This window comes from Meleagris gallopavo, chromosome 1 (genome assembly GCF_905368555.1).
Source record: "Meleagris gallopavo chromosome 1, MGAL_WU_HG_1.1, whole genome shotgun sequence".
NCBI lineage: Eukaryota > Metazoa > Chordata > Aves > Galliformes > Phasianidae > Meleagris > Meleagris gallopavo.
In genome coordinates this window covers 66,446,074-66,507,120 of record NC_139404.1, presented here as the reverse complement: position 1 = coordinate 66,507,120, position 61,047 = coordinate 66,446,074, and the positions used below count along the sequence as shown (strand labels likewise).

The following is a 61,047-nucleotide window of genomic DNA, read 5'->3' as shown; positions in this document are numbered from 1 at the left end:
TTTACTACCTTTTCCAGCTACCAAAATTGATAACAACCTGTTATATAATATGTTATATTATCCTGGGTAAATACTCATTATTCATATTAGTATCTGCTTCTGGCCATAGCTATTGATCATCTGGCAAGAAGGTGACGTTGTATTGCAAATGCACGCAGCTGATGCTGATGCATTCAGAAAGTATTCACCTGGCTAATGGGGTGCATCTCCAAGTGCATCTGTCTTTCCATCATTTCCCTCACTTCCTGCAAGACTACAGGTTTCCCTCAGGAGTCATTAGACCTTCTACTTCTCCATCTACAGAGCTGACAAGAGATCCCTTTGGACTTCTCCAGCCCACCAGAGAAGGGGAGGGGACATTCACTCTGAAGATTTAAAAAGGTGCCCCCAAACCCTTAGGTCTTGTGACACATTATTCCAAGAAACGAAGACTGAAGATTTGCTACTTCAATAGGTATGAAGGTGAGTGAAACTCTTTTGGTATGTGGGTAACATTTAGTTTGCAATTTAAGATTTTTCATTGAGTATAATATTTCAGGGACTGCAGTTAGTAACTTTAACTTTTAAATAACAGAGAAGGCATATACACACAGTTGTGTTTAGTGTGTTTGAAACCGCTGCATTAAAAACATGCTCTAAAAGACAGGATGGAATAAAACACTGTGAATCACAGAGCTAGGTGCTCTCCGATACCCATCCGTGTTATCGATGCTCTGCAAAACAAGCAGACATGCAGTTTGTTCACAGAGGATTCATGCTTGGTGCTTTCATTTGCATGTGCTGCATCAGCAAACAAACTAAAAGGATCCAGCAAGCAATCCTCTCGACATGTGTGTAATCGTGATTGAAGCAAATAGGCTGCTGAGTTTAAAAACTTTCGTTTCCTGAGGAAGTAGTGATGTGCTTTCCCTGCTTTTGTTTGTAATGGCCAGCCCCCTACATTTGCTTATTGTCTGATTTCTATCTTCTGGCTTGGTAAAATCAAGATGTACTTTATATCATATTTCCCTCCTAGTCTGTACATTATTCTTATTTCTGCAGGATCTAGTGTCCTTGCAAACAGAAGCACAAAAGGTGCTTGACTCAATGGCAATTCTCACCTATATGGCATCTTTAAGAAGAATAGAGTAAAAAGAATAAGTGTGTTTGATTTAACATTCATCCTCCCATTAGATCACTGAGTTCTGAAGGTGAGATAGCTAGAGATCATGATGAGGTTGGGTAGCAAGGCAGGGAGAAAGAAGGAAGAAGAAATACCCTCACATTTAGATTTGAAGTTGAGAAGATTTACAGATCTGAAAAGCTTTTCCTGTACCTTGTGGTTCTTTGCTGTGCACAGGGACTGCGTAAACTGACAGCACCTGCAATGGCACTGTTCCTTACAGTGTCCTTCCTGTCTTCTTCCTGGAGTGCTCCTCAGGTAAACAGCTGACTTGGGCTGAATGCACAGCTTCTATCTACAGGTCGGTGCTATTTAATACTTGTACTTGTTAGTAATGTCATACAGTGCTGACATGTTTCTTTACTCTTTTTTTTGTCATAAAGGCTCATTTCCAAAGGAGAAACTGGACTCCTCAGGCTATGCTCTATTTGAAGGGTGCACGTAAGTCCTAAGCTCTTCACATTTTGAGGAGATAACTTACTATACCGTTGGATTATTCCTGATCTGTTTGGCTGTACACAAGCAGTAAATTCCTGACGATGCTGTGGAGGTAGAAATTCTGAAGCCTGCCAAGATGCATTTATCATTGTTTCTTCTTGTCTTTGAAACAGTGGCATTGCCAGTACTATTATTAATTTTTAAAGGAATCCAACTGAAGAAGACAACTATTGGAAGAATAAAAGCAAAACAGAAAGTATTGAAGATATATATTAGTTGGAAGCTCGATTGTAAAAAAACTTATTGGAAAGGCAATTTCCTTAACTGAAATAATCTCAAAGGAGATTTTAATACACACTTGATACGTATCATTCCTTATCATTATTCAGGCTTTAATTAAAACATCTTCCCAAGAAATAGGATAACACGTTCCTACTACAAGCATCTTGCATTATAGTCAGTATTCAGAGCACAAGTGACCTTTTCCAAGGAGAAACTGGATATCCGGCTTATCAATATTGTGGTATTAAGGTGGAGCAAATTAACTTTTGAGTTTCTGTTATTAGAACAGAGTTAAAGCAGCATTCAAAATAATGTTTTGAGTCTGAGAGATCTTGTCTCTGATGCAGACCCACAGCATTTCACAAAAACATTTCTATTTTTAAAAATTCAATTCCAAACTGAATCAAAAGTTCAAAACGTACCAGGCAGAACATGTGTTAAGAGAGCAAGGTTCCTTCCAATTACAAGCACAATACATATAGATATATAAACTACAAAGAACAGTCAGGTAACACTGTGTGAAATAAATTCTGCTGACAATTTCTGCTCATGAAAGCAAAGAATTCAGCCCCTTAATTTATTATTTTTTTTTCCAAACTGACTAATGGACTGTATTGCGTGCACACCAGTCTTTTCATTCTTTTTGAGTTCATGTAGAAAAATTCTTTTAAAAGCAATACCTCATAGGCCAGCAAAGGGACTGAAGGCTCTTGGATAGCAGTTGAGGAATGACTGAAGAAAACTCTTCCAGACTGTATCTCCTAAAGCAGGATAATACAAGCATGGAAACTTTTGGAACAATGCTTTCATGGACTAAAAGATATTTTGGAGTGGTCTGGTTCAGGATGGGCTATTGCTGGTTTCAAAAGACCTCAGGAGGAATACATGCATCCAATTTTGTGCTTGTAGCATTACTGCTGCAATTCTGTGTTTTGAAAAGACTACTTTAGTGGTTATAAGGTACCAACTACATCAGATTTGGGAAGTTGTATTCACTCTCTCCCCACTGTTCTTGTAGAGGGACGTCGATTCATCTCAGATGAGAGCCAGCGAAAGGATCTGTATGGCAGAATGCAGCTTGGTAAGTACATGTGCATAGGTGTGTATAACACCAATCTTTGCTCAGATTAGGAGAAAAATCTGTGAGAACAGAAAAATAATTTTGCTTTTCTGGAATCTTACTCAAGGAGGCACTTATATAACTTCATTTCATTACAGCCTTCACTCCAAAAACCATGTGAAACACAAGACTGTGTGCCTGGTTGTCCTCTCTTGTGTACCTGTGTGATTTCACTTCCATAAGTGGTGATGTTCCACACAGATTGGGTGTAAAGAGGGATAAGAATCAGTCCCTTTGATTTTCTTTTTTTCAGTGGAAAGAAAAATAAATCAAATTATTAATTACGTTAAACAGAAAAAACAACAAAAATAGAGAACATTATTCCATACAGACAAAGGAAATAACTCTGTAGCACAATAAGGAATACATGAAAAAAGAAAACATTTTTTTCACTTTCTGAGGAATGTTAAAATAACCTCCTTTAGCAAGAAATTGATAAGCTCTTATGTGTTAGACATTTATCAGCCTGACTTTGAGCACATAATGTTGTAAAGGAGAACACAATATATCTCTTGAGGTCTCTAGTTGTAGATACAAAAAAGAAAAGAGCAATATAAAGAAATCCCAACAAACACAACAAACTGAGTGTCTCTGATTTTTTTTAATTCTAGAAACACGCAGCCAAACCACAAATCCTTTATCTCTTTCTGAAGCTGCAGCATTGTTCCTTAGTTCATTACGGAAGGCCCAAGAAGGTAAACATATGTTTTGTTTTAAATTGAGTTTCTCAAGGGGAGTTATAAGTACTTTTAATGTACTTTTTAGTAAATGTACTTATAAGCATGCTTTAGTAAATGTACGTAACCCTTCAATTTAAAAACTTGTTTGGACAAAATATATCAGCATTCAACAATAATGCTGATATAATAAAACAATCAAAGTGTCCTTTGTGTGTGCACCAAGAAAAAGAGAAAATTCTCTGAAGTTCATAACTCATAAATTTTAGTGGTATTTTCCTACCTGCTGTTTATGTTCCAAAAAAGAAAGTGGATGGAAGCAGCCCCTTAAGAAAAAAGGTGACATCTGAGAGATCTAAGCAAAACTAGCAGCTTGTTTGGATAGAACTCCGTGGAATAAAACTGAAATCACTGCAGTAGTAGCCTAACAAAATAATCAAAGACGTAAGAATCAAAAATTGTTGCCTTTAAAATGACAGAAGGCATTACTATTTCCATTTTCATGTCTTAGCTAATCAGTCACATTACACTAGGGCTGTCCCTGAGGTATATCTATATCCTGGAAACTTGGAGTGATTGAACTTTATCTACAACTTATTTTTTCCCATTGTGTCTTGTCTTGCAGTGGAAGAAGAAAACAGTGATCACACTGGCTACCTGATGGATAATCTATCAAACTGGTGAAATATTTGAAATTTCTTTAACATTTGTATTCCATCCACCCTGAAACCATTATCTGTGTAAACAGTGTTTAATCTCCACTTAAGTGCCAAAAAGTTGATGTATATATTCACTGCAACATTTTGAATTTCAAACTGATTAAAATTTACCAGTTCAGCCAAAGAAATAATTTGTAAAGTTCCTGTCTTGTTTAGGTAATTTTGTATGTCTCATTCAAAATTTAAGATCCACTGTACCATCTTAGCTGAATTGCCTTTGGGCAATTATTTCATTAATATCAATTTTTCAATAGTTATAGGAAAACCTTTTACCACCTTCCACCCAACTGTATATTAAAGTCTTTTTATTGATAAAGGTAGATTCCTTTACCACTTCACTGCTGGCCCTATAAGTCAACACAAGATCAGGGCATCAAGTAATGACCATGGCATACAGACTTTTCCGTTGTCAGGAGGCATGGTTCTGCTGAAGCTAGTGAGGGCACACTACTTACAAACCTAATGTCAAACATGATAACTGGCACATAGATTATTAATTGCATCATCATCGTACCATTTTGCTAGGCTGTTTTTTAAGCTCTGAAACTGAAATCATACATATACTGGTTAATTACCATTCCATGCTGATAAGGATGTATGGAACATTATTTACATAGCATTGAGGTCTTACTGGGAAGCCCTCTGTAGTTCTCAAGTAATTGAAAAGTCACTATATGATCCTTGCATCCAAGCAATTACGTTTTATTTTGTTAGCACACATTAACTATGAGGTTGTTTCCCCTCAACATAAAGAAATGCATCTGAAGGAATGGAGGAATTAATTTCTATCACAGGACCACAGGCATTTTCAGCAGTTGTTTACAGTTAATATCACTTCAAATTCCCTTTCATCACAATTCCTTTAACATGATCATTTACAAGACATATCTAGTGATCACATCTTCTAGCACTGCAGTGAAGCTGGGCCTGGAATGATGATAAATAGATGTTTATCAGCATGTTACTACTAGAACATTTTTAGGTAATGAAATGCTGGATCACCCTCAGATCATGTTAAAGCAATTGTGATGAAAGGGAATTTGAGGTGAGATGAGATTTCTTCAGTAAAACAATGCACTGAAATGCAAGTAAAAATACCAAGTTTCTTGAAATCAATTTTTATTTTTCTTTTTTCTTTTTTTTTTTTTTTTTTGGAAGAGAAGATCCACTTTTAATGATTATGACCTTTAAATGTTCTTTTGTTCAACTCTCAGCCATTACATTCTTTGACTCTGCAAGGTAGCTTTAGTTAAAACCAATCCAAGGAAGAACATGCACCTTTCAGCTCACAAAGTACGGCTACTCTCCATTTAGTAAACCGTATGAACATTTGGCAATATTTTTGCTTTCAATGCATTAATATGAAAAATACCCATTAATTGTAATTATTCATTACTTTAAAATCATCTGGGACAGTAGAGACTCCTTTAAAATTCATTTAAGATACTGCAGTAAAGCTAGAACAAGGCTTCTAACACGGTATCTTTTTTCAGTGATCCAGATCAGCTTAAGAATGAAAATGCGATTTTAAAACTGATTTTATGTGGCTGAAGATACAGATAGGCACTTAATCACTTTTACTCTTAATGGTCTGTATAGGAGGAACTGTGCCATCAACTGACGGTCAAGTGTTAGAAAGGTCAATGTGTATTCAAAGCAGGCCATCTGACCCTACCTTGCCCCCAAATCTTCCTACCTGATAAGGAACAGGCTGAATAAAGTCCTGGAAGTGGCTTTTCTTGAACAGTGTGAGGAATTCTTGATTCACAAAAAAAAAAAACAAAAAAAAACCAACAATCTCCTTACTAATGTCTTTGTGTTGAAAGCTACTTCTAAACATATTTATTCAGCCACTATCTATAGAAGTTAAAGACAGTTGAAACTTGCAAGGCAAATCAGGTGTCTGTTTCTCATTGACAGATTCACTTCTTCCACAACAGATTTAAAAAGAAGCTTCATAACCTCTACCAAACACTATATGAGGGAAATATATGGCTTTGGAATTATTTTAGGGTTTTATTTAATGATTAGGTCTTCTCATGTTTTTGTGAGCCTGGTTAGCAGTATTCTGCATCATAACATCATGTAGTACACTGGGACTTAAGGAACTAGTGGTGCTGTTCCATGGATTGTTGCTATTGTTGCCATTTTCTGTTCAGATGGAAAGATAAGTCTGTTTCGCAACTCGCAAGGCAGCCCCTTTTCTTTTACTGCTTGTCTCTGCAGTAAAGTGCCCTGAGGATAACTGATCTGACTATTAAAGGCAGATGTAAAGGAGGCGGTAAGAACCTCAGCCTTTTCCTTATCCACAGTGGTCAATAATATTGTGCTATTTTGCATTCCGATGTCATATTTAGAAATTAGCTTTTTATACTCAGAGCACACTGGGCCTTCATTAAGTTTGCCGCTCTGCTCTCTGGAGCTATATGTATACATGATAAATTCAAAACACTGATGGAAATACCTATCTGGTATCTGTACACAGCGTTGCGTGCATTGGACATGGAAAGGTACAGCCCAGAGGGAGCTGCTAATGTGACAGAACATGTGATATTTAAACAGGCTTCCAGCTTCTCCCTTGAATTCCTTGTGTGTTTTTTGAACGTTCATTTGATGATCATGTTGCTAACCTCTGCAACGGCAGCCAGGAAGGCACATGTCAGAGGGGAAGGGTTTAATTTAAAAACACCCCCCACAATAATGTAGAGACTGTGTACAGAGCCTGTCATGCAGATGCTGGAGGGCACATCACACATGAGTGGAGGACAGGTTCCTGTCCCAGGCTCGAGACAAGCCCTGCTCCTCATATGGAGCCCTCCAGCCCTCCAAATACACCACATCCCACCAAGCCCAGCAAGCCCTGGGCAGGTGAGACAGGGACAGTTTGCACTGCTGGGGCTATGGACATGCAAAATGAGCAACACCTGGTCCCCCTGGCGCTGGGGAGCCTGGATCTGGGCCCAGCGCTCCAGCTGTGGCCTCCTCAGAGCTGAGCAGAGGGGCAGGATAACCACCCTTCATCTACTGGCAGCACCTGGCCTCATGCAGCCCAGGACCATTCACCAAGGTGGCCTGGGCTGCTTGCTGCTTCAGGCTGGTGTCCAGCAGGACTCCTGGGTCTGCTCCAGCCGGCTAACCCCAGCTGTCATGTGCTCCAGGGATGTTCCTGCCAGGTGCAGAAATTTGCCCTTCCCCTGTCATGGGGTTCCTATCTAGGCTGCAACAGAGCCAGCAGTGGCTTGGCAGCAGGAAAAAGGGGAGAAAGCATCAAGGACAAGGAAGCAACAACGGCTGTGCTGTTAACAATGCCAACACATATTTTTGCAGTTTTTCTTTCTAGTTTATTTGCATGGTGGAATTGGACACCGATGGCAAGGGTCCATTGGGGCTGGCGTGTGTCCCAGCTGCTGCCCGGCCCCAGTCTCATCAGCTCAGCCGCTGTTCTATTGCTGCCGGCTGGGTGGCCTCTTCTTTGGCGATGCTGAGGCCTGGCAATCGCTGGCCTTCCTCTTCAGGGCTCGCCGGGACTGCTGAAGAAGGCTGTAGCCAGAGGGCCCTGCCACAGGCTGTCCTGGCTCCTCGTGAGGCACTGCCTGCTCCATGGTGACCTCCGCAGGGTTGTCATGTGGGCAGCTGGGATGCCCAGTGAGTTCTCCTCCTGTCCTGCCCGGGATTTCATCCCTGGTGGAGCTGGCAGGGCTGCTGGAGAGCGCTGGGCCAGAGACAGGAGCCTCCTGCTGTGGGGCAGCTGTGGGCTCTGATGACGTGTTGGTCTCCTGTGCCCCAGCAGCAGGGGTGACGTTGAGGCCCAGCAAGCGCTGAGCCTCCCTGCCATACTTCTGCACGGTGAAGGCGATGAACTGCCTTACAAAGTTCCCAGTTTGGCCGTGCAGGTGGAGATCCAGCCTCTCTACCAGGATCTCCTGCTCCAAGCCGACGAGGAGCAGGGCCGAGATGACGCTGTTGGCCAGCGTATCTGCCTGTGGTTCCTCGGTGCCCAGGATGCGGCGCAGCTTCCGTTGCAGCCAGGAGCGCAGGGGCCGCAGCAGGGCTGGGTTCTCCCGGAAGATGGAAGCCCAGGTGTCACGGGAGAGGCCGCCCGCAGGACGCCTGGGCACTGCAGGCCATGGTCGGGCTGCCCGGGGGCCTGCGGGGCGCCGAGTGGCAACGGATGCCACTGCAGCCGGTCTGAGGACCAGCTCCTTGTACTTGCCGTCCGCTCGCGTGGTGTGGATGATGGACCACACACCCTGTTTGCAAAGCGGACACTGGGGCCTGGTGCTCGTCCACCGCTGGATGCAGGGAAAGCAGAACTGGTGGCAGCACGGCATGGCGTACGCCACGCTGTCCCAGTTGTCCAGGCACACGGGGCAGCGGGTGTCTAATGCTGCCTCCATGCTTCCACCAGGTGCGGTGGGCTGGGGGGAGCGGGAGATGGCAACGCGCTCCCCAGCACTGGCGCTGCAGCAGCAGGTGTCACGCTGGAAGAGGACAAGAGACGTTAGTCACACACCAGCCTGGGAAGGCTCCCTCAAGGTGCCCCCCTGCCCTGCGCCGCCAGCCCCTGTGCCGCCTACCTATGCTGCTGCACGCGCCTCTCTGGGATGTCCCGTCTGCCTGCTCCCAGCAGGGTCGGGGTAAAGAAAAGTGGCTCTGAGACGGCCGCTGAGAGCTGCGCTAGCAGCACCCAGAGCACGTTCCAGCACCAAAACTCGCCCTGTCCACACTCCAGTCCTCGCACACACGCTCGGTCGGAGGCCAGGCACGAACTGCTGGGCTGAGCCTGCACCCACGTTCAAAGATCTGTGGACTATGGAGTCACAATCCATTGCCTGGAGATGTCTCAAAGCATGGCTTGGCCAAGCTGCTGGGCGTCGCCTTCACTCCACCTTCATTTGGGGACATCATTGCCCATTGCACAGTGATGCCACAGTGCATTGCTGGGTCATCACAATGAGCGATCCTCACCTGCAGCACGTATTCCAGCACCAGCACAAGTTTCACAAGTTTCTGGGCTTTTCCCAGTGCCACTGCCCACTCTGTTCCCCACACCTCGTGTGCTTGGCGTCAGTGTTTCACACCAATCACTGGGGCCTTGGCCACATCTTCCCATGGACCCCATCAGGTCTCTCTGGCCACGGCACACAGCCCCAGGCATGTACAGCAAGAAGAAGAACTTGCATTCGATAAAAGTTCACGTTTTCACACAGAGGGTTGTGACGCAGTGGAACAGGTTGCCCAGAGAGGTTGTGGATGCCCCATCCCTGGAGGCATTCAAGGCCAGGCTGGATGTGGCTCTGGGCAGCCTGGTCTAGTGGTTGGCGACCCTGCACATAGCAGAGGGATTAAAACTAGATGATCATTGTGGTCCTTTTCAACCCAGGCCATTTCTGTGATTCTGTGGTTCTGTGGTTCTATGATTCTGTGGTTCTGTGATTCTATGATTCTATGATAGTTGGACTGGATGACCTCAGAGGTCTTTTCCAACCTTGATGATTCTATGACTTCATCATTCTTAGGCTGCTGGAAGAAGTCCTGCAGGCTCTGCCCATGCTCCAGCTCTGCTGGCCAGCCTTCTGGGACCTCCAGGTTCCTCCTGAGGGATGTCAAAACCCAGAGCACTGTCCAGTGGATTTTCTCCCCCTTGCAGAGCAATCAAACCATAGGGCTGCCTCCAGCTCCAAGCCTTGGCCCTCTGTTCATACAAGGGCTTGCAACAGTTGGCCCCCGGTTGGCTTGTCCTTATCAAGAGTTCTTTGACAGTATTTAGTTGCTAGATAGTTGGTGTTAGTGAAGGACAAAAGCCTGGAGTCCCTCAGCCAATGGTTGGGAGGGCAGGGGCTGCCCAGCTGAGCTCCGTTGACATAACAGAGAGCTGCAGGGCAGGGCAGCAGAGGAGCAAAGGTGTTGGGAGGCAGAGAGAGGGGAAGGGAGGCTGGGGGAAAGCAGCCAAGAGAAAGGAGGATTGAAGGAAGCATGAAAGGCCTGGGGAGGAGGACAAAGGGAGCTGGAAGGAAGGAGGCAAGGGGTAACAGGGTTGCTGAAAAAATCAGGGAACAGAAGGGAGCCCGTGGATAGGAGGGTTGTGATGTGTCTGTGGGCAGCACTGCCCTGGGGAGGCCTCTGGCACTGTGCTGGCATCCCCGCTCACACGGACAGGGAGAGCTGCACTTCATCAAGCAGCTCCAGCTTGGGCAGCATCTACTCAGCTCATCACAAGCTTTCCTGTTCAGATGTGAGATTGTTCGCTTCCAGCTTTCAGCTGGGTTTATAATTTGGCATGGAAACTACAGGGACGAAAAAGCACCCAAAACCATGTAGTGACAAAGCGTTACATCATGTGCCTTAGTGCCTCAGTACAAGGCCCAGCTGAGAGCGCACTTTCCCCTGTAATTTTCCTGCACATCTGCCAAGCAGTGCATGGAAAGAGCCATCTGTGATGTCTTACGGGGGCATTTCCTGGACACAGCTTCCAAAGGGTAAATAAAAACCGAGTTCTGTAAAACGTAAGCCACTGCCCAAATGACTGGAGTTTTAGAAACATGTAAGTTACAGCTGAGAGAGAAGTCGTGATAACTCCTGCTATTTCCAGTTGGCTCGATCTGTGTCTACTTGGAGTTCATCAGCCCCACTGGCAAAATTAATATCTCTGCCTATGGCATTATGAGCCTTGTTATCAGGATTCCGCATCATAACATCATGTAGTGCACTGGGACGTAAGGAGCTAGTGGTGCTGTTCCGTGGATTGTTGCTCTTTCTGGGTACCTGGATCTCAGGAGAGAAGAAGAACTACATCTCCCAGAAGACTTTCACTGTTCCCTTTCCATTTTCCGTTCAGACGGAAAGATAAATCTGTTTTGCAACTCACAAGGTGGCCCCTTTTCTTTTACTGCTCGTCTCTGCAGTAAAGTGCCCTAAGGATAACTGATCCGACTATTAAAGGCAGATGTAAAAGAGGCGGTAAGAACCTCAGCCTTTTCCTTATCCACAGTGGTCAATACGGTTCTAAAGGTGTGTCATGCAGATCCTCATGCACCTAAGAATTGGGCTACTGAAGAACAACAAAATAACCATCAGGTAGACTGAGCTGCCAAAACTGAGGTGGCTCAAATAGACTTGGACTGACAAAACAAGCATGAAATATTTCTAATTATGTTGGCCCATGAAACCATCAAGGAAGAGATGCAACATATAGTGGGCTAGAGACCAAGAAGTGGACGTAACTATGGACACTATTGCACGGGTTATTCATGACTGTGAAACATGCACTGCAATTGAAGAAAACCAAGAGAATAAAACCTCTCTTGGGGCAAGGGCGATGGCAAAAGTATAAATATGGGGAGGCATGGCAGGTTGATTATAACACTCTGCCATGATCTCACAGTGGTAAGCGTTATGTTCTTGCCATGATGGAGGCAATCACTGGGTGGCTTGAAACATATGCAGTACCCACTGGGTCTTGAGAAACAAGTCCTGTGGCAACACAGCACTCCAGAAAGAATTGAATAGATAATAGGACTCAGTTCAAAAATTCTCTTGTAAATTCTTAGGCCAAATATCATGGCATTGAGTGGATTTATCATGCAGCTTTTTCATGCACTATCTTCAGGTAAAATCATACTATACAATGTTGTTAAAAACTGTGTTGAAAATAATGGGCAATGAAACATTTAAGCATAGGGAGAATCATTTGACAGAAGCCACCTGGCTGGTGGCTTGAGGATCTATCAGTTGTGATGGTCCTGCCCAATCCAGCTCCCTACATACTGTAGAGTGAGATAAGGACTCTGTAGTACATGTAAAGAGCATGTTGGGAAAAGTGGTTTGGGTCTTTCCAGCTTCTGGAAAGAGCAAACCTCTCTGTGGAACTGTTTTTGCTCAGGGACCTGGGTCCACTTGGTGGGTGATGCAGAAAAATAGGGATGTTCAATGGATACCACAAGGGAATTTGATGTTGGGGGAGTGTAGTCAGTGATTCCACATACATATATATATGTATATATATATGTTTGTATGTGTGTAATGCATGTTAATCATTGTTTGTATATATATATATATATATTAAGCATGATGTAGTGATGTGGAATAAGGGGTGGAATGTCATGGGTTTATGATTTTTGTTATTGGCATTCCACATCATAACATCATATAGAACACTGGGAGTTAAAGAGCTAATGCTTCAGTTTCATGGAATATCAATAGTTCTGAGTATACCTGTCTCAGAAGTGAAGAAGAACTACATCTCCCAGAGGACTTTTCATTGTTCTGTTTCCATTTTCCATTTAGAGGGAAAGAAAAAACAGTTCACAAGTCACGAGATGGTCCCCTGTACTTTCTGCGCATCTCTGTGGTGTGTGATCCCTAGCAGTCTTGCCTTCAGCATTAGAATAAGGCCTTCAGTTTTTGGACAATCTCATTTCATTTGATTTATTAGCCTCAATTCCAATTATATTGTATTATATTGTGTCACCTTGCATTCCTCTATCTTATTTAGTAAATTAACTTGCCTCCTCAGATCGTTGCTGCTGTTCTGTTTTTAGGTCCATCTCCCTACTTTTTCCCCTTTCCCACTCTCAGGTTGTGGGTCCATGGGTTCCCCCAGCCCCATTAGTCACATAACTGGACCAAACTGGCCCATAAACTGTTGGCAGGTCTCTTCCACAAAATAGAAATAGAGCCCAAACCAGTGGGCAATTAGAATAATAAAATGACACCACTTTGAATTGTTCTGTGGCATATCTTTGTCTGCATGTGAAGCTGCTACTTAAGTTAATTTTCTCATTCTTTTTAGACAAGCCACATTAATTTCCTCCCTGAACTCAATGTAAAACATGATGAAAACAATTAAAGAGACATACCAGAGGAGTCAGAAAATAAACAGTCTGCTGTTTATTGTGGGTCTAAAGGACTTCAAGAAGATGACTTCATTTGCATCTATAATTCAAATGACCACTGCATAAGACTTTATATTGTTCCACAGTGTGTTTTAATCCAAGACACTTCCACGTGCTGTAAAAAATGTTTCAAATGACGTAAGTTTACAATAAGGTAAACAGCATAAGGAAAGATAAAGATTTTCTTCTCAGTTTTTTACCTCTGACAAGATTTCTCCAGTGTAACACTCTTTTTCTCTAAATTTTCTGAGCTCTGACTTAAAGATTATGTTAATTTGGGAGGAGGAAGTGAGGGATATAAATGAAGGAAGAATTCATTTGGAACAACCATTGCAGAACTATCAGCATGAACTAATATTAGTGTAGATGATTATGCAGACAAAGGTGTGATCTATGCTTTAGATAAGCTTAAGGAGACTGTTACATTCTCTAAGTTTACTAAGCTTGATAAAATTCTTCTACTTCTGAGGAGTACAGAAGAATTGTCATTTAAACTATTTTTAAGATGAAGAAATATTAGGCTTCCCAACCGTGTAGCTCAAGTGTCATTTAAGATTCTCCTAAAATATAACATACTGTCCTTAATACAAAGCTTGCAATGCTTACTTTACTCTTAAATACATGGAGAGACTCTGCATGGGTGGAGAGCAACACATTCAGTTCCTGAACTCTCCATGCTGCTTCTTCTTTCCTTGTGGCAATACTCCAAGTGAAAATGGAGACTTAATATTTTGCCTATCCCTTTCAGCTTCCTCATCCTCATCATATCTTTCATCCTCATCTTCGTCTTCGGCTTCACTATGGTGAGGGCTGGAATGTTGAGAGACAGAAGGTGATGGTGGCACTGATGAAGGTCTTGGGAATCTGAAACCTTCCGTCTGGCAGAGAGAAAAGCAAATTGCATATAAATTATCACAATGTTCTTCAATTGCTTGTGTACAGCAATTTAAGGCTGTCAGTGCTACAAAGCAAATCATGGATAATGGACATAAACTAGACTTGCTTTGCACTCCAAAAGTAAATTCCCTTGAATACAGATCCCTTAAGTACTGCTCTGCTAGAAAGTGCTTGTCTATCAGTGATCTTTAGCCGGTGTTATAAAAGATAGGCTTTCTTTCCAGCATCATTTCTTGTAAAGTATGATCATCTTTATTGAGCTTTAAAATCCTCACCATTACATTAAATCCTTCTAAGTTCTGTAGTCAGAATGTGCTGAATTCAGAATCTGTCTGAAGTTTGAATAGTTTTTTAGTTATAATGCCAACATCTGCAGAATTAGAGCCAAACAAGGAATTTTGGCCTAAGCCTCTTTCCTCATTCTCATTTCAAAATATGAGTTGCTCTGGCGGTTTCTGTAGGTTTAGTTCAAATAGCATGGAATTTAGACTGGGTCCCTTTTCAAACTGATGCTATTATGCACCATACATGAAGTGACTGAAAGAGTGCCTTTAAACTGACCCCTTGAAATTGCAGTCACAGTCTCCTCCTCACATACTCTATTTAGATTAATGCAATATTTTGTGTCTTCTTTTTTTTCCCTAGATACACTTTCCCAATAGTTCCTCTTCAATAGTTGAGTTCATACAGAACTTCTTCATGGAGTTAATCAGAAGAAAAATTAGGGACTCTCCTCTAACAGAAATTCCAAAGGCCAATTCCTCAGCTAGTCTAAAGTGGCATAGACCCATCCATGTCACTCTAGATCATCTGAAGAACTGTTTCTGTATTCAACATGGTACCCTTACTGTTTGCATATGACACCACTGTAAGTTCTGATTGGAGCTTAAAACTAGAGATTTTAACTGTGAGTTAACTTCCCTATAATTAAGTAAAACCTTACTGACTCTCTCTCTCTCATACACAGATATTCTTTTTCCTTATGAATTCATCTCTAAAAGCGGATTTTACCTTTGGTGGAGCACATGGTTCCATCTCAAATTTATCAGGGAATGTTCTGCTGAGGGCCAAGTGTCTAGCATGCATGTAATACTGCAACATAAAAGAGAAATCTTTAAAAGTCAAGGAAGTCTTGGGTAGATTTAAGGAAAGAAAAGAAAAAAAGGAACAAAGAATGAGTATCTTCTCAAAGATGATGATGAACAATGGCCAAACACAAGATAATCCAAATGGTACTGATATTTGTAAAAAATGTATTACTGGGAAATAGCAAACTTCATACTGAAGCAGAAGGTGTACCAAGATGGAAACCAGCACTCATGGCAGTTGGTGTAGTTCAGTGTAGTTCAGGGTCTTTCTTATCCAGATAATTTTACATCTTTAAATATACATGTGTATACACTTAAACTTTGGGTTTATCCTTGCATAGGAAGAATGTGTAACCGTTAAAAAGAAATATTTATGAGTTTGATTAGGTGTGATATTTAAGAATTTGGCAAAAATAGTTGATGAATCTACTATAATCACCAGTCACCATCACCTGTACTGAAAATAATAGCTTGTGTCAGAGCCTTACACTGTGCTAGCAGTCATGCAAACAGAAAGATTCTCACACAGATACCAACACAGTGCAAGATCTAAAATAGTTACAAAACTAATACACGTGCATCCATCCACTTCTTTTTTCCTGTAGATCTAAGAACATTGCTTTGCTAATTTCTTGTTAGTAGGTGGTACCATAGTGTTTTCTACATCAAATTAAAAACTCTATTTTGTTCTAATGCACAGATTTAGTTCAGGAGTGCTGATGAGCCACAAGGTCTAGCAGTGTTTTAGGAAGAACAGATAGGATTCTTGAAAGACTTCAGAGCACAAATCCTATTCACTGTACATTTGCCAGGGTTCTCAGAGACATAAGCTTTTCGTACTGAAGTTGGCATAAGGAATACAAAGAGATCACAGTGTCTGACTTCAGCTCTATCCTATTCAGTTAAGTTATGCCTATCTTTACCATAGGACAATGGAAGAATTACAGCAAAATATAAAGGTAGTCATCATCTTTAGCACCTCTGATAGGTGCCCTTCAGAACAGGAATGTCTCCTTGCACTGTAGCATGATGCTGAAGACAGTGTGTCTGGAATTTTTAATACCTCTATTAATAGTTTCACACACCCTGCCTAGGTATCTCCAGTCCAACAGATCTGAGAGCCTCTCAGTTCGGTTTCTTTGGATGATCCTCTGGCGACGGGACTGCTGACAAAATCCATACAGGAACTGAGTCAGCTGGTTGCATGATTCATCAGGTGAGCGGAACCTCCTGTCAACTATGTAGATACCTAAAGGATACAATGAAAATGTGAAGGTAAGCTGAACTGAAAGTGGAATCTGACCTCTTACATTTCCATTCTACTATCTGTCACATAGTCTTACAAATATTACATAAGTTGTGTCGATGCCCACATCTATGTTTTTGCAGAGTAGAGCAAATGACCCGTCTCTCTACCTGTAACCTTTCTAAAGGTTTTCAAAGACATGTCTAGCCAAGCAGGTGTAGATATATTCTGCAGCTGGCCCTATCCTTTCCAGTAGGTCAGGATATAATTGGGGCTAGTGTGGAGATGTTTCCATTTGACTGTACAGACGAGCCAGTGTGCTTAGTAAGATGCTCTAATTTGGTCTTGATGTACTGGGATTTGGCTGTACTCCTCACCACAATTTAATGAGGGATCATTTTTCTAGTTTAATGAGCAGATTCTTATCTGTAAGTAGGCTCCTTTTATTGTCACAGGCTTATTTTTAGTGTACAAGATAATTTACTGTTTGTTTGATGAGGGCATGCTTCACTGTTCCCAAAGTCCCAGCATATCCTTCTTGGACTACTCAAAGAGAAGGGGATTTTCACTGCTTCTTTTGTAGGTCACCAAGTGTTCCAGTGTAACTAGAGGTATTGAAGGGATGTGTGGGATAAAGAGAGCTGAGTTTGAAACAACAGAGCAAACAAAAGATTAAAGGAAGATAACAGACAGAGAACCTGGAAAAAAAATGGATAAATATCAAAGCTTGAATAGCTTGCTCAACATCACCAGAGTTTTGGAGCTCTGAATGTATTTTCCTAATGAACTGCACTGCACTAGTAAAAGCATGAAATTCAGGAGCTGACGAATTGCTGTTGCTGTGGTTTTGCTTCCTAATTCAGAGGCACTATTTTGATACGGTGTTAAAAACTTTACCATAAGCAGCTGGGTCAGCAACATGTTCCTGCATGAAACAGCCGAATCCAGAAAGGTTTGTGGTCACACTGGGAATACCCATCACAGTACATTCAGCTGCCAAAAGAAATAGATAAAAAAAAAATGTTTAAAGACAATATGTTTTGAATGGTTTTACCTCATGAGAAAAAAAAGAAAATGAAATAGATGAACAGAAGGTCCCATAAAACTAGAGCTGCTCTGAAAATATCAAGGGAAAACTATAATGCTTTGATGTGGATTAAGGGGAAAAGAAAAGACAAAGAAAGGATTTTTAAAGGGAAAATTTCATACTGTTTTTGCAGATATATTTTTGTGTTTTCCAGCAGGTAAACTGAAAACATTGCAGGATTCTAGTGTTGAAACAGAGAATCCTGATATATGGCCTGGACCGCCTGCATTTTAAACTGAAGCCTGTACACAGTTGTACACAGTTGTTAATTAGGTGATTCATTACTATTTGCAAAACTGATTCTCTTAATTGCAAGAGCGTGCTATACATTGTATTTTGTTATTAGGTGCTTTTAAACTAGTCCCTATAGTAACAACAAAGGAAACCTTAAGTTTGGATTGCTTTCAAAGTAGATGTGGAATCAGCTTTACAAAATTATAAAATGCATGCCTCTTTTGTAGTTATTTCTATCATTGCTGTGAGTAAGAATAACTTTTTACTCCTGCTTAAAGAGTTTCTGCTGATGAATATTAAGTCTAACCTAAAGCAACAAACATATGAAGTAAAATACTCCAACTGAAATGCTGAAAGCCATCTACATGGCCTTCCTTCATATGACAATGAAGCTGATGTTGATACAGCAGATCTACAAATCCACCAAAAAAGAACACTTTCTGTTTCAGGGAGAATTAAATGGAATATATCAACAAAGAGAATCTGTTCTGCATTAGTAAAAGAAATAACTCTTTTAACCAGTGTAAATCACAGCTTTCCTCAAAACTGCTAAGTAGCAGTCTAACTTTTCTGATCAGGTTACTTTAAAGTTTAATTTCAAAATCATCCCTGGCTGTCACATTTTCCTTATACTTCAGCTGAGACTAAAACAGGAAGAGAAAGTGCTGGAATGCAAAACTGCATTGGAATTAGATCGCTCCCTTAAGTGGAGAGAAATAGCTCTGGAGAATGATCAACTTCACAAAACTTTTATTCTGATTCACTGGCTTACCGCTAATTCACTTCAGAGGAGCATCCAAATGTTCAGATGTGTATCAAGGTTACAGAAGATATTTTGCAGGGCATACAAAATAAAATAGGCACCTATGCTTTGATCTTGATAGACATTCAAGTTTCTGGTTTGTACCGATTTCATTAGGTGTTAAGTGCTCATTGTAAATCTGGGTAAATTTTTTTGAGCCTGAAACTAAATGCTCTCTGTATCTTTAAAAATTTCCTTTTAAGTCTGTGAGAATATCTATTACTTCATGTACGTATTTGTGGTAAATATCGTACATGTGGTGTTACATACACATACCAAACTTAATTGCTATCTTGAATTAAACCCACTGAAGTATGTCTGCTGGTAGTATCAGAACTCTTGCTCTGTTCTTTTTTTTTCAATATGCACATTCCTCTAAGTCTTTTAAAATCCCCTATGCAAATTAAAAATTATATCCAAAAATGACTTTATTTTATTTTATTTTATTTTGTTCTAAAGCCACAGAAAATTGAAAGATTACATGTTAGTATGGAAAAGGTTCCAGCGCAGGGACAAATTTGAGTAGCTGTCAGTCAGTAGATGCCATTTAATACCACCTGGCCCCCAAATTTTTTCAGCAGTAAGACCTTTGCACTGCAGAGGAAACAGAGTCAAAAGAGTTTTTTCAGCACTCCAGAAGAAACTGGCTTTAAATCTATTCTGCATCAGCAGAATGGGTATTCATCTTTTGATACCTATTAAAATGTACTGATTGCCTACCTGGAGTATAACCCCAGGGTTCATAGTATGATGGAAATACACCCAAGTGACAACCTCTAACAAATTCTTCATAGTCCAAGGGCAGCAACGGGCTTGTCGAAGAAAGAAACTCTGGATGTACTATCACCTGGATATTCAAAAATTACATTAGAGGTGAAAGAAAAGCATCATCAATGCATTGCATTTATCAGTAAGCTTCAGTAATTTTTTTCACTCTGGTCTTCTTCTGAGCACTTGGACAATACATTCCTTGTCCATCCTGTTGCCTAATTCAATTTCCACACTAAAATGCATTATCTTGTAACCTGTCTGTATGTAGTCTTGTCCTGGAAATAATACTGATAATGAACACTATTTTCTGAATGGGTCTTTGGCATTATTCTTCTTGCTCAAGAAAGACCATGCACATTGTTGATTATGCCTAAGGCTGTAACATTTAGCAGTACTGAATTGGTTCTTTTGGTCTGTCATACCACAGTATAGAATACTGGGATGTTTTCTTCCAGAGGACGCCTCATAAGTATATAGCACTCCTGAGCACCCAGCTGAAAAATAGGAATGCTTGCAGTTCTCAGAAGAAAGCTGAAACCAGATGTATTATAATGCCATCGTCATAATTCTGGACTTGGGCTAACTGATCTTACTGAAAAACTAAGCTTATTAGCTTAGGTTAATATACCTCTTCCAGGACCCAAGCTAATTTATTTGTATGACTCTGCTGGGTTTGAGGTCACAGTCCCATATTCCACTATCAAGCAGAGAAGCACCTTGTATAGCCTGCCCAATCAGCTCAGGGAGAAAGGATTATGAGGGAAGGGTTAAACCTTCTCTGGGCCTTTCTTCCTTGCATTTACATACTCTGAACATTATTCCATGTCAGGGATATGACTTTGTCTTTTCTTAATAATATAATCATGTTACTCCCTTGGGTAAATTGTACTCAACCAGTAAATGGCTTGTAAACTCATTATGCAAGCTTATTTGATCCCAATGAATCAAGTAAGATTTTTCATTGGCATCACTGTAGCTTTTTCATATGCTAACTGTGTCTTCATGGACATGTAATACAAGTCTCAAGATGACTTTCTCTTTCAACTTTACAGAATTTTTATCCATGACATTCAGCTTATTAGATGCTAAGCCTGTTGGTATAGTAGGTAATTTTCCTGTTGTAATGCCAGTTTTGTACAACCTATCCAGTCAAGTCTGTTGAGAAGCAAGAGCAGGTGTCTACAGTGTTACATGCAGTTTACTGACTAATTACTTCAAACAGTTAGTATTCTATTCTCAGAGCTCATTGGATCATTATTCCTGGAAAGGGAGCAAGAGGGAGGAAATAGTACATTACTGACTCTCTATCAGGAATTCGACTGTTCTTTTTATGCTAATGATCCAGATTCCGACTCTTTAATTCCATTTTATATCTAGAATGAAAAAACAACAGAAGGTACCTTTACTCTGTCTGTTCGGTTGTTGAAAAGGCCAATACGTCGGATGGTATTGAGTATTGGATCATTGCCATCGTCAATCATGTTGTGGGTGGTCACCGGAGGCAGACAGTGTCGCTTAAAAGAGAAAAGACAATCCTTGAGCCAGGCAAAGCTCCCAGAAAAGGGTTCTGTTACCATTTTCTGATGTTAGTGGAAGACGCTGGGAGATTTTGCTGTTAACGTGGATAGCTTTTTACCATTTCATTTGAAGACATGAAAGGAAACTTAGAATCACATAACATTGTTTTTTACAGAGCCCAGGACACAAATTAGACCATAAAAGCTATCACAGGTTAATTTACCTCAAAAGCAATGCATTTGCATTAACTTTTAGAAATGCCTACCATTTATTTCTACTTGTGGTAGAGGATTGACCTTAACTCTCCTTAAAGGATTGAATTTACATCTTTCATTAAAATGGAATAATTCAAGCTTCAGAAACAACGCAAAGATTTTGAACTTTGTGCAAAATGAAAAAAAGAATGACAGAATTTGGTGTCCTGCATGTGACTGGAGGAAGATTTGTAGATTTGCCAAAAAAAATTATTTTGCATCAAACTCTCCTCAAAAACAATCACAGATGATCTTTAAATGTTACCAGTGAGAAGTACATTTGTTAAAAACTTTTTTTTTTCCAAAGCACACATGTCAAACACAATCCTCGTACATAGCTGTGCTCAACTTATACAGTAGATTTTCATATAAATAATTTGCTTTCTGACCTGAGTTGAAAAGATAGCTCTTTTCATAATGGTTATATCATCCCGGTCAAGAATCTTGCTCAAGTCTGGAATTTCTCCTCTGCGGAGGCAACACACAGAGCCTAGTTTACCAAATGATTTATTATCAGTCCTTCTGAGAACTAGCATTATGAGTTTACATTAAAGATGCTTTAAAAAAAAAAAAAAAGAAAAGAAGAAATAAACAAGGTCTGATCTGAAGTCTGCTGATGTCAACCTGAATCTTTCCTTAGTTTTCCTGTCCCTTCTACACTCCCTACATTTTATTCTGCCACAAACTTGCTATCTTTCCAGTTATCTTACAGAAAACTCCAAAAGGAATTTTTGTTTTGTTTTGTTTTTCAATCACACTTTATTTTTGCTGAAGTTTCAGTCCTCTCAGCTCTGGATGATTCACTTCCAGCTCACATCAGATGTCTTTTGAAAGGATACAACCAATTCAATAACCCATATTTGTCTCTGGTGCTCATTTTCGTCCGTGAGTAATTCTCAGCATTGCATAAATATCCCCCATGTCTCTTAAGATCCTTTACAAGATGGGATGTTAGTACCTTTAATTTTTTCATCTGTGGTTTGCCTATCATACAACTATCCTGTATACAGCACAGAGGGTCCCATCTCTTCTCCTATATCCCTTCTGTAGACCCCAATATTTCTTAGACAAAGAGCAGAACCACCAAATCACTATGGGTAAGCCAAATGAATATGTGGCCCTGCAAGACAGGACAAAGTAACCTATACACTCACTTTAGTAAGGCATTGTAGAGTTTCTTTCCAAACTTTTCTTTCACAGATTGTGCAGTGTCCCTAGGAAAATAAATACATTTATGTATAAACATGAGAATCCTTTTCAAAGACAGAATAAAATATACCCCTGCTGCTGTAAATTATATTGTGTTTTTGTGTATGCTGGTGGAACCAAGAATGCAGAAGCATTCAAATGTCTTCTACCCAAGCAGCAGCCATAACGACTCATTTCAGTGCAACAGAGGATATGATCTGTACCCAATGATGAACTAACCGCTAAAGCCAGAAACAGAACTCACTAATGATTATTTCCAGAACTTTGATCAGTAGGCCACACTTTCATCTCAGCTATGAAAAAGAAGAGATATATGTGACTCTAAGTAGAGAAATAGACATTGAAGGCCCAGATGTTTTCAGTTTAACTTGACCTTATGAGCAATACAAGAGGTAAAAAAATGGTGATTTTAAAGAAAGATTCTTCCTTCCATTTCAGCTCTGTTATTTCACTTAATTAATTAATTTATTTATTTTTTAATAAGGGTTAGATTAACAAGTAATTTGGCATAAGTCATTTTGGAAATCAAACATCTTTCTGGAAAGCCCAGCCCATGTTTTAAGCTAATAATTAAACCTGTGACAGAAGTGTTATATTGAGAAAGAACTTGAGTGAACAGCCATTCTTAATGCAAAGAGCCATATCATCCTGATCGTAGAAGAAAGAGCTTGGAAGTACAACTGAAAGCAGTGTTCTCAAAACAGCAAATACACTCTCAGTCTGACTAAAATGCCCACTTTCATGGAACTCTTCCTGCTTTTCTGATTTCTGAGAATTAGACTTTGGACTTAGACAAAATTTGTTGAGTGAAATCCTAAACTTTACCAAGCTGAAAATCCACATAACTTATTTTTAGTTGCTCTCTCTCAACTCACATTGATACAATAGTAGATGAGTTAATTCTCTATGAGCTGTGAAGCAGCTAAATGTCAAAACAAATTGATTCAAATACCAGCAAGCTAGCCCACTCATGGCTGTTTTATTGACTCATGCCTTGAACAATCTCCAAAACTTAACTCACTTAGGATAGGCTGTTTCATAAGCAGAAGAAGGATTTTATATCCCATATCAGCCATCATCATTTCTTGATAACTGCCATCCTTGTCCTGTATTTAACTTCCGTGGCATCCTTAAAATCAATTAATATTATTATTTAACTGTGATATCAAGTGTGTTAATTTTACAGCAGCTCACATGATGATCATGGCACTGTTGCATTTAAGGACACAGAGGATCTTTTACTTTTCACAGAGCACAGTGGGAAGAACATCTGGAAATATAGCTTTTTGCATGATTTCACATCTTTTGGTTTACCTTTACAGTTACCACTGTGCCTTTATTTCTGAGTATCAGAGAAACAGCCATGTAGTAAAGATACAACAGGGAAAAATCTCTGCAAATTTCATTTCATTTAAACTTTCCTAATATATAGTATTTAATATGAACCTGTTGTGTTGGATTCAAACATCACATGCGTTAAATTAAAAATATGGCAGAGGCAAAAAGGGCTTGTTGAAAGCATGGCTGTCTCTCACTGCACTCACATTAGTTTATTGAAGTTGATGTAGATCCAGAATCTTGCCCTATGACAGCAACAACACACTGCCCATTTAATTCAGTTCAGCCTTCAATGGTATTTTTCCCTGGATGGCCAGTTCATGCATATGCTTTCTCATTAAAAGCTCTCGATATATTATAGCACTTTAGCCATCTACAGATAAAGATAACTGTGTAAATCCTCTGCACATCCACAGAAGGTGATAGCCAATTTCAAAAGATGATTTTTCTTGTTCATTTTAGACTTTTCCTGAGGTTGTAGAGGATGAGTCATGATTTTCTGAAAATCACTGAAGTCACTGTTTGATCACTCCAGAGATATCTAGAAAGCAAATAGATTTCTCATATCTGACTTCTTTTTCAAGTACAGTCAGAGCTAGATATTCCAATGACCCTTAAACTATTTCTGTTGCTGTGCCTGTGCAATTTCATTATCCTTTAATTAAAGTTTCAACTTGTCTACTGATACCCAGAAATTCAGCCACAAGTTATCTGCTGGGGGCAGTTAAGAAGATATATATATATATTTTAAATAGTATCCTTTTTGTAATCTGTACCTTTTATCTACAGATCTCTGAGTCATTTCTATTTCTATAATTTTACAACTAAGGAATTGGCATCTGAAAGAGGTTAAACACAGTGAGAAACAGGTATCAAGGCAGAAGCTAGGAGCTTTTGTCCCTTAGCTTAAAAATCATCTTCCTTACTTCTGCAGCAGAAGTATTTAACTGTTCTGCTCACTTGATAGGGTGTACATTTTAATTTCCCTGATTAGATAATTAATCTGTAAATATGCTGAATGAAATAACATTTTCCACTTTTTCTTTAAATAAAATTAATCCTTCATTTTCTTGATTTTCTTTGAAGAATATCACCATTCAATTCTATGATGTGTTTCAGTCTGAAAGTACCCCACGTATCTCCTGTGTAGAATCACACAGTAGTTAAAGGGAGATGAGGTTCAATGGTTGAATTCTGCTTTGCTTTTTTGTTTGAAAAGTAGTAAAATAAATTAAAAAAAAACAAAACAAAACTTCTAAACTCATAACAACTGTGACAAGAAGAAAGAACATTAATCTTCATCAGAAACATCAATATGTCTCCTTAATCAAGGCCCTCAGTGAAAATGGCAATTACCAGAGCTGCTTCCGGACTGCTTGTCCTTTCAGGGTTTCCACATTGAAATTGTTTGTCTTTGCTGGCATAATGAAGAACACAACAACTGTAACATCACTCTTATGTACCTGAATGGACATGAGATGGAGAGAAAAATTAAAACTCACCACAGGGTATCAAAGCCCATGTTAACACTACAAAATAGTCACAGCATAACCCAGCAGACACTGACTGGTCATCCAGGAAGGCTCCTCTCCCTTTAGCTGTCAAGTTTTTATCAAGTCAGGAATGTAACTGAGAATAGATACAGATGAACAGGTACCAATTGCTCAATTCCAGTTTGATCAGTGTGGATCTTCCTGGCTTCTCATGGTTTAGTAAAGCATGGATTAGAATATGAATATAAACAGCAAAAAAATAAAAATAAAAATAGCAAACAGATTTTCTCATGTGACATAAGCTTGGTTGGCTTAAAGGAGTGAGAAACTAGTTTAGTAGATGGAGAGTGCCCAGGCATGGGGCAGACTCCATATAGCAAGCAGAACAATCTTCTGCAGCAATGCCCCAGGTGTATATTCTAAAAGAATTAATATTAGCAACCACTGTATATCTGAATCCCTAACATAGAACCTGTCAGGCACACAAAAAAACACAAGTAACCTCTTGCTCATCTCTTACATCTAGCTACTCCAAAGGCAAAAAGCACGAGATATAAAATCCAACCCTTTGGTTATAGATGGTTTCACTTGCTTCTCCTGTGCATAAACAAGTTTCAGAAGATCAAATTCCTGAGAGACTCTTCATATGGAGCAGAACAAGACTGGACTCTTGTCAGCAACTCTTTAAAGGAAAGCTAAGAGTAAACTGCTCAGAGCTGTAAAAATTAAATTACTTTGAATTGCTTCCACTCTATAAACATTAGACAAACAAATATACTGTTAGTGTGCTTCTATCAGATAGAGGTACAAAAAAATGTGTAGTGTAAAATAATAGGATTCACTTATGATTTTAGAATTCTTCCCTTTCTTTAGGGCAGCTCAAATGTCTATATGCTATTATATTAGTGTGTACTAACAAAGCATCATAATGTACGTAGTTTGTCTTCAAAGTATCAGTCAAAGTATCCAATGCTGAGCATTTGTGAGGTTCAGGCACACTACTGGAGCATAGTTTAAGTTTCACCATCATTTTCAGGCTCACAAGGAGTAAGAGTATCCTGGTGATCCCAGTCAAAATCCTTCTGAGGTAATTACAGAGCAAGTGTTCTTTGAATAGTTTTGGATGAAATCAGGAGCTGGCAAGCGCGTTGTAACAGAAGCACAATAAAGCCATCTTCAATTTATGGGAAAATAATTTAAGTTGTTAGCATAAAAATATTTTTAATTGTATTATTATGTGATTATTTTTTATCTTCTTTTTGATAGATGCACTTTCAGAGTAAACTCTTAAATCATTTTTTTAGTATTTTTCTTTAAAAACAAGGGTATCACCCACAAATTAACTTCTTGAGCTATGTAATCAATTATTTTTAAGCAATCTGACATTGTTGTATGCTTTGTTGACTCAGGAAGATAGCTTCATGAAAAGCCAGAATATGCTATAATTATTTTCCTGTAAACCAGAGTGTGAAATAGAAATTATCACACGACTTCTATAATACAGTAAGTTTTCCACATTTCCAGAAGCTTCCTTACCCTCAGCAAAAAGTTTAGTCTTGATAAGGCTTCTAGAAACATATCAGCTCCTTTGTTGGAAAATTCATATCTCCCAGCAATGAAGAAAAATAAGGTATTTTCAAGACTGAAGTCAAGGTGGCTGAAACCAAGCAAACAAATAGACAAGCATGAAAGTATTTTTCAAGATGTAATCATACAAAAGACATGTTTTTTATTCTGGAGAAATTTATTACCCCAGGAAAATAATGAAAGAGAGGCTTTTCTTCACATTAAGGTGACTATCAATCCGATAAAGTCCATCTTGGTTAAATAAAGAAAATAATCAAGATCTTCTGCCTGATCCCACAAGGTCTTAAGCAGAGTTAGAGCTGGTATCTGAAATTCCTTCAATTTCTGTCTGAGAAATCCCTGACAGATATTTGACTAAGTTGGTAACAATTCACCTCCTTTATGAAGTATTTGTTAGTCTTCCTGGCTTGTTTTTTGCCTTAAATAGTGTTGGAAAATCATTGCTAAATCTTGAAAAGTAAAAGCATACCCATAGAAATGACCTCGAATGAACTCTTGAATCCTAGCCTTGTACATGGAATGCAAATTCTGAAATTCATGCATTGCTGAAAACTTCTTAATGTTCAAGCCATTTGGAGTGACAACATCTGGAAAAGCAGAGAAGAAGCAGAGGCAGACATCTTCAGAGTCAGAGAAATTCTTAAGGAAAAAACAAGTGTGCCTTCCAATGGCAGTATGTGAACAGTTAATATATACTCTTAACACTTATAGCTCGAGAATAGCACTGCCTAATCCAATAGTTTTCATTAGTTTTCTCCACAAAGCTATTACATGTTATATTCCACTCTCTACAACATTGAAGTGACTTTGTTTTGACCTGTACTCAACATTAACATAAACCCTGCTGGATATAAAGGTCCTCTTTGTCCTGTCAAAACTGAATTTATGCCTCCACTTAGCCATTTTTTTGTGCGTGTAATATGCCCTTTACCTCTTTAATCCTAATGTCATTGTTGCCTGCTTTATTGCTGTTGATTGAAATCTCTTGAAAGCAGAAACTGTCTTCTACTACACGCTTATTCACTGCATGGCATAACAGAGGACTGTTCTACCCAGACTTCTGAGGATTTAGCAGAAAAGAGAGCTTTTGCATTAGGGCAAAGGGCAGTTTGCCATCTTGCTAGATAAAGCGTACAGTCTAAATCTGGCAGAGTGACTGCTTACATCAAACTGGCTTCACATGCTGTTGTTGTGCTTATTTTTTAGGAGTACTAAATTTGAATAATAATTTAGGAAATTATCTGTCAAAAGCTTGAGTGTCTAATGTCAAATCTGCTCTCTGATGAATCATGTAAGGTTCTGTCTCTGATCATAAGTTTTATCCCTGATTTGAAAGATGATATTGTGGGATTTCTATTATTTTCATTCAGTTACAAAACATACATTTCATAAGCAGTAGAGAATACTTTGAATCAAAGTTCCAGGAGACTTAGACTAAGATCTAGACTTCGATTTTGTAGCTGTATATATTTGATCAAAGTCATAAGAGAAAGCTGAAAAAGTATGAGTCAGTCCTGAATCTTTGCAGTTTGTCAACAGAAAATATCATCCTGTGCTATTATTACCTAAATCAATTCCAGTTTCTTTCCTGTGAATATGGAAATCAAATGATTCTGACTTGACCCGCTTGGGGTGATTTTAAAACAGAATTTTCACCAATTCATTAAACAAAACAAAATGACCCCGCATTTAAAATGGGAGTAAAGCCCTCTTTCATCATATTTTCAGTAGGGCACAGAATTGAAATATTGTTTGTTGAGCAGAAACAGCGAACTGGACAGTTTGGGAAACAATGTTTGTTTCATACCTCTGAGACTTATGTAAAAGACAGATTGAACACCACTACTGATGAAAGGGTAAATGGAGCTGCATTTTAATCAAAGAATATGAGACTGGTCAACATACAGCCTGCTGTGGATGAGTGAAAATATTCAAAAATCCATCATTAATACCAGAGAATGGATGGAAACTGTCCAGAAAGAAAAACAGTCAAAGATTCTTATGTTGTTGAGAAGAGCTTGAAAGTGGTTGCAGTATTAAAGCTAAGTCCTACACGAACCAGTTCTCCCATAGTGAACCAGGAGGTCAGAGAAGAAGATTTCTTGTTTGTAAACAGAAAAGGAGGATGTTTCTGTTCTGCTGACCCCACATTCTTTTCAATCAGTCAGCAATGAAGCTAAGGGTCCAGTGGATAACTTTCTGTTTATCCTAATGCAGAAATTGTGGTGTGGCTTGTGGCATTGAAGCTAGCAGGGATAACAGTTCCAGATCTATAATTAGCACTGCAATTCACCTAAAATAAATCTAAAAAAAATAAATAAACCAAATTCAAAACAAAACAAACCACAAAAACCCAAAGTCCTTTGAGAATTGCTATATTTGAAACAACCAAGATGTGAGCACATCTGCTAAATAATCTCAAAATTATGCATACCTGTGGATGGAATACTATGGCTTATCCTTCTAAAGCATTGTGCTGATTTAAAAAGAGCTTTAATGATGCATCAAACTGGGTTCATTACCTTATATGTTATATGACAAAGTTTCTGATAAATTCCATATTTAATGAGGCTGATGCATAGGGCTAAGCAAATATTTGGGCATAGACATTAACTATGTTTTTAAACTGTTCTGATTGTTTAGCAAAAGATAATATATGCATTATAACACTTATCATGCTTAAGTCCTAAAATGCTTATGACCTCAACCACATTGCTTTTCCTGGTTGTATATATACAGAAATTAGTTGTATTGATCTATGGTTTGTTTTAGACTTCTCATCTCTTTCAATATTAAGTAAAGAGGAACAGCATAATCACTGGAAAGTATAATACATGTAACATCATTTCACATATGAAACCTTTTGCTACATTCCTACAAGAGCATATCACTCTCCACTAGCAAAGCAAGTTGTAATAGCTGGTGAAATGTATTACAAAGATTTCACCTTCTGTTTTCTTCAGTTGACTAGAATATATGTCTTCTACTGTAGATAAACTCCCTGTAAAGAAATCCTGACATCCACAGAGGTAAACTAACACTCTCCTAAAATGGTACGGAATATAGTTATTGCACGATGCTGAACTTGATTTTTCCAGATTACATATGTTACTAGAATGTGTTTCAAGTGATATTGTCTGTACATTTCTTTTGAAAAACAGTTGTTCTCTACAGTGTAGCCACACATACCTACACAGTGTGCCTTGCTCTTATGTTTTTATGCCTATTATTTTCATTCAATCTGAGAAAATGTAGGTACTGAGAGGAAATGTAAAAAGGAAAAAATTCAAGTCTTACCAGGATTTCTTTTAAGCATGTGCTCTGCTTCAATTGCTGTTATCTGTGAGACTGTGGTGAACACATGGGCACAGTGTACGGATGCCCGTTCCATACAATATCGATGGTAAATCTGTCTCTCTCCTGCTTCCTTGTCAATGTCAAACTGTTAAATAACAAAATATACAAAAAAAGATATCTATACAATGTGCCCACCAGATTTATTACCATAAAGAAAGTCTCTTGAGTTAAGCTAGATTTCTCAAGGGCATCATTTGTGATTATAGTCTCTCTGCCTGTTTATCAAACCATTCTATGGAGAGTCAACAGATTGACGGAGAAAGTCAGATCTCAGTTCCTGCCTATTTGGGAAAAAGATGACAGCTGAGAGCAATGGGAAGGAAACCCAGATTAATGATTCCTAGATAGGTAAGAGTCTATGCTGTTTGGCCTGCAGACTGGCCACATGTCATGCAGCCTCTTGATTGGACATGTTGGAAAACTTGAAAGAACAGGGAACTTGCTGATAAGGTACAGAGGGAGAGAAGAGAAATGCAATGAGGATCAGAGGAGATCTGGGGGCTGGGTAGAATAGTGAGAATCATGGCTAGTCAGGAGAGAAACTGAGTTGTTGTTTTAGAGGAGTCGGATGTAAACATTCAGTCACAAAGCCTGAGGGAACAAGGAAAATGGAAATTGAGGTATTTTCTGATACTCAGAGCTGTTCTTCTTTTAAGTTCACCGCAATTATTTGCTGCTTCTTTTACTTCAGTTTGAAGGCCATTAATTTCCAATGGCAGATTAAGTTAAACTCTAGATAAAATCACCTTGAATTATTTCTGAATCCCCCTTAAATCTTGCAGGTGTGTTTTTACTGAATTAAGTAGAAACAAAACAAAACAAAAAAGAAAAGTCAGGTCTGGATCACTCTAAGTTTCAATATGAAACAGATCAATCTTCTCCCAGTCTCTATTAATTACAGCTCCATACTTGAACTCTCTGCTATGGTTATGAAGGAGATTCCTTACAGTATGTCCTAATTAGTGTCATAATGTTCCTGTGCATTGGTAAGTATCTGGTAGTTTCCTAGATAGATGTGATTGCATTTCATGCATGCATGTGAATAACCGCATGTTAGGTATTTAGATTTACAAAAGTTTTCCAGAACTAGGAGTAAAGACATTTAAAAGGAATATTTCCTGTCCCTCTTATATGAATTTGCTGGTTCACAAAGAGGTTTGTGAAACAAAAACTGGTAAAATCTGTGCAGTGGGAATGTAATTACGAAGTCCAAAGCAAGGAAAATCTAAAATACCTACTGAGTTCATGTTTAAAGGTTCACAGAATCAAATTTTCATTACTGATGAGCACTGCAAAGTCAATACAATGAAGTCTAAAAAAGAACAATGCTAATGAAGTGTCAATGATTACAATTAAATGTCAATCCTCTTAGTCCATGATGTTTCACTTCTGGGAACATCAAGGTTACTCTCCCAAGGTCAATGGCACGGGCACCAAACAGACTGTTAGTTACATGGAGTGTGACAATGTCTCTCAATGTGCTATGTCATTAACAGCACCTAATTTTAGGTGCACAGTCTGATTTTGATTGCATTTGACTCTGTAACTTCATTGACTGTAATGGATTTAATCACTATTACAGGCTGAGCAGATAGCCCTATCTATAGTTACAACTGTCAGATCTTTGTCATGGCTAGTTGCTTTCAGTAGTTTAGAACTTAGCCTGGAGTAAAAGCTATTTAGAATGTGAATTTCCACACTGAGTATATGCTAACAGATGGTGCAGAGCATATCTTGAAAGCAGAGAAAAGAAGAAAAAAGTAATTAAACTCCTGAAAGTGACATGGGGTTCTAGCATGATGCTTGGCTTATCCTAACCCAAATCTTTTACAATAAGTTCCCAATTGTGTTCCTACTTTCCTGGGAGACTATCTTGATACCTTTGAATCTGATCTATGGAAACACTTGAACATTCACATCTGCATTGGAAATTCATGGGACCTGCACTCTGTGTTTAATATTTTTTTTGTTTTAATTATTTTTTTTTTTTAATTTATTTGACCATCCCTGAAGTGTGTGAATGAATGCTACTGGAGCATTCAGATACCACTGATGACTGCCACAAAATAGCTCTCAGAAAACCACAGTTTTGATCTTCGGAGCAGAAGTGTTAATTGCATGTACTAGATAAGGAAGCAGATTGCACACTGACAGAACAAACAAACAATAAGATCACTGTGATTGTTCAACCAATGTGTGTACCAAAAACACAAAATGGAACAGTTGTATAACATGCTGTGCAAAGACAAAAATGAGATGAGATGCCTCTGCACTCAAGGCTATGCAAAAGTTTATTTAAATATGTTTGACTTAAATTTTTTTTAACTGCTAATGAAAAACATAGCTAGCCTTTAAAACGTTTCTGCTCTCTTTTTCTTTTCTCACCAATAACAGTTTTTTTACAAAATGTTACTAAAAACTACATTTGTGACATGTTCACTAACTAAACACTCCCTTGAATTCTACTGGGAGAAAGATTCATAAAGGGATTGTTACAAACACTATGGCTCACTTCTTTCTAGCTTTTATTTCTTTGATTGCAATGAAACACTTAACACATGTAGCACATCCACAGAATAACACATCCACAGAATGATATCTCCTCATTGATATTCATTTCTGCATCTTGTGAAAATGGGAAAGATTTTACTTTGCACATGCTTGCATGATGTTTGGCATGCTTTTTCAAAGGTATGCAATTCTGTTAGCAATAATTTGCTAGTCCATTAGCACATATAAACTGGGCGCACAGAGTTCTCACATTTTACCTGTAGTTATTCTACAGCAGTTTCCTTCACTGATCGATACAGCAAGATCCTGACCTTTAACTTCATTCACAGTGTCAAGTGAGAAATCTCATTGTGTACCTCTGAGCAGGCTAGACAGTGACTTCAGACAATAAGTCCTAGACAAGTTGAAGGACAGGTTGAATGGAACTTAACTGATGAGACAGTGCAAGAGACAAATTTAGTCCACACAGTGGAGTACTGGGAAAAGACAGCTGAGCTTGCTGTGATAGTATTAACTACAGAACTAGGGGTAATATGGGGCACAGCTCTGATCTGACCTACTATGTCAAACTGAAGCAGACTGTCAGCACAGTTCTTCACCTCCAAACCAGCGTTTCTACTCAGCAATTTGCTCTGTTGTCTGGATGCACTGCTTGTCAGATACAGCTCAAGCATCTATGAAATATGCTCCAAATGCTCATGTTCAGTGAGGCCAAAACAAAATATTTGTGAAGTGAATCATACTTATATTTGTTTGCCATTACCAGCAAATTAGAACACTGACAAAGACACAAATGAAAGTAGATCTAAGCCAGACTCACTGTTTCTTCCCTCAATGGCATTTAAGAACTAAGCTCTTCACTGTAAATACTCCATTTCTCTCAGTGAGGTTATACTCCCACTCTGATCTTTGGAAACCAAGCAGATTATTAAAATTTGCATGATGGCAAGGATTAGAGGGGAAAATGTTTCTCATATAAGGTCACTTTTCACATTTCAAAACAAAACAAGAAGATGCTCCACAAGTTTTTGACTGAAATTTGTGTTTGTGGTAATGCACCTCTGAAGAAAAATTCCAACTCATTTTTGTCCTTTCTGTGGATCCAGGTGATGAACACAACATTTCATTTGTATCTTAAAATGTTAGGGAGAACAGTAGCAAAACACTGAAACTCCCAGCATGACACTGTGGTTCAGAGATCTAAGAGGATCTTTGAAGGTAAAAGCAAGAGAATATCAAGTGGCTACAAGATACTGTCATTATGCTTCTCCTGGAAAGACTTAGAAGTTACTGAAGTAATAAATTCAAATTGGAAATTCATTGTTCAAACTGAAAAAGACAACTTGTAAAGGATTTAGAAATGTGCAAGAAGACAATAGAAAAGGAGAAAATACTGCATTACCTGCATTAATGGTTCTCAGAGAGACAGGTAAGTTGTTTGTCACAGTCTGCATACATGCTCCTGATTCTCATTCTAGATTACTTCTTCATATATTCCCAAAAATAAGTATGAGGAAAGTCAACAGATGCTAAATCAAAGCAAATTCAAACTGGAAATAAAATACATTGTTTTGATAATGACTAACGTTGTGAAATGTTGCATAAATAAGGTGGATTCTCCTCCTTGAGCTTTACATCAGGACTGGGTAACATTGTGTAAGTAGTTTGTAGCTCAAACAAAAAATACAATACAGAGATTGGTATGAGGATTTTAGGTAGAGAATGAGAAGATATCTTCTGTTGTGTAAACTTAGAGACACACTCAAGTTCACAAGGTGATTCTGCAGTGCAATTGGAAAGGAGGTGTGCAGTTCAAATTCTTTGTTTACTGGCAGGACGAATGAAAAGATCTTCAGTTCTAACACCATCACATTGATTGCCATTGTCTGAAGCATATGAAAATTACTTTTTTTAAAAGCTACTCTACATCAGATTTAACTGCCATGGATTGTTACTTTGTGCAAACAGAACTTGCATTGTGGTATAGCCAAATAAGACAAAAATTTATACTTCCTGGCTTAAGTCAGATTTCCATTAGCTACTACCAAAGAGGATCAGCTTTGTTTAACAGCAAGCTCAGTGACAGATATGACAATACAGTACTAAGAGGAACATAAGCTTGTGCTCTTATATTGTCAGCATAAAAGCTCTCAAAGATTCATTTCCATTGGGATTTTCAATACTTTTCCTTTTAGACTCAATGAGGCAGAATTCTCCACTCCTTTCTGAACTATTTTCAGTCACATTTGAATGAACTAAACATAAAATTTTCTAGGTCTGAATAGAAGTGCTACTCACTGGCAGGATACCCTTATATAAGGAAAAACGCTATGAAGAATGAGACTAATCTTTTATTTTTCTTTTTCTTAGAGAATCCTATCACAGAATCACAGAACCATAGAAGGACAGGTTAGAAGGAACCCTTAAGCTCATTTAATTTCAACCCCCTACTGTGGGCAGGGTTGCCACTCACTGATGAGGCTGCCTCAGGCCCCATTCAACTTGGCTTTGAACACCTCCAGGGATGGGGCATCCAAAACTTCCCTGGGCAACCTGTGCCAATGCCTCATCATCTTCTTAGTAAATAATTTCTTCTTAATACCTAACTTAAATTTCCTGTCTTTTAGTTTAAAGCCATTCCCTCTTGTCCTTCCTCTATCAGACTGTGTAAAATGTCGGTCTTCCTCTTGCTTATAAGCTCCCTTTAAGTACTGGAAGGCTGAAATGAGGTCTCATTGGAGCCTTCTCTTCTCCAAGCTAAACAATCTCAGCTCTCTCAACCTTTCTTCATAGGAGGGGTGCTCCAGTCCTTTGATCATGTCTGTGGCCTGAGTGCTTTTTCTATTATAATACAAGATTATTTTTTTTTTAGTAAGAATTATCAGAGGTCAAAGCCCACAGACTTCTTGGCTATGCCTGACAATGATCCAGGTCACCTTCCAAATTCCAGGTTGGACCATTTGCCCAAAAAATTGTTCCTAGTTCATCTAGGAACTAACCTGGACCATCACTGTCTCTCAGTCAATTTATGAAAGGTATTGGTCTATTTAAAATCCAAGAGAATGAAAAGGAGAAAGAAAAGGAGAAAGGAGAGGAGGAAAGAAAAGCAGATCTCTTAATGTGGAAAGCTATTAAAGATTAAAATCCTCAATCTTCAGCCAATAAACCAGTTGCTCCTGGGGAGGAAAAAGGTTTTACAGGCTCAGACCTTTTTCACAGAGCCTTTATTGTAGCAACATACAAAACCTTATTTGCAGCTGTGTAAAAGCTACAATGGTCATGGGGACAAAGAGGAAAAAAACAAAAAAAAAGCATTGCTGGTTGGACTATTTAGATCTGAAAAAATTTTTAAGCACAGCTAAACTTATGATAATATATCAATTGGGAATGAAGCTCGTAACATATTCTGCTTGTTGTTGAAATAAGAAAGTGTTGACTTTAGAAGGTTTTAAGCCAGCAAACTGCAGGTAGGTTCAGCAGTCCATGACCCCCATCTGTTTACCCAGGGCTCCACAGATGCTTGAAAGAAAATATAAAAATCAGACACGACTAGTTACTGTGCAAGTCAGCTTCTGTTTTGTGCTGCTTTCCCTCCCTTCTTCACTCCAGAATCAGAGCGATTTAAATGTGAATCAAGGAACTAACGCTGAAGTGTTCCCTCAGGGTATTGCCTCAGGGGTCCTTAGCTCATACTATCTGTTGTTTGTTACATGCTACTGAACACAACAGTTTTATTTCTGGTATTCACTATGGTCCTGTGCATTCTGTTAAGAGTTTAACGCTTGACTTCTCACTGGAGCAGGACCAGCTGAATTTCTCCCAGTCCAACTGAACTGAGTTACATCTGTAAGAATGTAAGAACTGTACACTCTCAACCAGTGATGTTGTCTTATAACAAGGATCCTGTGTCTGACCAAGGTAAATAGCAAGTGGCTTGGGGAGACGTTGGAAAGGTCTTCAGCTCCCTGTTTGTTCCAGCTATTCTGGCTCAATACATGATGACCACGAGGCTATAAACAGTATTCTCTCTCCTTATTTCTGTTCAGATTCAGTTGCTCTTGCTCTCCTTAACAATCAATTCATAACATTGGCGCTACTAATATTCAAATTGATTTTTAAATTCTCTCGTGTTCCCAAATCCTGCAAATGGTTTGCTATAGCTCACAGACTGGCAACATAGGAATGCAGCCATAGAGTCCTGGTGACATATCGTTCAGGCACCTATGTGATTTCAGGAGTCTAAAGAACCATCACAGTGTGGCAACCTTGCACTAATTGTTTTTTCCACCAAAAGGAAATAAAGCTGAAGGCCAAGTTTTCACAGATCCAGTGTTTCTAAAGGCTATCAGAAGACCACATGGAGCCTTCTCTTCTACTTCTCCATCAGGCAGAAGCTGGTAACTTTTTTGTTAATAGGAGTGATAGAGAAAAGTATCAGGCAGGCCACGCTGCACAGCCCTCTGCATGATCACTGATATCCAAACAGGCTGGGACTTGGACCAAAATATTCTCATTGTCTTATTTTAGAGAATACATTTCTACTTTCTATACTTGTGCACACTGAGCTTTCTTAGGATCAAAATGGTATTTTTCACTATGGACTCTGGAGAAAATCTCAGTAATCCTTCCACATCTTTAAAAGAGATCTTTCAACTCAGCTTGTATCTTCTGGTACTGTTTGTCTATAAGAACGTAATAACACTGGGGTAAAAGAGTGCTGGATTGAGTGCATATACATGTGCATATGTGTGTTTGTATGCCTGTGTGCAGAGAAGGGCTGATGGACAATGGAGGACAAACAGTGCATTAATTTCAGGGCTAATGGGAAATACTACAGTGAGAAAGAACACAGCTAAGGAACTGTGAAAGAAGAAGAGAGAAAGGACTTCGAAGATACTGGGTAAGTATCTTTTCTCAAGCATCCAAATACCACATTAAGGTTGTGTTTGTGGATGCCACTGTTAAGTTCTTCTTCAGCACTGAAGAAGAGCACTTGGCTTCAGTGACCAGAGTAGACCCCTCTGGTATGCATTCAAACATGGCTTTTCTTGGACTGTGTTGAGGACTAGAAAAGGAAACGTGAATTTTCCTGTTTTTCTGTGCAGGACCTGTTTATGTCAGATCATCTCCAAGTACAACTAGGCCATACCCTTTCCTTTGGTGTTGCAACTGTTTTTCTGTTATATCTGGCACAGAAAACACCACAGTGGCTTCTTTTCCACCCATCTTGACTGCTGTACTTAAAGCTGGTTGAAAATATATTCTAGCCAGGAAAAGCTGATCAAAAGTAAGTAAAGTTTATTGCTATTATGCTTTAAAGAAAATCATACAATGGCACTAACAGATAAAGCAGCTATTATAATTGTGAGGGGGAGCTCACATGTACTAAAAATATTTTGTCTCATCCAAAGGTTTAATACTACAAAGCCCTGGAGAATCTCCATCACTGCACAAATCACTTGTTTGACCTTAATAGTTTACTACTGGAGGACAGCAACAATAGCCTCTGAAGACACGCTCATCTGTATCATTTAATTACCAAACTCTAGATCAACTTCTTACATTTCTCAACAAGCTTTTGGGCCCAGTTGACCTTTTTACAGTGAAAGGAGCCCTCATCTCTCACTAAATGTTAACTTTGTCAGGGAGAGCTTTAGCTCCTTATAAGCATGAAAAACAGCAGTGTAAGAGTTTGGCACTGTTTCCTGTATTAACACTGCATGTAAATGTCAATCTTTACACAGAGGGCATAAAGGAGTACGGTCTAGACATCCACAACTTTCCTCACCAAAATATTTTCTACAGCAGTTTATAATATTTTAAATAGATACATATGTTTCATTCAACATATTTTTAGAATAAAACTGGTTGTATTTATATTTATCATGTAGTTAATTGTTACCAATTAGGTTTGTGAAGATTCAAAACAGGAAGCACTGTAGCTAATCAATAAAGGCTGGCCATGTAACATGTGAACATTAAAAATAATATAAATACTGTGACTAGTATAAAAATATACCAAAATATGTCTGTTTAGATGCAAGTTCATTACTTTCTTTTGAGTACACTGGTAAGGATGAGGACCCAAAATCATCACTGAGGAAAAAAAAAAAAATTGCTTTTCAGAAAAGGAGTCTATTTCACAAGACTTCCTGTAGCTCACCAAATTAATCAGAATATGAAACTTTTTTTTTTTTTAATTTTCTTTACAAAAGGAAGGGAATTCTCTGACAGTATTTTTAGAATCAATTTATAAAACTATTAGCTCCTCCCACTTCTTTTTTAAACTCCAATTTCTCATTTTAAATACCTTTTCATTTTTTAAATTGTAGCTTCCTCACTAACAAATTATGTCTAATAATACAAGGGTAAACAAATGAATTTTTTGCTGAAAAGTCCCTGCTTTCCCTGTTAAATCTGAAATGAGATAGTCTTAGTTATTTCAATTTAGCGCTGTCCAGAGAAAAATACAGTACTGAGACTGTAATTAAAATTTGCATATATACACATAAGGAGAATATAAGGGAGTAAGAATGTCTAAAGTCCTAAAGTTTGTCTGACAGCATGCTGCCTCTTTAATGTCTGATCATATCTAATATATAATGATATCTAATTCAGGAGAGTAGTTCTCCTAGGTGATAGAATAAGACAGATCTTACAGAAGATCATATGAGGATATTTGGCTTGTGTTGACTATGCTTTTGAATAAGGACAGTATCATACTACTGCTTCAGCCCTGTCTTTGGGAGACACTTAAGTTTGACACAGAGTGGAATAAACATCAATTATGTTACAAACTGATTCATTTTATTCATTGCTTTTAGCCAAGGAAATGCTTGAACAGTGAATAAAGCAGTTGTTTTAACCTTCTGACTACAGCTGCCCTCAATACACACTGGAATGAAAAGAATCTCTTGTACTTGATTTGTCTGTAAACACACTAGAAATCCCAAATCATGTAATGTGACTCCATAGAAGGCAGTCCTAAAGATATCTGGGTCCTTGAAATGTTAGTTTATGTTATGCTTTGACTGAAAAGGAACAAAAAAAACCAAAACCACTAAAGAGTTTACAAGAATTCCCAGAAGTGGATGTGGTCTTTCAAACTCAGAAAATACTCCCTATTTTCTCAGTTACAAACAAAGCCTAACCTAAAAAGCTTGAAAACAGGACTTAAGATTTGCAAGAATTAATAGGGAAAGAAAACACCAAAACCAAACAAAAACATTTAATGGCATTAAAAGGTATCTCCTGCAAGTGGAGAGTTACTAGCTATTTTTTTCTATAATGTTTCATTAAAGAAAGAATGTCTGAGGCTGTACCTGACTACAGCTGTAAGGGTTTTACATTTACTAACTTAGAAAATGCAGCACACATTACTTGAGTTGATCACTGCTCCTGAACACGAAGGGGAAGATTCTCAAAGCTACTTGCAGTGATGTCTGACTCTGTAACTCTCCCGTGCTTTTGAAAATGCTTCAAATCATTGAAAAGAAGGTTATGAATCTCTGTTGGCAAACTTGTACAGCTGCAATACTATTTCATATAGCTGTGGATTGGACCGAGACACTAACTTGACTAAAGGCTGAATGACTTTCAGTACTCTGCAGTGAAAATCTGGTAACCTAAAGTTAATTGAAGGATGTACAAGTATTTTAGACTCTACTGAAGGATGGCATAGACACGAAAGCACGAGGCCCTAGACACCTCAGGATCTTACCATTTCTTATGTGTTGGAACTGATGACTTATCACTCTGCTATGGGGCAACTGTAAGTGATCACACAGCATGGAAAATGTAATATATAGTGTAGCACAATAAACAGAAAAGGAACCAGGAGCTGATTAGGTGGAAAAAAAGAGAAGGAATAAGAAAACTATCTCTTACCTGGTCAAGATTGTTGTAAAAGTCTATATTGGCTGCACACAAGTATCTCCCAAGCAGAGTGGCATGGGTAGTAAAAATTGTGGCAACTGGAAGTTTCTGAGATCGAGACAGTATTAAACCCACTCCTGCCTGCCATTCATGGAAATGAGCAACTATGTTGGGCTTGTCATCAAACTGACAGGAAAGCTGAAAAAAAATTAGAAAGAACATATATTAAATGTGTATCATCCAGCTCATCATCCCAGCCTCAGAAACTTTCCTTCATATTGTCTTGTATGTGTGTTCTTTCATATGACAAAACAGTATTGTGTTTTAAGTGTTCATGTGTCTTGATTCCTACCAGTCTTAATCCTTAGCTCACAAAGCTAAGTTTCCTTCACTTGCACCTCAGAACAGCATCCTTCCTAGAGCGCTGGGAAGCTCTGGCAAGGACAGTCACTCTTCATTCTTTCAACTTGCTCATTTGCTACTGGAACTCTAATTTGGATAAAAAACGGTCACGAGCATCTCTAATGGAGATGATTCTGTAGATTGACGAAGTTTTGTTTTTTCAGGGATGCTGTGGTAGAGTAATGGAAGTCATGGTGTCGTCATTCACTTCGTAACATCTCTGCAAGGTACAATCTAGCAGCTGAGAGAACTTTCTTACAGGCTTCATGACACGTTTGTGAGTGACAACTTGACTATGAAAGGAGAGGAAAAGGGAGCTTGGGATCTTATCTATAAGAACACCCAATGACAAATAAAGGAGTTGGAAGAAAAAAAAAACAGAGGAAGAAGTGACAGTGAAGACAAGGCACATTTCGCGTAAGACTTGGAAAAACATCATTAAAGTGATAAGACTTAAGTTATAAATACAAATTTTATCTAGGTCAGGAACCACATCGTAAAACTTTTCGTCTCTGCTGACAAGGCTGATGTTTTAAAAACTCCAGATTTTAAAAACTGTACCTCTTTTAAAAACCAGGCTGTTACTGATCCAAAAATTACAGCATCATTGGCTTCTCGGTCATGAAAAGGAATCCCTATGTTGGTAGCATCCCAAAATTCGCCTTTCCATCTGTCCAGATTCCAGGCTGCTGATCCTATATCAAACAGTAAGACATATGGACTGCCCTCTATCAGCCATCTTCCAAAAAAGACCTAAAGAAAATAGCCAAAGATATAAGATGAAAATGTTAAAGTGAATGTGAAAACAAATTTCCACAAGTATTTTCATCCATCAAATCATACATATTTTACACAAGGAATGCTAAGGATCACAGTCTTATACACCCATGATTTGTGGCTTTCCTTGCAAAATACATGGAGTAATACTTGATCAAAGGTTGGGGTAAGTGGAAATTACATGACATTTCCTCATTCTGCCCACGCAGTACAGTTGGTGCCCTTTGCAGAGAGGAAGGAACAATCAGAAGGTGTTATAATATCTAAAAATATCAGCCCCCAAATATACAGCTTTCCATCTTTATCTGCATCAGTACATTTAAACATCTGCAACAGAATTATAACTCCAGTTACATAACCTACCCGCGCAACAAGGAGAATAGGCTGAACTGTCCCAAGCAACACAGTGTAATTTGGATCACATTTCACATTGCAGCAGTCTACACAGTCAAATTATTTCACCTTATTTCAAATTATCTCACTTATTTGGGTCTTCGACCCAAAATGGCTACAGCAGCAGAGGCATATTAACTGTGGATAATGAGGTACTATATGTAGATTAATGCAGTTTATAGTCTGTACCGTGCTCATAGGAATCTTTTATGTTGCTGTTCAATTGCATTTAATTCACCAACCCCTGGGCTCTCCAGAGTGGAATCCTGTCCTAATGTTAGAGCTGGCGAGACAGAGGGCAGGTGTTGAAAACAATGAGACAAAAGTTCTCAGACCTATTTGCACAAAAAATGAAGACTGTATCAAAGATAGGTATACGAAGAAAGCTCAGGCCCTTACATACATATTTCAAGCTATTCTGGTTTCTTACTTAGGAAAATGAGATTAATGAACAGGGATTCCGTGTGAACCCTGATTTTAAATACGGTGTCAAGTTGTGGCAAGGAACACACCTGACCTGAGAATTTCAGAAGCTTTCCTAGGTCCCCTGGTTTAAAGGGTTCCATTGTGATACATAAGCAAAATCCAGACGCACTGATAATAGGATAAGTGCAGCTCTTGGAATCTAAAGCGTCATTATTAGAGATCAAAGCTATACTTGACGTACCTGGGATAGATCTCCTGCTATATATGAATACTCCAGCAGAACGATGCACTTGTCAGACTGCCAGAGCTGACTGCTTAAATTGAATGTATGCTGGAACAGCATAAAGTATTTATATACGTATGTATAGCTTTGCAAATAATCTGCCTCACAAGCCTTTTGCTATTATCCAAACAAAGGAGTGTTATACCTTGCAGAGACATCTCTCTGTAAGGAACAGATGCAGCACATAAAACTTGATAATTCACTTAGGAAAGACTGATAAAAAATACAGATTTATATTCCTGTTAATTAGACCTTTCAGTTTGAGCTTCATTTTTAACAATGCCAAGCATCATACAACAACAGTATCCCCAACAGACACTATCCCAAGCTGTGGCTCATGTATTTCCAACCACGTACGTAACACATAGCAGGGCATGAGAACCTAAGAACTGCCATAGCACAAGGAAATAACACATTGCCAGTGCCACAGCTGATGTCAGTCCAGGATGTTCATGAATTTCTACACTAACGTGTGCCATTTTTAGCTTACTGCTGAATAAGAACTTCATTACTAGTTTATGGTTGGAGTCAAGCTATGAGATTGATGTGAAGTCTCAGAGAAAACACCAATAAAAATTGTGCAAGAAACACAGATTAACTCCCTATGTGTGCTACAGTTTAAACCCTCTTTCTAAGGAATGGACAGTCAGCTGTATTGATCTGAGGAAGCAGATTCTTTATCAGTTGGGTACTTTTCTTAAGCACACTTGTGTTTTTTCCCTTTCCGTCTTTCAACTCAATACAGTGCTTCATAAGAAAAATTCTGTGATGATGAGATGCTTTCTTTCAAGTTTCTTCAACATCACAAGAATGCTGAAGGTAACATAAGTGTTCAGTCAAAGTAAGGTCGTATTATATCCACTAAAATCTCATGTATTTAGAGACTGGAGAAATAAGTCATTAATCCAATTAAGTAGTCTTGCAGATAAATGAGCATTAAAACCTTTAATTGGATAAACTGTTTCTTCCTCAAAAATAACCTTTAATGAATCGACTTTGCTGTTCTAACCGTAGAATCTGAGCTTTTCCCATTGTGACATTGACCAGGACTGCTGTGTCAAGTGGAACAGCGGGAGCATTAACCAAAACTGTAATCTCCTCAGAGTCAGCTTAGTTGTCCTGAGAAGCAGAAGCACATCTGATTTACCTGACACCCTTGGCTTTTCATGGTATCCATTGCCTTCTTAATTGCAGGGTTTGGAGGCTCACATACTTCCACCTGAGTCTTCACATTGTGCTCAAAATAAGGACCAATCAGAAAATAGTTTTCACCCCATTCGTCTGCTGTAATTTTGGCTTTCGTCTGGATCACGGTATAAATTCCTCCCACTGAAAAACAAGATCACAAAGAACAAAAGGTAGAAATGGGAACAGGCCTTAAAGCTCTGGAATAAGTTCCATCCTACCTGGGAGTCAGACAGACCATTAAATCACTTCACATATTCAGACTTAAAATGAAACCTGGAATCTAATAAATGAATAGAAGTTCAGCCTCCTAAAATGTAACCAGAGTTTCACCATTTAGTTTAGGAGTATGCTCTGGTAGCAGACCATGTGTTATCCTTAAATAGCAATTTAATACTTTGCTTAGTTCTGGTTAACAGAATATGGCTTCTTTCTATTTCTCCTCCTATTTCTCCTCTTCTTCTATTTCTCCTCTAATCTCAAATGGATGCTTTCTAGCCTTAACTACCAATTCTATCTGTTATTATTATTATTTTAATTTTTTTCAGGTGTATGAAGTCACTTCATAAACATTCATTCTATTTTTTTTTTTTAGGTCGTCCACCCCTTTTCAAATATCTGCACTCAGACTGTGAGATTCAAATCCTGAGTCTCACACTTCCACTTTCCCTTGCCTAATCTTGATTCTACTGCATTTCAAATTCAGACTGCCTTTTTTTTTTTTTAAAGAAGAAGTCATCATTTTCAAACACATACTTTGTGATGTGGAAATACATGTGGTAATAACTAGGCTGGCACCTCCAGCTTGTTTCACACAAATCATAGAGAGAAGTAGAGGCAGTGATGAATTTTGTTGACTACTGGCCATGAAAATGGATTTAAACCTAAATCTTTGGAGCAAAAGGTGTCATGTTCTATCACTAATCTAAACAGTTATTAAGTTGGTATGAACGTAGCCTATGTTGCCAATATAAATATCTGCAGCACTTTCCACCTCAATATTGTCAATCTTAAAAGTAAATGTAGTACTAAATTTCTAAGAGAATAGAGCAGTAATATCTTCTGATGAGTAAATACAGATCTATCTAGTCTTGCATATGGGATGCTAGATTCAATTAGTTACTTTTGCCTGACAGTTTTCCACATTTGTCCCTGTGATCTATGCACTGGCAATGCAGCCTCGCAGCCTCCTTGGTCACAGGACCTGCGATGCAAGGCAGTGGCCATTCCACCACCACAAAAACAGAACACGAATAAGTGCTTGGATAAATCAAGTAGAAGGGAGGGCAAAAGAAGAGACTGCTGCTATGTATGAGCAATGTTTGTCATAGCTCTGATGATTTTAAGCAGGGTAAGACAAATGAAGCTCAACAGATACATGCAAACAACATTTGCAGACCAGGAAATAATAGGAAAATAATGGAAGTTCCTACTTAGAAATATCACCCTCCACTGAATCTGGAAGCATTTGGTAATACTTCAGACAAAAAGACCATGTTACACCTTTCAGCAACAACATCAAAATACATAAGGAGTCAGCAATGCAAGTGATCGTTGTCTACCATTCAGCAATCCAAACTTCATTTTAAAAGGTACTTGAGTATCTAGAGGTGCAGGTGGACTGCATACCACTGCAGATGGCAAAAAATCTTCAAGGTTTACCTGATTCTTCTTAAAAATCTGCCCCAAATGACTATGACTTACAGAAGAGCTGCTGAAGTTGCTCAGAGCTTCAGGAGCCAAACTAATTAAATGGTATCACCTGAGAAGTATAGAAAGCCTTCCCCCAACCCTGGTATCTTGCAGTCCTGAGAAACTGAGCAGCCAGAGTTATGCTTTCTAATTGTGTTCCTAAAAGAGAATTTGCATACTTAAAATCTTTTTCTTTACAAGCATGCCATTTGTTCTGAATGCTGGAAGGGTTCCCAACCTTAATTTTTTTATGTCAAAGTGTCTCAGATTTCTAGGCATTTGACAAACAAATACAAATGCAGTTCCAATCTAGCAGCTTGCTAAATAAAACTATTTCATTAAGTTATTAACCTACGTACTAACTCAGGATCTAAGAAGATTTTCATGTACTCCTAAATCAATGCCATAGTTAAGGAGTTCCAGATCATAGAGATATGGAACTGCAGAAATAAATCTATGCATTGGAAAATTCTTCTGTACTTTGCTCAGATCAGAAAGCCAAGGAAACTAAATCATAGCCACCATGAGCACTTCCTCTATGAAGAAAGGTTGAAGGCTTGGTTAGCTTAGAGGAGAGAAGGCTTCAGGGACACCTTATTGTGGCCTTTCAATATTTGAGGGAAGCATATAAACAAGACGGTGTATGACTGTTTACAAAGCTGGATAGTGATAGGACAAGGGGGAATGATTTTAAACTGAGACAGGGCAGGTTTAGGTTAGATACTAAGGAGGAAGTTTCTCACACAGAGGGTGGTGACACACTGGAACAGGTTGCCCAGGTTGCCCAGAGAGGTTGTGGATGCCCCATCCCTGGAGGCATTCAAGGCCAGGCTGGATGTGGCTCTGGGCAGCCTGGTCTGGTGGTTGGTGACCCCCACATAGCAGGGGGGTTGAAACTAGATGATCATTGTGGTCCTTTTCAAACCAGGCCATTCTATGATTCCATGATTCTATGATTCTATGATTGTCTACCATATCTGCTCTGGACAAGGATTTTAAAAAGTCAGAAGAAAGTGGCTCCGAATTCCTCTGCTCATAAGCTGATAGAAACTACGTGAATACCTTGTATTCGTGCAAACACACCATTTTAATAATGAGACAAGTCAGAAGGTTCAACCTACAATGTCATGCGGTTACAATGACACAAATGTTGTCTGTTCTCATGGAAAGGTCATCATATGAACAGAAATCACTTTAATCCAAAACAGATAAACAAGTCGAAATCTTAGTTGTGAAGCTAGTTGGTTTTTATTGGCAGAAATATTGGTCTTGTGATAGGGGAAAATTTTTGTGCAAAGTTGCCAGGTGTCCACATGGAAATGAGTAAAAAACCTATGTGCAAGAATTAAGATACTAGATAACATGATAAAGCCACATATGACATCAATGGTGTGGAGCTCTTTCCCCACCAACAAAAGAGTGGAGATCAGTGTCTTTCACAATGCAAGGTGTTCAATGTTGGCAGCTGAGTTTTGCAGATACTGCCTTTAAAAGAGATAAATGGCCTGGGACATCACTTTACAAAGCCAACAGCTAAGTGATCCTGTTCACAAGATTTTGTGTAGCATTACTCTCTGTTCTAAAGGACGTCCTGTCAAAAAGGAAGACTTGTTCTGAATGAAAAATTGGAGAGTGTGCTGTGGTCTACCACCATAATCTGTCGCACAGCAATGTAAAATACATTTGAGGGTACTATTTTGCCTGAAATGCAATGAGAATTACTAAGGATAAAAACAAAAGAGTATATTTTATGGACAGTAAAAACTCTGCAGAAGATAGTTGTGATGAAAGGTCGGGGTTACTTGGTCCTCAAATCTACTTTTGTTTTCTCTGTTACTGTGGAAATAGGACTCACAAGGCACATTTTTGTGTAAACTTATATTGACTGGGTGAGTGAACCTGCACGTGTGTGGAAAGGGTCGGGCAAAACTTAAAAAAGACATCCTGAGAAAAAAAGAGCAATGTCTAAAACAACACATAGACTTTGGAAAATTCACTTTCCCAAAACAATTCAAGGAGCATGTTATATATTATGAAGAGATAGATTATATCTGCACAGTGACTTTGAATCCACTGGAAATACCTATGTTAGTAATCAGTGCATTACACATTCTATCAACTAGCAGAGCTAGGCCGAAGTTGAGTATGCAGATCCTAACAAGATTCTCAAATTATTCCCACTTATATGATACACCACCTTGTTCGACCCTAATCACATATTTTATTGTAGCTATAAAAACTTTTCAAACAATAAGGATGTATGAAAATCCCATGATGTTTTAGGTTTCTGTATGCAGCCTCTGAAGTTCTGTTATCTGAAGAAGTTTTAAAACAATGACAGATGAAATGAAAAATAGATGCAATATCAGGAGAGATTAGGTACAGAGAACTGGGTTATAAACATGAGGCATTAGTAGTGAAATGTGAATAAATTATAGAATCATAGTATAGTTTGGGTTGGAAGAGACCTTTAAGGTCATCTGATTCCAATCCCCTGCTATAGGCAGGGACACCTCCCTCTAGACCGATGGGGCTCAAAGCCCCATCCAGCCTGGCCTTGAGTGCTTTCAGGCCCAGTTTAGTGTTCTAATTCCATCTGAAACATTTCATGCAAATATTTTAAGTTCTGATAATTTTAAAACCCCCTTGATAGAAAAAAAAAATGTTTTTATTATTTGTTTTTAAAATTTACTTTTAACTTTTCCACCAAAAAGAGAAAATTAAGTTAAAAAAGAAATGAAGAAAAAATAATTCCCCTCATTTATTTCCATTCATTCTCTCCCTCTTTTTTGGGAAAAATAAACTGGCAGAGGCAGGAGAAAAAACAGTTTTGGGGAAAGAAGGTCCACATGAGAAAGTCTGACTTCCCTTTAGTGACCTCATTAAAAGGAAAAAGATGAAAACAAAATACTTGCTCAGAAAATATTTCATTAAATTATTTTCCTAAGTTTGAATGTTTTCATATAATTTACCATAACTGCGCATTAAAAAGTTATCATCTTCATTACTTCAGCTTCTTACTTCTTTCCCCATTTCAAGTGCATTATTATCGTTGCGAATTTAAAGTCCAAGCAGTAATTAGTGCCTTCTGAGACAGATGCCAGAGCTATTTAAATAAATAAAAAGTCTGTGAGTCAGAATGGACTCCCTGTTTTACATCGCAACCGAGGACAGCATTACGCAGAAGCGGAGACCTGATTTTGCAACTGGACATCTTTGTGGAAGACCTATCACTGCAGAAAAGTATGCTATTTCTGCTGAAAATATTACATGGAAAGACCCATTGCTAATGCTCTTTGTCACCTGATGAGGAAGGAGCTACAACTTGCAAGATTACACAGGAAATTCGTTTCTAGAAAATGGCCTGTGCAGGTGGAAATGTTTGAGCAGGGAATGGCCCAAACTTCTCAAAGCTGCCAGAGATACCTACTGTTCACTTTAATTGCTCTCCTACCTACCCCACATTGTGGAGAGAAAGAGGGAAGCAGCAGCAGACATCAAAAAGGAAGTAAAGAGATGGCACAAGAAGCTACAGAACTGAGACAGGAAGACCGTCACCTGCAGGATAGATGTAGGAGCCCTTCCTTGCACACGATTGCTACAGAGGCAGGGGGTGCTCCCAGGCCACTTCATCTTTTTTGCCACAGCCTGACTCAGAAGGTACTAGAGCTTTTCTGGGGGCTGTGCTTACCATGGAATCCAAGAGGGAAGTGGTACCCAGCTTCAGGGTTCAAAATTGTAGAATCATAGAATCATAGAACGGCCTGGGTTGAAAAGGACCATAATGATCATCTAGTTTCAAGACCCCCTGATATATGCAGATCAACAACCACCAGACCAGGCTGCCCAGAGCCACATCCAGCCTGGCCTTGAATGCCTCCACAACCTCCTTGGGCAACCTGTTCCACTGCGTCACCACCCTCTGTGTGAAAAACTTCCTCCTAATATCTAACCTAAACCTCCCCTGTCTCAGTTTAAAGCCATTCCCCCTTGTCCTAAAATGACTTCACTGCCACAATTACTAGTTATGTCAACTATTATTTCACTCCTTCCCCTCAAAATTTATCTCTGATCTGTAGACATAATAAAATTATGTGTTCTGGTGACTATTTTTGGAGTAAAATAATGTCAAGCAAAAAATACACAGCCTCTTCAGACACCTTCAGATACTTTTCATGTATTTTTTGGCAATTTTTGTGTCCAGGACTCATCAGAAGATAGAAGTTATCCGTATTCTTTGAAGTTCTGGCGCTAGAAGTATATTTTGAAATAATACCAAAACACTGCAGTTTACAGCAGATGTTCACAATACAGTCCTGTGTGCATCATCTCAAATACAAAGGATTTAATTTCATATTACTTTGATGCCGAGATATCACCAGATCCAGAAGCACGATGGGCTTTGATGCTGTGCTCATGCTAAGTTTCCCACAAGAATATGATTTTTCTTATGGATAATAAATATGTATTATATAACTATGTAAGATATATGCTAGCACATCTTCACTTTCTAAAGTGTTCTAGTTCAACTGTGTCACAAGATTTCATCACCCACCTTCTCCCAAAGACTTTCCACCATGGAAAGACATTTAATGCAGATAGAGTGAAATGTTGGTCCTGCTGACTTCAGTGATTTCATGATTTAATTACCAAGGGTACAAGTTTTCACCAGGGAACCTGTGCACACAACTCTGCTTCAGGGGAAAATGAACTAAGGTTTGTTTTTAACAGAATCTTCCTTCTAGTAGGGCTGGAAAAAAATATTTAAGATTCATCTACGAGTGATTTTTGAGCCAATCTGTTCACAGCTGAATGATGACAGAAACTGGCAGTCAGCCCAGCATTTTTAAGCACTCTTCTACTTTCTAGCTAAAAGCTGTTAAGTATAGCAGAAGATATGAAACTAAGCATCAACTGAATGACTTTAAAGGAATCTTTAAAGAGCACAGATCAGATTTTCAGAGTTTGCAGCCCTTCTCACTATGAATATCCAAAAACTCACTAACCTACAGCTAAGAATTACACTTCTCCTCTATCTCAGTTAAACACTCCAATTATCAGTGGGAAAATATTTAGAAGATGTTGAGAAGGAGGAATTGAGGACAAAAGATTACTGTGGAAAGTTTGCTGCAGTTGCCTCCATGCTCCTGTAATAGCTTTTGGTTCCCTGCTGACAACTTCCATCTAAGGAGCTTCAGACACAAGATATACAAAGCTTGTCGCCAATGTGGTCTGCGCTCCCGTTCTTACAGTTCCATTGGTCTTTGTGTTATGAGGAAAAAAAAACCAAAACAAAACACAGCAAACAGTCCTCTTTTGCAACATGCATACAGATAGCCTAGATCTGGCCTTTACTGAAGCATACTGGCCAGGAAAGATGGGGAAGGAAGTGTGAAACAAGCTGGGTTTCTCCAAAATTACCACCAAATCATGCAGCTCTGCAGTGTACTGGGGCTCTTGTCTGTTTGCTTTCGTCCCTTTCTGCCACATAAACACAGTAGATTCACTTCACAGTATGGGACTTGCCAAAGTCAAAGTGAGAAAGTCTTGCATCACAAACTACATTTTTCTCACATTTTTGACAGAAGACTTTCAATGCAAGATGGTTTCAATGTTGTGCTAGCATTTTAAGTGGCAAGTTCCTTTTTGCTTTACTTGGGGATAAGGTGGAGGGAGAGTCACACTTTCAGATGAGTTTCTTTTTTTTTTTTTTTTAATTTCTCATTCTCTCCTTCAGCTATCTTATCTCTGCATGCTCCAAATTGGCTATGTAAGCTAGGGGAGAAGAGAATAACTGAGATGCTGGTGCTTTCCAGTTCTTATGTCAGAAGCTGCCACTCAACACAGGCAGCACTGGAACACAGAGTATAAAAAGGAAGCATAGGCAAGTAGAAAACTCTGCTAATTAAAGCATGTGTTAAAAGAACTAGACTTAAAAAAGGGAGGCACCTTCACTGTGCCAGCTGTTGAGAAAGAACTTAAGAGGTTCTGCGAATAATGAATACTTGCATATCTCTGAATATTGAGTTCATGCAACTGACAAATCCTTTCCTTCCACTACATCATAGACTTCAGTACCAACCAGCACCACTTTCTGCTCAAGGAAATGCCAGTCAACCCTCTTTTCCAACAGGCAGTGTGGCACGTGAAAACCCTCTCACACCACCCAATCACCTACACTCTGAGTTGCAGAACCTTTCATTGTCCTCCAACTCTGAAGGCAAATGTATTTGTGAAGTTCAGAAAAGAGCTCATTTGAGCTACTTGCAAAGGGCACTGCTTACAAGCAACTAGTGATGCACACAAGGCACATATAAAGACTTGAACTTTCTCCTGTAGGCAGCAGCAACATTACACCACTTTAGCTGCATGAGCCAACTTTGTGCTGAAACAGCTTTGCATTGCCAGAAAATAAATATTAAGCCATCATATTAAATCATCAAATGAGCTTGTCAGGGCAATAAGCCCAGCTTATGCTTATCTTTCCCTCTATATTAGAAATATAGATAGCAACATTAAAACTAAAACACTGAAACATGCAGCAGCATTAAATCTATGTGGGGGCAGGCTACTTAGTAAAATGAACAGTTATTCCTTATGCTAAAGGAAGATGGGGGAAATGGTGTAAGTGACTGTATTTCCTAAGCCTGTATATCTTCTGTGAAGACTCTCCCTTTTGTTGGCTATTCTCTTTCCTTATAAGCCCAGTGCCTCAATGTTTTCCAAGAACTGTTTATAAAAAGGTCACTGGGGAATCTCATCATGTGACTTTGACATTCAATTGCATGGAACACACAGGAAAAAAAGCCTTCAGCACCAAGAATATAAAGGCTCACAGAAAAGTAAGCTGAAATAAGCTTATTAAAGATTTTTTGCACAAACATTTCCAGTCAGGGTTGGCTGATGGGAATTTTGTACAGAGAACCAGTTTTAATGAAGACATTGTTTGCTATGTCTAGCTGTGTCAGCTCCATTTGGACATATCAGTTTGAAACCTGGTACAATTAACAGCATCTTTATTTTAAACTAATTTGAAAAACTGTTCACTCTATTGTAAATATTAGTTCTCCCATAAAATATGAAACTAATCAGTGCAGCCAAATCAACCGACACAGCTACAAATAAGGTCATTAAAAGCTGTACGGATGATCAAAACATTCTCAGCATTTTTCACATAAAGACAGATAGATCTAATTCTTTTTTACTTTTTCTTAAATATCTGTCTGATCCCTGTAGCCAGGGGGCCCAGATAACACAGAGTATGTAAATAGCACAGGGCTCAGAATTGTGAACAAGGACATCTGAACTTTCCAGATTTCTGCTGCCATCTGCTTGCCAGTGGCTTACTTACCATGTACGCTGTGAAAGTAAATGATGCATGCTCCAAATTCTGACAGTAGGCAACTACCTCAAAAACCTTGACTAAAACTACTGAAAAGTCCACAGGGATTCAAAGTGTAAAAGCTACTCTGTACTACCTCTGTGTATTGATCCTCCTGGGCAAGTAAAATTGCAGTTCAGTGCAGACTAAATACTGGAACTGATCACAGAATATTAATTCTAGTTCCACCACAGTGATAGACCTTAGCACTCTCTGCTCCTCTCACACATATTTCCCCGTTAGGGTTAAAATCTTAACAGATTACAGATCCTCTCTTCTGGCTAATCTCTTTATTTATCTGCCAGGACAATAAGACACATAGGTCAATCATTTACTCATACTAACTCGCTTTTATGGCAAAAACGGAGCCTGTTCCCCCTTAGTGAACTGCACCTAGCCGAAATGATTCCATTCTATGATTCTATGACTCCATTCTATGAAAGGGGTATATTTTGATGAAGAAATTAGTAATGGAGGCAGAAAGATCTTTGCGTAGCAAGTAGCATAGACTTTGCATGTAACACTGTGTGAGGAGATTTTGAATCTGTACACGTGTGCAAAGCATGAAGTCCCTGTCTGGCACTACCTATGTTTGCAAAAGCCAGTCCAAAAGGGTTTCAGCTGCCGTAAAGACTGTTGGTTATTGACGTCTGTTTTTGTTCAGTGGTTTCAATGCAACTATGTTTATTTGTGACAATTTCAAATTGGGCCTCTTTTCCACACTGCTATAGAAGGAGAAACTACTAACTTCTCTGAATTTAGTGTTTGTTTTGCAGCCTATTTTCATGTGTTATATTCCCAAGTGAATTTGCATAGAAGATAAAAATCTAAATACGTACAAAGGAACGTCTATATATTAATAAACATGCACACCTGGGCATAACACTTAGATGTTTGCTTAAACAACACGGCCCTGGTGGTGAATGGTGTGCAGACAAATACATATCCTGACACTACTACGCTCCTTCCACGCAAGTACATGCAGATGCAGCCCACACACAAACATGGATGCCGCATTTGTTCCTGCCGATACAAAACACACGCAGCCAGCTTTTGCCCAGTCTCCCTTTAATGCCCCTCATGACCACATCCTACACTTCTCCCACTTCCACAAAAACACTCTTATGAGTGTTGTACAAACCTTTGTTGGTAACTTCCCAAGAAACTTCAAAGAGCAACAAATCCTCCACTGGTAGGTCTTCATCTTCCCATTGAGGAAGCCCATTAAGAGAGGTCATGGACAGTGATCTAGCCAGTGGCATTTTCTTCAGCCCCTAAATGCTCACCACGCAGGCCACAACAGTTGTACTCAAATGTCCGGTTAACGTGGCAGTTCTCTGCAGTTCTGCTTGGAGTGGTCTGCCGGTGTGCTGGGTTTGGAGAAGAAAATTTACTCAGATAGCTGGCAGCTAATGGGTTTAAACTGTCTGACCACCAGCATTAAATTGGCTCAGTGAAATCCTCAGGGCTTGAGAAGCAGCTGCTGGCAGAGGTAAGAATTTAAAAAAGACTGACCTGAGGAAGGTCTTCACTTTGGGGGCAGGCCTTTCTTCTGCCCCTAAAGGGAGATAAAAATTGGTTTTGAGCTCCCCAGTCACAACATTCAGTATCTTCCCCTTCAGGAACAATTGAAACTCACCAGCTGTAAATTCAACACTGCCCTGAGCAAACTCCAGGAAGGAGGACACTCTGAGTTCACCACCTGATCTGAGTCCGGCCCCCGAGTCCTCCCCTGCCTGTTACCACTCGTGGACTTTCTCTACCTGCTGGCCAGCAAGGTAAACGGGCTTTTTTTACATGATGCCTCTTAGATTACTTGCCAGGTTAAGCACTGTTACCTATTCTTGTTCAGTCCATCAATTCAAAAGCACTAATTTGCCTCACACAGTTTGACTTCCACAGTGAATTCCAGCTGCGTTCCCCAGGCTCTGAGCAAGCTGTTGATTTCATTCTGCTCTAGAGCAAACCTGCGCCTCTGAGAGTTTCTACAAACAGAGTTACAGTTGCTCTATTTACATATTTTTGGTGGCACTTTCTGCAAATCTTGTCCCCCATTTTCCACATGGTTTCTCTTTTTCTCTGGCCTCTGGGTCCAGGGAAAAAATACACCCATCTTGCTGCAGCACAAAGCTAGGATACTGCAAGGAGTGCACACATCTGCAGAGCTTGCAGCTTAACTCTCCCCAAGACCTACAGAGCAGCTGCCTACTGTGATGATACTTACATGCTTATGCTGAGAGCCTCGTTCCTCTGGGACAGCTGTGTCAATTGAATCAGATTCTGAGATTAGAGAACAATTTGCCCAAAATCCAGAGTTCAGCACTGACCAGATCTCCAGATCCCCAGGTGAGATCCAGGGCATCACTAGCTCTATGGAGGGCAATGGCAGGCGTGAACTTCGTAGCAGCACAGATGGACAGAACAAGTCCAAGGCAATTGGTTTAGAAGACAGGCCGCCCATTTATGTAAAAGTAATACAAATATGACTTCCTTTTCTTTACTATATAGGAACCAGTAATAAATACTACGATTTGCATAATTGCATGGAGTGGACAGTTTCCTATAAAATAGAAATGTAAGGGACACTGTAAACCAGTAAATATTTGAACTGTGGGAGAGCTTAAGGTCCACATGGACCAACATTGTTTTGTCACAGCATCACCATATTCATCTCTTGTTTACCATTATGCTGCCAGTCTACAAGAATGGACGTGTACACAACAGCACACAGGCAGTGTAGTACCTCAGAGCAGCCTGGCTCACATTATTTAGATGCAAAACCTGTAATACTGTGGGTGTCTCCTCATTTCTGAACCCCATTTCTGAGGATGGCACTAGATAATCTTTGAGGTCCCTTCCAACCTAAGCCATTCTATGATTCCACCGTTCTATGATTCTAATATCAAATCTGCCCAAGTCACCCTTTTCTCTGAAAACCAAGGCAGGGCTGACAGCCTCACAAACGTCATTCCAGGTGACGAGTAGACAGGGCAAGTCCAAGCCCGCCCACAAGCTCAACCGCAGAGCCCCGTGCCACCCCAGAACCAGGCTCTGTCTCGCACACTGCGTGTCCTGCTCGTTGACCACTAGGGGGCGCCCGGCGCGGTAGCCCGGCCGCCATGTCAGGGTACAGCGTCAGCTAGCAATGGGATAGCGGCGGTAGGGACCGACGCCAGATGAACGATGGCAGTCCGCTGCTCCCAGGCATTCAGCAGCTGTAACAAGCCTAAAAGACATGTGAACAGTGAACTGAGGTCGAAGTAATACAAACTGTAAGGTTTTCATGTAATCTAAGGTTTTCAGGTTTTCCAAGCTTTTCCAGTTTTTTGGGTTTATTTATTTATTAATTTATTTATGGTAGTTTGAGGATGCTTTCACTTTTTAGGGTTGGCAAAAGATGGTAGAACTCCTTTAGCCTTGGAAAGTGGGTTTGCAAGGATCATCAGCTCACAGAGTATCATAGAATTGCAGGGGTAGGACGGGATCTTTAGAGGTCATCAAGTCCAACCCCCTGCTAAAGCAGGTTGCACAGATTGACATCCAGGCAGGTTTTGAATATCTCTAGAGACTCCACCACCTCTCTGGGCAGCCTGTGCTTGTGCTCCATAACCCTCACAGTTGAGTTCTTTAGAAGTTCTTTAATGTTGGTACCTGTGATCCTACAGAAAGAAAACAGCTCTCTGGGAGAAAGGTTATATTTCTGTCAGTAAGAATGGGCAAATCTACAGCATGTGCAGTGGAGGGGCAATCCCCAAGAGCAGAAAGGAACAAAATCACTGCCTATCCTCCATGCAAAGTGCATTGAAAGGAAAGTGGTGAAAAGGGGACAGTGCTAACACTAGAAGAATGTGCCATTTTTTGTTGTAGAAATAGGAAGTCACTAAGCTTAGAATAGCTTGGACTGCAAGGGACCTTAAAGCCCACCTGGTTCCTATCCCCAGCTCTGGGCAGGATTGCTACCCACTAGATTGGGCTACCCAGGGTCTCATCCTACCTGACCCTGCACACCTCCAGGGATGGGGCATCCACAACTTCTCTGGGCAGCCTGTGCCACTGCCTCACTACCCTCTGTGAAAAACTTTCCCCTGACATCTAGTCTAAATCTCTTCTCCTTTAATTTAAAAATATTCCCCCTTGTCCTATCGATATTCACCTGTGTAAAAAGTTGATTACCCTCTTGTTTATAATCTCCCTTTAAAGACTGCAAGGCTGCAATGAGGTCTTTACGGAGCCTTCTCTTCCCCAGACTGAACAAGCCCAGCTCCCTCAGCCTGTCTTCATAGGAGAGGTGCTCCAGCATTCTGATCATCTTCCTGGTCCTCCTCTGGAGTTTCTCCAAAAGCTCCTTATCTTTCCTGTACTGGGGGCCCCAAGCCTGGACACAATACTCGAAATAGGGTGTCAAGAAGGCAGAGAAGGACAGTCCCCTGCTGGCACTCCCTCTTCTAATGCAACCCAGGATACCGTTGTACTTCTGGGCTGCAAGCGCACCCTGCTGGCTCATGTTAACGTTTTCGTCTAGCAGGACTCCTAAATCCTTCTGAGCAGGGTTACTCTCAAGCAAGTTGTTCTCCCAGTCTGCACGTAATATCTAGGGTTGCCCAAGTGCAATACTTGTAGAATTTTTTTCTTCTTCTGTAATATAACAGAAGGACAACTGCTGAATTGGAAAAATGGGAACCTACACAAAATAATAGTTCATAAAAATACTTTCTACAAAACTGAAACTGGTTTTGAGTCCAGTCTTTATGTTCCCATATTACTGTTATCACCAAAGTACACAAACACCCTCAGGTAATGCATTATACAACATGACTCAAGCTGGCCTGGCATCATAGGCAGTTGCACCAAGTTCTCAGTCAGCTTGTGGACATGAACTATTCTCACTTGCAAGATCTTGGACAATAAGAAAGCTGTGTCTGAAAAGTCTTCAAAGAGAAAACTGCACAGTGTGTGTTTTGTTTTGTTTTTAAATTTCCTACAGTTCTCTGGATATTGACAGGCAGGAATAATAGGCAGACAGGAGCACTCTGCCCCATATAAAGCTCTTTTTGATACTGTTACATTCCAGGATGTTGTCATCTCTACTGGCTTTAATCTAACTCCTTCTGTTTGGGACGCCTCAGTCCCTCCTGTAGAACTACCTCAAGAAAGTTGGAAAATCAACTTCAGCCTCTCTGGCCGTGAGAAAGAGCATGTTGGGGAAGAAACAGTGAATACTGTTTATTGACTAAGTTTATAATGAGAAAAGTGCACCTGGGTCAGATGTAGAAATAAATTATATATAGATACTAAAAATGTTCATAAACCTGGGGTTAAATTTTACAGGTTTGTAGAATTAGTTACATGCACAAGCTGTACTCTGGAAATTGAGCAGTAGGTGGCACTGATGGTATTAACAGTTCTCCAGTGTCTACTGTGTTGTTTTGCTTTTGACAAAAAGCTGTTTAATTCTTCTGACTAAATCTTTGTTCACGACAAACCTTAGTTTTATAAACGCTGTGGAAACAGAATCACAACACAATCAGCAAAATGGGGGATCTTTGTCTGGAAGAAAAGCCCCTGCCTCAGGCTGAGCTGTACAGGGAAGAAGGGAAAAGAAGAGCAATGAGAGGATATTTAATAAAGTGAGCTCTCTACTGTACAGGGTGTTATGCTCCCATCTAGGATGCAAACTCATGGACAAAGACACAAATACTTTCACAGATGTACAAACACAGCTCAGGGTAGTTCTGAATTCTTACTCTTTTATCTTGTGTGACATTGAAAGAATTGTTATCAGAGCTTGCAGCTCGGTTTCACAGAGCTTATCTGTATTTTCTCAAGGAGGCAGGAATGCATTATTTTACTTCTCTGTCTGCAAACAATGGCTTGCCCACCTTTCTGTGCTTTGAAAGACTGTTCAGCAAACTCAGAGATGTGGTGCTGAAAGAGGCCTTTCCATTCACTCAGTTATGGCATAGTAAGGACTTAACTTTAAGATCCACATTATCGAATGCCCTTGCTGCATGTCCAAAGATTTGTTTCTGTTTATTCTTCTGACTCTTATCTTAAAAAAAAAAAAAAAAAAAAAAAAAAATTATATATATATATATATGCATATATATATATATATATCTACCAGAGCATTCAGAATCAGCACAATACAGAAGTCATTTTAAAAAATACTTATTTCCTTCTAATGCAAGACCATTCACCACTGGAAAAACAAATTCAGTATAATGAACAGAAGCTCAACAACAAATAGTCTCTCAGACTGATCTTCAGTCTGAGGGTATCAAGGACTACTCTACTGTCATATGTGGGTAGGAAAATGAGTTTGATATAATTTTAAGGTGTACTACTCATGTCTACACATTCCCAGTGACACCACTGGAGATAGCTGAATGAACAGAGGCCTTGGAAACCATAGCATTCCTGTGTCATTGCCTGAAATGTGGAACTGGCAACGTAGATAGAAAATGTACCTTAGAAAAAATGTCTTTTTTATTCCCTTTGCATTTTCATTTAGTACATCCCACTATGCAAGAATTACAGATATTACCTTCCAGAAATTTCTGCTGATAGGTGTCTACCTTCACTTTGTTTTGAAGATTTTATGGATTCTTTTTTTTTTAACCTCAGATGTTGAGTGTGTAAACACAACTAAGTAGGGTTTGAAGAGCTCTTAAAGAGGACAGCATAAGGGAGAAAATATTTGCATAGAAATCAGTTTGCACATCCAGTACCTGGGCCATATTGTGCATTGTTGCTCATGTTTGCAGGTAAATTATTCATTTCAGACACTGAACAAATCCAAGCCTCGTAAGTCTGAGCTCTCCAATAGACCATCTAAGTTAATGATTTGCATGACTCTTTTGCTTGCGTAGAATAACTCACAAAGCAATGGCATCACAGGAAATCGTTTATACAAATGGAGTACACCACTGTGGTCGGTGTGTGTTTTAGAAAGACCCTAACTATTGTAATCTCTGGAAAGCTTTGAAAGTTTTAACTTACTTAAGGTTGTGCTCAGAGACATGAATTAAAGGAGAACTACTCGTAGATAAAGAAATACCAAAAATTAGACATTGGCCTGAGGGGCCTTGTTATACTATCGCAATGTGTCATTCTAGATATAAGGATGGAGCTCTTAAACGTTTTGGGGCTCCTAATCACACTGACACTAGTGAAAGTTCTGTGGTTATATATCAATGAGAACGTGCAACATAATTGTAACAATTTATATCTGTAAATTGAAGAAAGTAGCATTTAGTTGCAGCACAGAACTGATGTAAATTGTATCAACACAGTGATAACAGCAATTTGATGAGCAACTGAGGACACAAGTCACCTACTTATCACAAAACACAGTTCTAAGTTAGATTCTATGAAAGTCATGTAAACACTACCAGTCTAGGAAAAAACTCTATACCTACCTATATGTTCTCTTGAACACCATTCCACTGTTTAATCCTGCCACCAACTCTCTGACCTTTTTGTCCTCTGACTACTAAAGGAGAAGCTAATAGAATACTGCAGGTGAGCTCAGAACAAGCCCACCTCTTGCTTAAGTGATGGCTGATTACCACAAACATCAGTGATGCTTTACTAAGCTTGCATAGTTTCTTGCCATATAGACTTATAAATAAACAAAGGATGCAAAGGATATCCGAGTAACAGAAGGCGATAGTTTGCTGTTCTGTAAGCATATATAAAGAAGCTATTCTACACCAACTGCAGTGAAGATACAAGACTATGTGACAACAAAAAATAATTGCAGTATAATTAATGTTTGCATACCCACTTACCTCAAAGGCTTAAATGTGCAGATAGAAAAAATCAAGCTCTTTCTCCTTAGCATTTATTTTATTTGTAAATCTATGTTATACAGTGGTAATAAGCATATATTCAAGGTTAAGTGTAACATGGAGGATGACATTCTGGTCTTCTGGTACCACCATGCCAGT

General features: G+C 39.2%; 3 protein-coding genes across 3 annotated transcripts; 1 reads left to right on the top strand and 2 right to left on the bottom strand.

Moving 5' to 3' along the window:
- The first annotated feature begins 456 nt into the window (after positions 1–456).
- Positions 457–4,363, top strand: SPX (spexin hormone). Its single transcript, XM_010715730.3, has 6 exons — positions 457–462; positions 1,340–1,420; positions 1,546–1,603; positions 2,901–2,963; positions 3,614–3,697; positions 4,305–4,363. The coding sequence occupies exons 1-6, from the start codon at positions 457–459 to the stop codon at positions 4,361–4,363; spliced, it is 351 nt and encodes a 116-aa protein (XP_010714032.2).
- Positions 4,364–7,841: 3,478 nt separating this feature from the next.
- LOC146545387 (E3 ubiquitin-protein ligase Topors-like) lies at positions 7,842–8,795 on the bottom strand. Its single transcript, XM_085216834.1, has one exon. It carries the CDS (start codon positions 8,793–8,795, stop codon positions 7,842–7,844), a length of 954 nt encoding a protein of 317 aa, XP_085072960.1.
- Positions 8,796–13,264: 4,469 nt separating this feature from the next.
- GYS2 (glycogen synthase 2) lies at positions 13,265–54,788 on the bottom strand. The gene is made up of 18 exons (XM_010715755.4): positions 54,738–54,788; positions 54,614–54,656; positions 54,240–54,468; positions 43,988–44,169; positions 41,523–41,714; positions 40,572–40,757; positions 30,114–30,258; positions 27,286–27,403; positions 26,766–26,886; positions 25,093–25,199; positions 22,344–22,403; positions 21,579–21,657; positions 20,818–20,931; positions 19,367–19,493; positions 17,421–17,516; positions 16,363–16,526; positions 15,201–15,281; positions 13,265–14,170 (listed from the first exon to the last, which is right to left on the bottom strand). Exons 3-18 carry the CDS (start codon positions 54,358–54,360, stop codon positions 13,949–13,951), a joined length of 2,115 nt encoding a protein of 704 aa, XP_010714057.1. The 5' UTR covers positions 54,361–54,468; positions 54,614–54,656; positions 54,738–54,788; the 3' UTR covers positions 13,265–13,948.
- Between the last annotated feature and the right edge of the window lie 6,259 nt (positions 54,789–61,047).

Bases quoted from the DNA above. Each gene is read 5' to 3' on its own strand.
- GYS2 (XM_010715755.4), bottom strand. From the start codon at position 54,360: ATGCCACTGGCTAGATCACTGTCCATGACCTCTCTTAATGGGCTTCCT. The intron at 19,494-20,817 runs GTACCTTCTGTT...TTGAATATCCAG, and splicing joins ACCGAACAGACAGAGTAAAG to GTGATAGTACATCCAGAGTT. The intron at 16,527-17,420 runs GTAAAGTTTTTA...TGTATCCTTTAG, and splicing joins TGCTGACCCAGCTGCTTATG to GTATCTACATAGTTGACAGG.
- SPX (XM_010715730.3), top strand. The intron at 1,421-1,545 runs GTAAACAGCTGA...TTTGTCATAAAG, and splicing joins CTTCCTGGAGTGCTCCTCAG to GCTCATTTCCAAAGGAGAAA. The intron at 3,698-4,304 runs GTAAACATATGT...CTTGTCTTGCAG, and splicing joins ATTACGGAAGGCCCAAGAAG to TGGAAGAAGAAAACAGTGAT.
- LOC146545387 (XM_085216834.1), bottom strand. From the start codon at position 8,795: ATGGAGGCAGCATTAGACACCCGCTGCCCCGTGTGCCTGGACAACTGG.